The sequence below is a fragment of the Colias eurytheme genome, chromosome 22, assembly GCF_061535395.1.
Source record: "Colias eurytheme isolate Ceu_HAF_F1 chromosome 22, ilColEury1 Martin Lab GWU primary, whole genome shotgun sequence".
NCBI lineage: Eukaryota > Metazoa > Arthropoda > Insecta > Lepidoptera > Pieridae > Colias > Colias eurytheme.
Window position 1 is genome coordinate 8,074,774 of NC_143001.1, and position 60,631 is coordinate 8,135,404.

Consider the following 60,631-nt stretch of genomic DNA (forward strand, 5'->3'; position numbering starts at 1 on the left):
ATAACTGGCAATATCACTTATGACAGCGAAATCAGTTTGACTTTGTTTTTCCTTTGCCTGTCTATTTTGGTTTATGGATGACATTGCTAAGAAAAATAAGTTTTCAAGCTAATACATAATTATTTGAAAATGTAAGCAATTTATTGTTTAACATGAAGAATAATAGTCTTTAGTAATAATATAAATTACACTATGTTATACCTTACAATTTACAACTAAGAATAAATTATACAACATAAATCTTAAAACTAGATGGCGTCACTTGTACTAATTATAACTAGATGTTGTTTTTTTTCAAAGTTCATTTTTGAGAAACAAATAACCATTTTGAATTTTGATATACCTTTACTGCACCGCAGGTTAAATTAGCAATTGGAAAATCAAGACTTCCTTTAACATTAGCAAAAATACTTTCCTTGATATAGTCTACTGGAAAACTGGAGTAATCAAGATCTATTTCTATTGCTTATTATTTTTTTAAGTTGGCCTATAAGTGTGGTGCAAGGTATTTTAGAATATCTTGCGGATGTAGTAAACAAATTAATTTATTTTTACAATAGCTTTACTAAAACTATCACTACCATCTTTTTTACATTTGGAGTGATATAGAACAGTAGTAATTCTCATGCGGTTTCCATGTTCTTTTTAACCATAGTGTTTTTTAAACTTTCTCTTCCTTAACTAAAAGCCAAACTATTCGCTATTTACGTGTAGCGTGTGGTCTTTTTCGAAATGATGTAGTCGCCATATTAACGCTATTTCCAATCTTATTTTATCCTTCGCTCTTTTAGAATACTTCCTTCCTAAAATGGAAGCCAAACTGATCACATTTAGCCCTCAAAACCCTCGCTAATAATGGCGGCCCACAATAGAACACGGACACTTTGCCGCAGTGTTGAGACGCGAGACGTTGGAATACTTTGTCCCAGTTTGGTCGACCCGCGTTTGTGCGGGTTTTTAGACCAGTTATTAGATCTCGTTTGCCCTGAAATAAGGGAAAAACAGTATAATTAATAATAATTCTTTGTAAAATAAGAATTATACAATTAAATGATTAGACTCATAATCACATCCGAAGATATTTATTGAAAAACAATTATTACTAGACTAGACTAGAAAACTCTGCCTTTGCGTTTAGGCAGAGTTTTCTAATGGAATGTTTTGTTATTGGTGGTTTTAGTGACAATGTTAGTATTAGCATTGGTAATGTAGGGTGTGTGTTATTTATGCCAGTACTTAGTAGAATTTTGATTGGAAATATTTGTTTTAGTTGTTTTAATAACATTTTTAATGATAGTATTAGTATTGATTATGTATGTGTTAGTGTCGATCGTATCAATTATTTTGTTGGTTTTGAAGTTTCACTTCTGTAGGCGCGTTGGTAGTAAAATTTTAAGGTTTCGTCATGGCAATACCATCACGTCATGGAGTATGCCGACGATTTTTTTTTAAATCTTGTAAAAGAAGTTTTGACATGTGTACTTGGCACACATAGCACGCTATTTTTTATATTTTTTTGTTGTATAGTGATGTACATGTGTCAGTGTCAGTGTGGGCAGTGGGCACCTTCTCGTGCAGCAGGTCGAGCGCGAGCTGCAGGCCGAGCGAGTGATGTACATGTGTCAGTGTCAGTGTGGGCAGTGGGCACCTTCTCGTGCAGCAGGTCGAGCGCGAGCTGCAGGCCGAGCGAGTGATGTACATGTGTCAGTGTCAGTGTGGGCAGTGGGCACCTTCTCGTGCAGCAGGTCGAGCGCGAGCTGCAGGCCGAGCGAGTGATGTACATGTGTCAGTGTCAGTGTGGGCAGTGGGCACCTTCTCGTGCAGCAGGTCGAGCGCGAGCTGCAGGCCGAGCGAGTGATGTACATGTGTCAGTGTCAGTGTGGGCAGTGGGCACCTTCTCGTGCAGCAGGTCGAGCGCGAGCTGCAGGCCGAGCGAGTGATGTACATGTGTCAGTGTCAGTGTGGGCAGTGGGCACCTTCTCGTGCAGCAGGTCGAGCGCGAGCTGCAGGCCGAGCGAGTGATGTACATGTGTCAGTGTCAGTGTGGGCAGTGGGCACCTTCTCGAGCTGCAGGCCGAGCGAGTGATGTACATGTGTCAGTGTCAGTGTGGGCAGTGGGCACCTTCTCGTGCAGCAGGTCGAGCGCGAGCTGCAGGCCGAGCGAGTGATGTACATGTGTCAGTGTCAGTGTGGGCAGTGGGCACCTTCTCGTGCAGCAGGTCGAGCGCGAGCTGCAGGCCGAGCGAGTGATGTACATGTGTCAGTGTCAGTGTGGGCAGTGGGCACCTTCTCGTGCAGCAGGTCGAGCGCGAGCTGCAGGCCGAGCGAGTGATGTACATGTGTCAGTGTCAGTGTGGGCAGTGGGCACCTTCTCGTGCAGCAGGTCGAGCGCGAGCTGCAGGCCGAGCGCGCGCATGTCGGCCCGCTGCAGCGCGCTCGTGATGTACATGTGCATCTCCAGGAACCGCTCGCCGCCCGCTGACGCCTGGTCGATCTCCAGCTGCGAGAGGAGCGACACGAACCACTCGAACGAACGCTGCTCGCGGTTTATCCAGAAGAAGTCCACCTGGAAACGAAATTTTTAAACAGTTATATAACACATATTATCTTATGAAGTGTCTATATGTGTTCTACTGTACTGTAATATGTGCAAATATAAGACTTGTTTTTGCATGCTTGTAAAGGCACTTTTCGCCATATTTTTCTGTTTTGTGTCGTGTCGTGTCGTGATCTGATATAATATGATGTGTTATAATGTGATGCAATATGATGTGATGTATTGTGTAGTGTTGCGATAAAATCCGTCTTGTTGCGTAGTCCTAATCGTGTATTATGTGTTGTGAAGTATTGCGCAATGTAGTTGTATACAAACCTTCTTCAAACTCATGCCATGTCTAGCGGGATCAGGCCAAGTATGTCCACACCTTGGACAAGCGGCTTTAGCTCTAGCGTGTCTAAGCAGCACGCTCTGCAGCAGCGAGGCGAAGGGAGTGACTCCGATACCGGCGGCGATGAGCACCGCGTGTTGTGCGCGCATTATGTTCGAGGATGCCGCGCCGTACGGACCGTCCAGATAGATCTGGATAATTTATTTCAGAATAATGTATAGGAAAATCGGTTGTGTAGGTTTAAATGGTTTCACATACAAAAAAATTGACACAAAACAATTTGATCTTAAAAAAAAGACGGGTTGCACTCCGGGAGTGCCGGTAGAAGTGAAAACTTGATTATTAACGTTGAGCATGTTTGATATCCATCCGTCTTACGCTTTTTCGATCAGGTCACGTGTCCTGACGCGAGTTTAAGATTTTATACCCAACGCCGCTAAAGAAGTTTTCACTTCAATTAGCTTTTATTATATTTTTCGATCTCACCAAAGCATTTGATACAGTCTCTCAAATCATTCGTATGAAAAAGTTTCAAAATGTAAAATATATCAGGGAAACTTTCGCCAAACTTTTTTCAAAAAAATGCAAAATAACTGGTTTTGTAAATATTCAGATATACAGAGATTCAGATTGGGGTTCCACAAGGTTATGTATTGGGACCTACACTATTAATATTTTGTCATTTTACTTGTATAAAGTACTATATTTTATTGTCTACACTATTTATATCAATAGGCTTAAATAATTTTTGATTAGATATAGATGCCACAACCATTTTACAGGTTTTCATTACAATATATGCTCATAGCAAAGTCGATTCCATTTGAACTTAAAAATAAGGAACCTACATCAAAACGGAAATCCACTATACAAATATGCTATCTTCTACACATATAATAAAATCGTAGGAAAGTCATTGAATATTAATTATTTTAAAAGAATACTTGAGGCGAGATTTACAATTGGTACCGAAGCCAAAAATATAGTTTTCTGTTTGTTTGTATGTATGTCCGGGCTAATCTCAAAAAGTACTGCATTGATTTGCTTCAAATTTGGTATACGGATAGTTTGAGACCTGAGGAAAGACAAAGGATAGGTTTTATTCCGGAAATCCCACGGGAACGGTTACTATGCGGGGTTTTCTTTGACTACTCGGGCGAAGCTGCTGGCGGGAATCTAGTAAAGAATAATTGATCCAAATAATAAAAACTACATTATATGGAAAATACATTCTACAGACTCACCTCAAGTGGTTTTCCCACTGGATATTCGCTACTGCCAGCTTCAGAAGGACTTTCTTGAGTGTGGACGCGCATTTCATTTTCCACGTCTCGCTCTGGTGAACGACTTTTGGAGAAGCGACGACGCGCTAAATTTGGTTTTGAATAGTTTTTAATGATACATTTGTTGGGTTGAATATACTGTTGGGTTTATTATCAATAATAGTTACCTATAAACAGGTTTTAATATTATTTTCTTTTCTTGCATGTATTTGTGTTAGTCTACTTATCAACCTGCGTGTATGTATATTTTTTATGTCATATAACTGTGTCCGAGAAGATCAATTGTGATCAGTTTCAGTGCAATGGAACTGAAGAAGTGCAGTGTTTAAGCCTCTGTGTTTCTGTTTTGTATCTCTATCTGTTTACGTTCTTTTATCTGTCCATTTCTATGTCTTTCTCATATATCTATTTATGTGTATGTGAGTGTTTATTTGTACATTTCTATGTAGTTTTTTTTTCATACAACAACCGGCAAAGGATCGGGCGGTGCACTTGATGTAAGATGATCACCACCGCCCATAATCCATTTACAACGTCATGTAACCTTGCGATTTGCCGGCCTTTGAGAGAAGCATAGGCTTTTTTTTGAAGGCATCCACATCGTAATCATAGTTGTTTAGATGGATGGTTTTTTAATGATATAATTATTTATTGGATTGAATAATTCGCTTTCATTTTTTCAATGAGATATAATCATGTTTTCATAATTTTGTATGTGTTTGTTTTCGTGCATGTAACTGTTTACTTGTATTTATATGTATCGTGTATGTCGACCTTGTGCGTATGTATATTTTTTGTGTCATTATCATCAATGTATGAGAAAATATCTATTGTAATCGCCGCTTTTTACAAATCGCCCTTTAAACTCATTGCACTGAAGATCTGTGTAGCATCAAAATTTTTGTGTTTCTGTATACATGTGCCATGCACAAAGCGATTTGAGCATTGATGTATGCCGTGACTGAATATGTCTGTGTGTATCTGTACATATGATCTATGTATCTGTATATGTGTGTATCTCACCCAGCGCCAACAAGCTATCCCCCGAGCCGCGTCGTGTTGGCGGCGCACACTCAATGACCGCGGGTTTGAGTCTCATGTGCCGCACGCTGTGCCCCGCACCGCCCGACATGCACTGTGCGGACTCCGAGCGATGGTATACGGGGGGACTGGGGGGTGGTAATAGAAATAAAAACAGAAATATAAGAACAGAAATCTTATATACAGGGTGTCCCAAAAAGTAGTGATGAACGGAAGCTGGGAGGTAGAGGACCTAGAGGGCTATCCGAATCACCCCCATGTATGTCATGCGATTTTTCGTATTTTCAGAGCTATGACGTTTTTTTCAATTTTTCACCTATCGCCGAGTACGATGATATTTTCACTCATGGTGACGTCAATTATTGCGCTAGATGCTTGATTTTTTTTGTTTGCTAAGCTGAAAGATAGGCCAATTCAGTATGGTAACATTTACTATCGTTAGATCTTCGAATGGAATAAAAAAAGAATTAAATGCCAAGAAAGATAAAATTACCCAGTATGTTCACCACTTCAAGGGCCCGTAAAAAAATAAAATCACTTAAAAAAGGTTTTCCGTTTGGCTTTTAAAAACTTGCTCTATCTATCAGGTAGCTACCCTGAAAATTTCATTTTATTATTCAGAAGGCTTCAATCGAAAAATTTAAATCTAAATGTGGTAAGTGCAAAAATTGAATTAACATGATGATCAATAAAAACAAATTAAAACCAATAACAAGGTGTTTAATTATTACCAGAAATTTTTAAAATGACCCCGCTGTTGCTCAGTGCAAGTGCGACATCACCGTAAAAAGTTGTCTTTTAAATGTCTGAATGCCCTTTTATCATTTTTAATGGTTTCTTCTGCTACTATGAATTTTCGGGTTATTTCGTTCCTACCTTATAGATAGAGCAAGTTTTTAAAAGCCAAACGGAAAACTTTTTTTTGTGATTTTATTTTTTTACGGGCCCTTGAAGTGGTGATGTTGACCACTGGGTAAGTTTATCTTTCTTGGCATTTAATTCTTTTTTTTATTCCATTCGAAGATCTAACGATAGTAAATATTACCATACTGAATTGGCCTATCTTTCAGCTTAGCAAACCTGCATGAAAATCTCCGTGTGAAAATCTCCGTGTGAAAATCTCTGTGTGAAAATCTCAATGTGAAAATCTCCGTGTGAAAATCTCCGTGTGACAATCTTCGTGTGAAAATCTCTGTGTGAAAATCTGTGTGTAAATCTCTGTGTGAAAATCTCCGTGTAAAAATCTCTGTGTGAAAATCTCTGTGTGAAAACCTCTGTGTGAAAATCTCTGTGTGAAAATCTATTAGTGAAAATCTCTGTTTAAATCTCGGTGTGAAAATCTCTGTGTGAAAATCTCTGTGTGAAAATCTCTGTGTGAAAATCTCTGTGTGAAAATCTCTTGTGTGAAAATATCTATGTGAAAATCTGTGTAAATCTCTGTGTGAAAATCTCCGTGTAAAAATCTCCGTGTGAAAATCTCTGTGTGAAAACCTCTGTGTGAAAATCTCTGTGTGAAAATCTATAAGTGAAAATATCTATGTGAAAATCTGTGTACATCTCTGTGTGAAAATCTCTGTGTGAAAATCTGTGCCTGTCACTCACGACTGCGCTCGCGACAGGCACAGATTTTCAATAAGTGACATTTGTGCGTAGCAGAGAGTACGTGATGGTCATATTTTACTTAACTATATGCTTATTTATAATGTCCAAACTCTAAGGTACATGAATTCATTCAGAAGTATCGTGAAAGGCTGCTTATGGCCTTTCACGATGGCCAGATGTAACGCTATGAAATATCATGTAGCTGTAGGAACGCTTGCAATGATTTTTTTAAAGTATAGATGATACGTCACCCGGGCACGTTTTACGGGCCCTTGAAGTGGTGAACATACTGGATAATTTTATCTTTCTTTGCATTTAATTCTTTTTTTTATTCCATTCGAAGATCTAACGATAGTACATACTGAATTGGCCTATCTTTCAGCTTAGCAAACAAAAAAAATCAAGCATCTAGCGCAACAATTGACGTCACCATGAGTGAAAATATCATCGTACTCGGCGATAGGTGAAAAATTGAAAAAAACGTCATAACTCCGAAAATACGAAAAATCGCATAACATACATGGGGGTGATTGGGCCCTCTAGGTCCTCTACCTCCCAGCTTCCGTTCATCACTACTTTTTGGGACACCCTGTATATGAAACTCAAAGGTGACTGATATTTATCTTATCTCTTATATATATAAAATTCTCGTGTCACAATGTTAGTCTGCATACTCCTCCGAAACGGGTGGACCGATTCTCATGAAATTTTCTGTGCATATCGGGTAAGTCTGAGAATCGGCCAACATCTATTTTTCATAATTAATATAGATAAGGAAAACTTCTATAAGCTGGAAAATTTCTATAAGACAGGAAAATTTCCATAAGGCCGGAAAATTTTCTATACGCCTGGAAAATTTCTATAAACAAGGAAAATTTCTATACACCAGGAAAATTTCCATGAGAAAGGAAAATTTAAGACAGGAAAATTTCCAAAAGTCCGGAAAATTTCTATACGTCAGGAAAATTTCTATAAGCAGGAAAATGTCTATACGTCGGGAAAATTAATATAGATAAGGAAAATTTCTATAAGCTGGAAAATTTCTATAAGACAGGAAAATTTCCATAAGGCCGGAAAATTTTCTATACGCCTGGAAAATTTCTATAAACAAGGAAAATTTCTATACGCCAGAAAATTTTCCATGAGAAAGGAAAATTTAAGACAGGATAATTTCCAAAAGTTCTTTTTTTATTAAATTCCTTGAAGTACGAGGATGGTTCTTATGTAGAGAAAACGTAAATATGTACCACGGGCGAAGCCGGGGCGGACCGCTAGTATTATATAAAACTCAAAGGTGACTGATATAGTGATCTATCAACGCACAGCCCAAACCACTGGACGTATCGGGCTGAAATTTGGCATGCAGGTAGATGTTAGGATCCGCTAAAAAAGGATTTCCCGAAATTCTTGCGGGAACGGGGAAAAACGGGGATGCACGTACAAAGTCGTGGGCGGAAGCTAGTACATAAAAAGATGTTAAAAAAAATAGAGACAGGAATTGGAATAGAAACTCAAAAAGAAATACGGACAAGAATTATAGAATCAGGAATAGGAAATCAAAATTGAATTAATGGAAATCAAAATGTGAGTTTTAGTGAGATTGAATGAATTGAAATAAAAATGAGAATGACGTAAACATAAATGGAATTGGAATTATTAAAAAAAAATACACAAACAAAATCAAATAAAATAGGCATAGGAACAAAAACACAAATAACAATAGAAAAGGTCATATTTTGTAGAAACAGAAAGATAGAAATGGAAAAATTATTTGTTTGCCATTATGTCTTAATACACCGGTGGTGGTACAACTGACACCCTGTATAAGTATCATACAACATACTTTAGGATCCCATTTAAGAAACACATTCACATGTTTTTAAAAAGCTTTCTTTCACCCACTCATTCACTCAACCAACCACTCACTTAACCTACCGACTCACTCAACCCACCCACTCCCTCTACCCACCCACTCACGCTACCCATCCACTCACTCTACCCACCCACTCACACTACCCACTGACTCACACTACATACCCACTATCTCTACCCACTCACTCCCTCCCCCTACACACTCCCTCCCCCTACACACTCACTTACACTACCTACTCACTCCTCTACCCACTCACTCCTCTACCCACTCAGTCCTCTACCCACTCACTCCTCTACCCACTCAGTCCTCTACCCACTCACTCCTCTATCCACTCACTCACACTACCCACCGCCAACACTACCCACTCACTCCCTCTACCCACTCACTCACAATACCCACCCACTCACAATACCCACCCACTCCCTCTACCCACTCACTCACACTACCTACCCACTCCCTCTACCCACTCACTCAAAATACCCACTCACTCTACCCACCCGTTCACGCTAGCCACCCGCTCACACTACCCACTCACTCACAATACCCAGAGTGGGTGGGTATTGTGAGTGAGTGGGTAGTGTGAGTGAGTGGGTAGTGTGAGTGAATTACCCACCCGTTCAGGCTAGCCACCCGCTCACACTACCCACCCGCTCACACTACCCACTCACTCCCTCTACCCACTCACTCCTCTACCCACTCACACCGTACACGTACACCCTATACATAGTAGCATTCTTTAAAATATCTACTTACGTATTAGTTTTCTGTTTATTCTGAACATTATTGAAGACATCGGGCATCGAGTTAGATTTCTCTATCACCTTCAAAGGCGACAAGAAGCTTGGACGTGGGTTTTGCATCGGCGATAATGCTGTGAAGTTTTTAAGATTTTTTTTTATACGTTTGTACAATTTACCTCTCAAAATTTTTTTTAACTGGAAATTTGTATAAGCTACAATTTAAGGGTTATTGTAAAAACCATAAAAATAAAACTCCTATTTACATTCAATTAACAAATCAAGATGATAAAAATAAAACAATCCCACCTTAATGATAACACAAAACATTGATTACCAATATTTTTCACCTATCACATAATTTTCAAAATTCAAATTTACATTCCCGATATATACACGAACAAACATACAAACCTTTGAATTTATTACCATCGTCACAACAGAACGCATCATTGTCAAACGCGAGTGGTGAAACATCGCGAACATCGTTCGAACCTTTGCGATTGCTTTTGCCGCTTTGAGTGGAATTTGTACGGCATTTTCTGGAATGTTTTTGAAATTATTATTTAAAAGTAATGTTTGAAAGATTTTCAAAAGCATTGCTGAATAATTATTGTCAATTACACGAGTACAAAAGTACAATTTTTTTTGTCTTTTTTGTCCTTTGAATTATCAAATCACCAGATGCGGAATTATTTATTTAACACGTGTTTAACACTTTTATTATAGTTACATACTTCATTAATAACATTAAGTAAATGAAATTAATTAAATTAAAATACTATGCACATAAAATCAAATACAACAATAAATTAAGTCCAATCCTTTTATTTTGTAATTTGAGAGTCCAATACAAAACATAAGCCAACAACAAATTCTAACATCATTAATAATTATTGTTTGTCTTATATCACTCACTTAAAAAACACTTAAACACACGCTAACAAACTCACTCACACGTTCACTCACGTACTAACTCACACTCACTCACGAACTATATCACTCACAACACTCACACTCACTCACACTCCAACTCACGTGTGTCCCTGTAAGCGCATCTGTTCCTGCTCGAAGTATGAGTAGAGGCGGTTGGTCCACTCGCCAACACCGCGGATGTGTAGCCAGATGTAATCTGTATGGAATAGTATTTTATTATTATTTATTGTAGGGTGAATTTTTGTACTTAATTATTTTAAACGTTTTAAGAAGTATGTACCTAAAAAATAAAATTTCTAATACTTAGTTAGTCAGGTGCGATATTTCTGAGTATCACATCACTTTTAAGTTTAAAATGAACAGAAAATATTATATCAGTAAAAGTCTGTAAAAGTAAAATACGTAATAACGCGTGGCAAACGGCCACGTGTTATTATGTATTATTGCGTGTTGTAACATTTGAGTGCATCCGCATAGATAATTTGTACACATTGTGCTTGAATGTGTGATGTGTTGTGTGTTTGTCTGTGTGAGCTCGTCTGTGTTCATGCATATGTTTGTGTTTGAACGTGAATAGCTCGTGTATGTGTGTATGTCTGACCGTCCTGCTCGGGCGCGCTGCTGATAGTGAAGGGGTGCCACTCGTAGCGCGCGACGGCCGGCACGCACACGAACACGTAGTCGCCCGAACGGAAGTGGAACAGCGGCGGGCGGCGCACCACCAGCTGCGTCACGCGGGACGGGAGTAACACGCCTGACGCTATGTACGTCTTGCCGCGCTCCGACCTGGGGAGTGGTTGCCGTGGTAACGGAGTTTGTTTACCAATGTATGTGCAAGGCCGATTTTTCAAAGCTTGGATTAAAGTTATCCGTCCAATAAAGTATTACACGATAATATTAAAATGTCACGTAAACTGTCAAACACGGGTAATTAGAATACGTTTTTAAAATAGTAGTTTTATACATTATTCGACAAATAAGTTTTATCCAAGCATTGAAAAATCGGCCCTTAGATTACAAAATAAAAGTCCCTTGTTACGCCACGCTACGACTTACATGTTACACGAGTTGGTTAGGCTTAGATGTAATTACTAACATTAATATTTAGTTTTTGAAGTGAAAACTTCTTTAGCGGCGTTGGGTATAAAATCTTAAACTCGCGTCAGGAGTCAGGACACGTGGCCTGATCGAAAAAGCGTAAGACGGAATTTTTTTTTTTTAGCCCTTATATCCCATGCGTAAGACGGATACCATTCCAAAATATCAAAAATGCTGAACGTTAATAATCAAGTTTTCACTTCTGCCGGCACTCCCCCAGTGCAACCCGTCTTTTTTTTTACTAACAAATGGATCTGCGATATCCGAGTCCTATGCTAAATAATCATAAAATAAAATAAGTAATGGCAACTAGCAGTGTATATCAGTTAGGATGAAAGATGTACCTTGCGCTTACGTGCGCGTGATGACAACCAGTAGTATATACTGGAGGGAAGGAAGATTATCTTAATACTATTATAAAGGCGAAAGTTTGTAAGGATGTATGGATGTATGGATGTTTGTTACTCTTTCACGTAAAAACTACTGAACCGATTACAATGAAATTTAGCACACATATAGAGGGTAACTTGGATTAACACATAGGATAGGTTTTATTCCGGAAATCCCACGGGAACGGGAACTATGCGGGTTTTCCTTTGAAAACGCGGGCGAAGCCGCGGGCGGAAATCTAGTAAGTAATAAATAGCTCCAATCTGCTCCAACTTTTCAAATGTTGCGAATTTGTTGCTATTTCTTTCAACTTTTTCCGTACTTCCTACTATCCATTCGATAATTCACAAACAATCAAATATTTCACACTTACATCGTCCAGCTAAGCCTTAGAATCCTCTCAATCACATAAATAGTACCAGGTGCGATGAACCATTTCCAATAGTTTGGCGCGTGTATAATGAGTAAGGCCCAGAACGGAATGTACAGCAAGTGGGTGAAGTAGAATATCTGGAATTTATTAAATAGTCATTTTTAGTTCTAAAAGAATAACATTTAAATATTTGTACAAAGTTTTGTACACATACAGTGACCTTGGTATGATGGAAGCATCGTGATCGAATTTATTTATATTCTAAACTGTTTTCGAAATATTTGAGGGCAGTTTGTATAAAGCTTTGTAATTACTGATACGAAATTAAATGTTTAAGCTGGATAGATAAAAAATGTGTGCGTGTACTAGTGTACACACGTAAGAAGTGAAACTTCTTTATGACCTTATTTTTCTGAAAATAATTTACAATATGCAACTTTACAGAAATACGTCAATCACGCGTGGTAGGGATAAGAAAAAAATGGCGCGTAACGGAAAAATGTCACGCGTAACGAAAAAATGTTACACTAAATTTTTTTCCAACCCCGATAAATAAGTTTCACTTCAACAATATATTTTTTTCCTTACAAAAGCCACAAAATCAATAAACAAAAAATACACCATAACACATTTCAAATAACTCATAATTTCAAACTATTTCCACAATCTTACCTCAAAACACCCGCCTCGTCTCACAGCAGCCCTACTACACGTGGCTAACACGAGCAATATAACACACAGCGCCAACCCCGTCGGGTTTGCTGCACCCGGCACTAGACCGAATAGACCCGGCTTTGTGGAACTGAGCCACTCCCATGTTGTGTAGTTATGGGCGTTTAGGTGCGGGTCGTTTACTACTATTAGGGCTGAAAGAAGTCAACAAAATTGTTTTAAGTGTACATAATTAATGTGGAATTGGACAAAACGTAAAGAGAACATGTGCTGGATTAATTATTGTACTGGAATTTAAGATATAATAATTTTTTAACTAAATTCACAAAAATGCTATCAAAATAATGACGCACAATAGAATTCTGTAATAAATTATAATTTTATTGCGGGTCATTTGCAGCACGCTGGCTTTTACACCAAAATACTGAAATAAAACATATACCTACTATGTATTTACAAATAAATATACCATATAAAAACTCACCAAAATCACATACACAAAACAAATACAAACTCACCAACTTACAAATACACTGCACCAGCGCGATTTTACCTACAAATACTCACCAAACCAACAAAAATACCCAACAAAATTACATTATAAACTCATTTAAATTAAAACTCACGCAAATACAAACCCACACTTACAACCCATACACTCTCAACTCTAAAACTCACAACACATACACTCACAACTCACACACTCACAACCCATAAACTCACAACTCACAAACTTACAACTCATACACTCACAACTCACAAACTCACAACCCATAAACTCACAACTCACAACCCATACACTCACAACTCACACACTCACAACCCATAAACTCACAACTCAAAATCTCACACCCCATAAACTCACAACTCAAAATATCACAACTCACGCACTCACAACCCATAATAAACTCACAACCCACAAACCCACAACCCACAAACTCACAACCCACAAACTCACAACCCACAAACTCACAACCCACAAACTCACAACTCACAACCCACAAACTCACAACATTAACTCACAACTCACAACCCACAAACTCACAACATTAACTCACAACTCATACACTCACAAACTCACAAGCTCACAGCCCACACACTCACAACCCAAACACTCACAACTCACGCACCCACAAACTTACAACACATACACTCACAACTCAAAAAAACCCACAAACTCACAACCCATACACTGACAACCCACAAACTCACAGCCCATACACTCACAACTCACACACTCACAACCCACAAACTCACAACTCACAAACTCACAACTCACCAAAGTTACACAAGTGCATGGCAGTGTGCAGCACACTGTACCCCACGACCACGACACCTGTGAGTTTGTGTAAGTACACGTGGTGGTCTATCGGTAGAAACGCCGCGAAACCGCGGGAACGCAGTGCGGTGAGGGAACGCCGGAGCATTAGGACTAGGAGCCAGCTGCATGTGAAGTTTAGGCATTGTCCTGGGGGAAATATTTTTTTTTTAGATAAAGCAATAAATTATTAATATTGGAAATTTAAAAAAAATTGATATCGTGAGACAGGTTTTGAACCAGCAGTTTTTACCTTACTGTGGCCCTATGATCGATTCGATCGATTTTGTAACGATGTAAATATAATTTCGTTAACAGATAATGCGAAAAAATTATTCAGAAAAATGTAATATGGTATAATCTAACTAGGTAAAGTGTAAGAGAACCGATTTTTTTTTTAGTATTTCAACCTCCTGTATAAAACTAAGTAGCGGATGTAATTTTCAACATAATAAGAACTTTATACGAATAGATACTAGTACAACAATAACAATACTTAATATTATTAATCATATACAAAAAAAACTCACCACAAGCCCTCGCGAAAATAACGAACACATTACTATCCCAATACTCCACGATCCGAGCAACAAACAGTGCGAAGTTGACACAGAAGAACGCAAGCAAATAGCCGACCAGTGCGAAGTTGTTGCGGATGTACGCGAGTGTGAGTTGGTGCGGCCAAAGTGTGAGTAACCGGGTTGAGAGTGGAGCGGTGGGGGGCGGGCTGGGGGGGACTAGCCAGCGGTCGATACTGGGGAATATTGGATAATATGAGTTAATATATTATACTGTCTTACCACAAAAAACTTTAGACAGGGTTTATCTTTAAGCGCGGGTTCTCTTTAATTTTGTCGTATTTCACTCAGAACTATTAAGGTGACAGATCCCTGGTTTAAAGTTAGACTGTGTTTAAATTGTTTTGTGGTAAGACCAATAGTGTCTCTTGTAGTTTTTATGTAATGTTATTCGTATCACAGTTGTTTATATAATAAATAAAATATTTTAAATTAATAATGAGGTATTACATGTTTGAGTTTGAAAAAAAAACACGACACAATGTAGACTTGGTAGCCAATCATTACACGTGATGACTGCATAAGTAAATTATGAGCAAACTGAACAGACAGTTTCCGCAAATGTATCTACTCAATATAATATCAAGTGAACCGTTTCTTTATTGTCAATTGCATTTTCTTTTATGGGAATTTTTTTGTTTTGTAAAGTTAAATGTTTCTTTTTCCCCTAAATGTGGACCTAAAACCTAATGGACAAGTTTACCAATCTCTCGATGCATCAGCTATCGCAAGAATGACGAGCAAATTGAATAGCTGCAGTTCCCAAAATTTTCTGAGTGTATGGGGTGTATGCGACCCACCTGGTGCAAGTGTACACATAACCATGTTTGTGTGTGGTCTATTTGTGTTTTAAAATAAACTGTCTTAATGTAATCTCCAAAAAAGATTTTTTTCTGTTTAAATCATAAAAAAGACGTTTTATAATATTATATACTATGTATAAGGCATTAAGAAAGACAAATTGCATTGTTATTTTGTAAGATTTTTATTGTATGTGTACAAAAAAGTTTAATATAGTTATTATTTAATAAAGTTAAGTTAAAGTTTGTGTGTTGTCAATTGTGTGTGTTTTTCCTCACCTAATAGATAAGTTATCAATCAGCCCCGGGTGCCTCATCAGCTGATCCCTCAAATCCTCACAGGTAATAGCCCCCCTCTCACTCCCCCCCGCGTCATCAAACAACGCGGCGGTAAGTTCGAGTAATTGTTGGGAACTAAAGCGCATCCCGTTCTCGTGCATACACGCGCGCATTACGTGAAGGAGTTCACGGTGTTGGATTAGACCATCCCCTGTTAAAGGGCTTAATGTTAAGGGTTGGTGCAACGTTTTAAAAATTTGACATTATTCTTAACTATAAGTAAAATGTGGTGAAACCAAGAAGCTTATATCTAATACACTGAAGATTTCAGTATGAACATTAACTTGTAACAAGAAAATAGGACCTTGAATGACGCCTGTATGTTTTTTTATCCCTTTCACACCCACTTGCTAGTGAGGTGTATTATAAGCTTCTTGGGTGTAACCAAGCATTCAAATACTTTATAACTATAAATTTATTTTTTTGGGAAGCATTTGAATGTTAGAAAACTAAATATCAAATTCAAAAATGGCCGCGTTACATCGTTAACCTATTATAAATTTAAAAAAAAATCGTTGTTAATTATATCAATTAAATCTAGATGTCGTGCGATGTGTCACAGACACATAAAACTGTAAAAGTAGAATAAATTCAATTGCTCTGGTGGGATTACAGGTTGTCGAGTGGTCAGGCGTCGCTCCGGAATGGCAAAAGACGCGGGTTCGAATCCTGCTGAGTGATCGAATTTTTTTCTATTCTAGAAATCGGTTCAGTAGTTTTTATTTTATTTTATTTTATTTTATTTTATTTTGGTCCAGTAACAGATTGCAGAACAATTCCTTATATCTAGCTCTTATCTAATAATACATATAAATTCTACAACCCAATTAATACCGTACACAGCTTTGAACCGAAAAACAAAAACCGTTTACATTATGACCATGTTTTTGTTCCTAATCCATATCTATACCAAGCTAATTTTGCGTTAAGAAGTAACAAACATACAAATAAACTTTCGCATTTATATTAGTAGAATAAACTAAATATTCTTACCATCCAAATCATAAACTTTGAACAGGAATCGAATCTTCTCCTCCGGCGCCTGTCTGCCGAACCGATGTACTGCCGCTATGAACTCATGTTGCGATATTGTTCCCGAATTATCTTCGTCGAATATTTGGAACACGCGTTCCGTGAAAAATGGCTGCAATGTGGTTTAAAATTATAATAAAAAAATAATATTTTTTTTACAAAAATTTATCCGGTTCCAAATTCGGAACGACACAAAAAAATAATGGGACCAAATGAAATAAATAAATATAAGGTAATCAACATCAAAGCGGAGGTAACAAACAAAATAAAATACGATTTGAGAAGATTTATTACAAATGCCTTCAGGTGACTACAATGTTGTTGGAAATCTGTACTAATATTATAAAGAGGAAAGGTTTGTAATTATGTACCTATGTATGTATGTATGGTTTTCACGCATAAACTACTGGACCGATTTTGATGAAATTTGGCACAGATAATCTTTAGACCCTGAGAAAGAACATGGGCTACCTTTTATTGCGAAATATGTACCACGGGCGAAGCCGGGGCGGACCGCTAGTAAGGAATAACTATAGATGGCTACACTGGTGTTGAATATTAGGAATGGCTACTTACAACATTGTTGAAAATTGCAAATGGTTTTAATGATGAAAAGAAAGAATGACTACATTGTTGAAAATTAGGAATAGCTGCAATTATTAAAATTACAATGTTTATTTTAACAAAAAACAACAGATACTTACGTTCTTAGAAACGACAATCTTCTGGAATTGTTCTCTTGTGATCTCTTTCCCATCTCCCACTGTGTCGCGGAATAATTTCTCTAATCTATCTACACTTGGCTTGTCTATACCTGCTCGAGGTCTGAAATTAAATAGGATTTATTTGAATTGGACTGGGTTTTATTTTTAGCAACAGTACAAATATTGTTTGTATTTTGAAGTGAAAACTTCTTTAGCGGCGTTGGGTATAAAATCTTAAACTCGCGTCAGGACACGTGACCTGATCGAAAAAGCGTAAGACGGATACCATTCCAAAATATCAAACATGCTGAACGTTAATAAGTAATCAAGTTTTCTTCTGCCGGCACTCCCCCAGTGCAACCCGTCTTTTTTTTATAGAAACAATTTTTTGTGAATTTATGCTTTCGTTAATTATGTAAGTACATATATTGTTTGTTTTAGCTTCTCTACTTCATAAAATATGAAAATAACTTTTGTCAAAAAAACAACAACAAAAATTATAAATCGGAATATTCGTAACTTTTAATCGGTTTTATAAATAGTTTTTTCTGTCAAAATACATACCGATTAGTAGTAACAGCAGATAGGAAGTCCATGATATCTTCAGCGGTCGCCCACCCGTCACCATCCGTGTCAACTACACGTAAGAACTTCTTTGTTACCTGCAATTTTAATAAGGGCCGATTTTTCAATGCTTGGATAAAACTTATTCGTCGAATCCATACTTAATATTATAAATGCGAAAGTAACTCTGTCTGTCTGTCTGTTACTCAATCACGCCTAAACTACTGAACCAATTTGCATGAAATTTGGTATGCAGATATTTTGATACCCGAGAAAGGACATAGGCTACTTTTTATTGCGAAATATGAACCACGGGCGAAGCCGGGGCGGACCGCTAGTAATGTATAAAACTACTATTTTAAAAACGTATTCTAATTGCCCGTATTTGACAGTTTACGTGACATTTTAATATTATCGTGTAATACTTTATTGGACGGATAAGTTTTATCAAAGCATTGAAAAATCGGCCCTTATTCTATTTAAGTTCCAAATATTTACTTTCACATTATAAGTGAAGATGATAAACTAAAAACTGCTAGAAAAGAGAAAATAATTATAAAAATAGTATTCTCGCGGAAAAATGAAGAAAAAATAATAGCTTAAAATCGTATTAATTTACAATTAAATCGGGTTCATTCTTAAAATTGGTCAAAATATTATTTTGGTATACGCAGCCATATAAAAAAATAATACTAAATTATATCAAGTAGCTTGAATCCGCTATCTAATAAATATCCGAGCGGTTTTTTCGAGATCATTTTATAAGACGCATTGACATAAATAAACGCGAAAGATGGACAAACAGTCACACACATATTAAAATTGAAGTATTCACACAAAAATAAGTTCAGAAAGTATACTTACAACTTTATTCTTCAAGATAAGCTTGAAAGCATCAGGTGTGATCACCTCATCACCACACAGCACATACGCCACGCTTTCCACTTGTTCTACGAAATCCAATTGTTTTTCATCCCTGAAATAAATAATTTTTACATTTATATAAGAAATTGTTAAAAAAACGTACTTTTTAGCTATCATAATTACTATTAAGCATTTTGTTTTTCTATCTGTACCTATATGCTAATACAATGCATTTAAAACTTTTATTATTATTATATTACCTAAGCTGAAATAAGTAAAATGCTGTTTTTTTTTCAACATAATAATATGATTAACGAATGATAAATAAATGCAATACATATATTTTTAAGTTAATAGTTAATACTAAAACCAAACATACGATTTTCAAAGTATAACTTGACCATGAAAAATGTTATCATGTACTTTTTTGTAGCTAATTAAAAATATTCTAGACAATACTAACAAAAACTTACGTTAATCTTGCCTTCAAGAATTCTATCCAATCCTCTTGCAACAAATGATCATTCCCATCCACGTCGAAAAGTCGAAATATTCTGTCCAAGAAGTCCTGGAACAAAAACAATAATAATTTTAATCATAAAAATATCCATTGCCTTAGCAACCTCAAAAGAAGTTGACTATTCATGAACACTTGCAATATTTTATATGAATAAAAAAGATTTGAAACTACGAGAAGTAGGTAACTAATATATTTCATAAAATATTCCAAAATTAATAATTATACGATGTCGATACGTAATAGTAGTAACACTACTTGCATAGTTATTTCTATAGATACTCATTGGTTAAAATTCATAACTATATCTACATATTCTTCTAAAATAAATATATTAATCTTAAAATTTAAATATTCAACGCTAATTACAATTATTACTAAACAAATATTACTTACTTACGGCTTACGGCAGATTGTGATAAAAATTCAAATGCAAATCGAACACATTTATGTTTTTTAAAAAACTTTGTCAGCCAGCATAAGTTTTTGACTTACCCGCGTTATGTTTTATAATTTTTTTTTATACGAAAGGTTACCAGACTATTGTTGAATTATTCTCTATAAATAGAAAGAAATAAATCTCTATAAATGTCACGAATGAATAAATATTATTAATAATTAAAAAATCCGTTCATATAAATTTAGCAATCAGGTTCTATAATAATTATACAACAAACCAATTAATTTTAGACATCGTACATGAAAACATTTTACATATTAATGAGCACATTCACATCGGATAAGAAAAACCGCGGAACGTTAATTACCCGCGCTGTCAGATGGATGACAGGTGACAGCTGTCAGTGCGCTGTCAAAATTGCAGTTGACAGGCGCACGGGCGGGATCCGTGAATGATTATATGTCGAAACGATTTAAGTGATAGCCTAATGTGACATATATATTTTTTGTTCTTATAACATTAACATTGTCGCTAATATTATAATCATTTTTATTACATTTTCCACTAGACTTGATATTTTGACCTTATTATATCAGTTTACAAACCTTAGCATCAAGATGGCTTACAACGATTCCAAATTCAAAATTTTAAAATAAGTTTATAAAATTCTCGAAGTTTGCTCATTGAGATACACAATTACTACGTAGGAATAAATAGCTCAATGAGTTTGCTAGTAAGTTTTATAAGTTTTTTGTTATTTGCAGTACATCGAGAAGTTCATCGAGGGTGTTGTTTCAGCATTCAAAAAGCAACATAGGATCTTTCCACGATGAAATGAGATCAATATCGGCATCTTCATCAATAAAGTTACACAGATTACTTACTAAATATATATTTTTTTAGATTGTATTTATTATTGTATTGTGTATATTGCCATTGTCCATTTAGTAGATTGTAAGTTTATAAGTTTAAGTTTTTAGAATTAGTATTTTGTTTTTTTTATGTATAAGAGTTATATTTTTAGTCAGTACCGCATTAGGTTAATCCTGTAAAGGTAATTGATATGTGTGTGAATAAATAAATAAATATATAATACCATACGTAAGTTATACCTTACTAGCTTTTCACCCGCGTAATGAATGAAATGAATGAAAAATACTTTAATGTACACCATATAGGACAATTTAAAACACAATATAATAACTTATATCAATGTACAGAGGGCGGCCTTATCGCTGACAGCGATCTCTGCCAGGCAACCCAAAGGCGTACATATGGAACATAATATGGAAACACGACGGAAGATTTATAATAGGCAGTGGGAATGTTATCATCATCATCATCAGCCCATATACGTTCCCACTGCTGGGACACGAGCCTCCTATGAGAGTACAGGCCATAATCCACCACGCTGGCCAAGTGCGGGTTAATAATAGGTATATAGTGAAGAAATATTTAATCCAACACTTGCTAAGGTAAATTTCAAAGTCATGTTATATGTAATTACAGTCATGTGTTCCTCGTGACGTGTCAAGGCGTCAGATGTCACGACACTCTTATCAGCCATCGTGGGATAGGTGTGAATGTGTGAAACTAGCCTGGTGTATGACTTTGTTCGTTTTTGACAACGGTTTTTCATGTGATTTTCAGTAATCATTATTATCTATATTCTATACTATTTATACTTATACTTATATTATAAAGCTGAAGAGTTTGTTTGTTTGAACGCGCTAATCTCAGGAAATACTGGACCGATTTTTTTTAGTGTTAGTAGAGTGTTAGATAGCCCATTTATCGAGGAAGGCTATAGGCTATATATCATCTCGCTAAGACCAACTGGAGCGAAGCAATGGGGGTAAAATCGCGGAACACAGCTAGTTAGTTTATGTATTACAAAATATAGCATGTAAGTAAAATTCTACAAAAAATAAACAGGTTTATCGAGATTCGACGATATTTAGTTATTCTGTAGCACAAGACAATCAACAGTAGATTAGTTGATTCTGGTATTGAATTCTTAATAAAAATTTATCATCAGTTGAAGAATTAGGCACTAATGAACACTTGCACACTTGTTTGAACAAATAATTCTTCCGTCTAACAGGTACCTACAATAATTACAAAAATGATAGCATAGGATTATCGGAACATTAGGTATTTAAATCTAAATTGCACCCTCAACGTCTCACTGTGTACATATTAAAGGAAAATAATAATGGTTCCGACAAATAAATAAATCTCCAGCTATCTCTGTCCGACTTTTATTCTAATTTACCAGCGTTATAATAATATACCGACAAAAAAATTCAAAGCATACCGAATAAAATACCTAAATTTTGCTGACACCTATGAACACAATCAAATTACATTTCTACTTAAAAATATATTAAACTTCGAATAACAAAACTAAACTTCTGAATAAAATACTGAACCTCCGACGAGATTACTGGGTTACTGACAACAGAGGTCATGTCAATATAATCATTCTTTTACGAATTTTATGAGTTATTTAATTTTCTAGTGTTGGTTACCAAATATATTTTTTAACTCTCAACATTGATGAAAATACCGAAACTGGTCGGACCGCGCGATCGGCTCCGTCGACGCGCAAAAAAAAAATCAAGTTTAGGTTAGGTTAGCCGTTAGGTTAGGTTAGGTTAGGTTTCTTAAAAAAAAAACTACACAGAAATAGGAGCCCCGCGAAGCGGGGCTCCGTCGACGCGCAGAAAAAAATCAAGTTTAGGTTAGGTTAGCCGTTAGGTTAGGTTAGGTTAGGTTTCTTAAAAAAAAAAACTACACAGAAATAGGAGCCCCGCGAAGCGGGGCTCCGTCGACGCGCAAAAAAAAATCAAGTTTAGGTTAGGTTAGCCGTTAGGTTAGGTTATGTTAGGTTTCTTAAATTTTCATGAATTAGAATTCATGATTATAGTAAGTACATTTTTGTATTTTTAATAACTTTCTGGACAAGCGCCAACAATAGAAATTTAAGTATAACATTGTAGTAAAAATAGCACAGAGTTTATGAAAAATTAAATGTAATTGATGAATTTCTAGTTGGCAAGTAAAGGTAATAATTACAAAGCATTGTTATCAGTAGAACATAATTTTATATGGTAAAAAAGTATTACAGCAATTAACAGTCATAAGATTTTTTCTAAGATTTAAGTATATCATTCGGTCGTTTCGTCATTTTTAGTCGGACAGAAGTAGTCGGAGATTTAGTATTTCGGGCAGTAAATATTATATTTTTAGTAAGGACATTTTTAAATTTATTATCGGAGCTTTTATTACTACCCCATATTAAATACATAAATAATCAAAACAAATCAGAAAATACAGCAAGCAGTTATCCTAACAACTGCTATTAATAAGATAAAATTAAATAAACAACTTCTTTAAATTATTCTTAAAACTAATGAACACTTGCTGACTTGCACACTTGTTTGAACAAATCTCACACTCGACAGTGTTCACGTAATTTTTTCAGCGCCGTAAAATCCAATTTAATACACTTCAAATAAAACTACAATTATTTATTAGTTTGATATCTTTATCAATATATTTTATTATAATAAATTGCCTCTAGTGGTAACAACCAGCAATTTACTACAAGTTTCAATTACTCTTGTAAATAAAATAAGACGCCCATTGCATGTATGTAGTCACTTTCAAAGACTATTTATATTTATGTAATTATTTTTCTTAACTAAACTTTATACCTGCCTGCACTTGGGGGAAAAATTATAAATAAATAAGCCATAATAAACAGCACATGAAAATTGTTTTTTTCATAGAAAACAAATATATTAAATCGCGATATATTATTTTGTTCTGCTTCAGAGGAAAACAAACATAATATCTATATTTAGATTAGAAAATGAGCGTTATTTTCCGCAATTTTCTTATCAAGTTACTGTCTGCAACTTTTGTATGAAATGTCATTTCGAAAGAAAAACAGACTTCTATAACCGAGTGGTTCAATTTAAAGCTACCTAGTGGGTACCTATTCTTCTCCCACAAACAAACTTACAAACTTTTCCTTTTTTATAATATGTATAGGTACCGACTACCGATAAATAAACACAGATACTAACGCCCATAGCACGTCGTTTGACGCGTCTGACGCGTCTGACAAGTTAATCTGTTATCATACAAACACACAACATAGCCTAAAGGTTTCTCAAATTAAGTATCGTAAGTAAATGTACCCTATACCTCGTAGGCTTATATTATTTAAAACTACATTACAAGTTAATAAAACGAGCTTTTAAGCTGTATTTCAGTTATTACAAACTTTTTTAACAATTTCATCAAAAACCCGGTTTACAGAAAGGACTTTAAAACTTATCTTATGTCGAATTCTAACTTCTAATTGATAATCCTTTTATGTTAACTGTTAAGTCGGTAAAAAGTTGCAACAAATATGTCACAACTCTGTTACAAGCAAATATTAACAAATTGTACACCTTAATCGTGAAGTTTATTTCTGTTAATTATAGCAATTACATTAATTGCTTGTTACATGCAAATATCGATAAATCAAATAGCCAGGTGTTAACATTGATCTACTTAACAAGGTTGAAGCAATATATCTGCCTTTAAAAGCTTATTTCCTATCGTCAAAAGTTTAGGATTTGATTACGTAGTTTTAACTAGGTCTTGCAAGCATTGATAAGACATTCTTGACAGAAATCATCATACCACACTTCAGTACTCGTTATTTTTGTTTTCGTGACGTAAAATCGTTCCAAGGGTTGCGTCATTTGGTTGGTTGAGCGATTTAGACAAAAAATTTAAACGTAAATAACATCATAGATCTTTGCCTTTGAGATCTTTGCCTCAAAAATTGTATGATATTCCATTTGTTCACGTAATTAAGTGAAAAACAAGTGAATATTTTAAACTTTATACCTAGCTAAGATCGAATTTTCAGGTTCTAAGAACCTTTTAATATATATATAAGTTACTAGCTTTCCACACGCGGCATCGCCCGCGCAGTCAAAGAAAAACCCGCATAGTTCCCGTTCCCGTGGGATTTCCGGGATAAAACCTATCCTATGTCCTTTCTCGGGTATCAAAATATCTCTATACCAAATTTCATGCAAATTGGTTCAGTAGTTAAGGCGTGATTGAGTAACAGACAGACAGACAGAGTTACTTTCGCATTTATAATATTAGTATGGATTAAATATATATTATACTTAGCTACAGAACCTCATAATGTTTTCGTAAATAACGTGATTTCTCAGTACCTATACATTCAAATTGTTTCTTTTTAACAGCAATTTGATGTGGTGTGTTCGTACTTTGTACTGTGTACCTACAATAAAGTTTTCATTAATTAATTCATTCATTCACTAAATTCTTTCTCCGTCCAAACAAATCAACCTTGACCCAATTACAATACATTAAATCTAATCAAAACATAATCCCCTTTTCTGTCGCCGCAGTCGAGCAAGATACTATCAGACCAGTATATCAATGTCATCTGTACATCGTAATCGAAGAATCGAGCCTAATGCTTATTTCGTGACGCTCAGATTGAGATCGCGCGTCTGTCACCGGGGTAGTACAGACGTGCGACTTTTAGTCGTGGTGCGATTAAAAGTGCGATTAAAAGTTCGAATGAGATAGATTTTGTTTAAGCTTACAAAATGTAATTGTCGCGTTCAACAGATTCCTGGAAAACATAAATATAAACGTAGAAAACTTGCCTGCGACCAGACAGTGTAAAATATTCGTACGCATTGAAAACTGAAGCTATAGAAAAAAGTATCATAATGGTAACTCATATGACACAATATTATTTTGTATCACAATGCGGATTCGTTATATGTACTTGTGGTTCGTCGTGAACAGGATGAGATAGAATTTCACTCACCATGTGTTCGATGAAATATCTAATTCTACCTACGTGCGACTAAAAGTCGCTCGTTTACTCCGCAACAATCGCGACCGGATCAAATACATTGCGACACAACATTGTCCCAACAGGTCTATCAAGGTATGTTATTTATTACATTGCCTACATATTAGTAACAAATACTTAATACCTAAGTTATTCATAACATTTTAACTATTATTTAAGTAACAATAAATTATACCGTCCTGTAATTTAAACCGTTTTCACTACATAGTATAAAACAAAGTCGCTTTCCCTGTCCCTATGTCCCTATGTCCCTATGTCCCTTTGTACGCTTAAATCTTTGAAACTACGCAACGGATTTTGATGCGGTTTTTTTAATAGATAGAGTGATTCAAGAGGAAGGTTTATATGTATAATAACATCCATTAAATAGTGGAGAAGTACTGTTATTTTTGAGGTTTCTAATGTGATGTCGTAAAAAATTACATTTTTTTGAAAACGCAGGCTGAACCCTACGAGTTTTATCAAAATAATGTACTAAGTATTATACACATTGAAAAGGTCTACAGAAAAGTCCGCGATGGTATATGTCTATCTCCTAAGGCTAACCCACAATAACTTTTTTTTGTCATTTACTTTTTACGACAAATAATGGCTAATTTTCGATGCGATTTTAACCAATACTGTCAATACAGCATTAATCCTTAACCAATTAAATACCTTGAATACATTGTTCATTTAATATAGATCTATATGGCCCTTTACACCGTATGATTTAAGTGAATAATGTCGAAGATATTACAGATTTAAAAATTGCGGGACGTAGCGTTTGCGGCGGTACCGGCCGGCCACCCGGCTATATCTATTTTATACCCGTGCGAAGCCGAAGCGGGCCGCTATGTTTTTATATACAACGTTCACAGTTTTTCTGTAGTGTATTTAGTATCAGCATTGCACCCGTGCGAAGCCGGGGCGGGTCGCTAGTCATATTATAAATCTAAATCCATCATGTTATAACGAATTTACTAAGGTATTAACGTAGTATATTATTATTAGTCTGTGGTATTAATATAATATGGAATCTGAATATTCTGTTGCCAGACCAAAAAATCCAAAAAATTCATCTTTAGGTATCAGGCAATACCTATAACATATTTCTAATATTTTAATATAATATGAAGCCGATTAGCATATATAAATCCATGCAACAATTTGCAAACACAAATAAAAAAGATAATAATTTCCATTTACGCATACAATATCCGCCACATTATTTTAATGCGTTAAATTTCCAAAAACGGTATTTTATACAATTTACACCGAAGGACATCACTACCACGATTGGTACGTGCTATCACTAATCGGTATAGAAATATCTATACTCTATACTCTATAGTATTTTAGTGTTGTCAAAGATAAATATCATTATACCCGTTTCTTTATAATTTAATAATTTTTGAGCTTGCTGCTTCATTGATGCGACTTTCATACGAATACGGAGATAGGGATAGATATAAATATATAATATTGACGTTTGCACACAGAATCCTGAATTAAGTAAAAATATTTGAGGAATTGAGATACCTAATCAATTCATAGAAAATCAGGATTTATGCATTGCCTGGCACGTGGTATTTATCTCTATAGATTATGTGTTACAAACTATAAGTGTTATGTGCAGGGACGGATTTATAACACCAAAAAAAACACTTTTAATAAAAAGATACTGTGGTACGATGCATTAGAACTTTAACAGCAATTATAAGTAAAATAATTAGTTTCCATGTAGGTGCATTTATAGATCAAACAGATGACCGAAAAACTTTATTTTCTGGTATCTTTCTTAACAGGCATCGCTTTCTATGATAATGCTACCATTTATCAATCATTAATTATTGATGATGTCCTGTTCTTTCTATATATGAATTAAGTTTATTTAAAAGGATTCTCATATATTAATTATAAACTATTCGGTTTGTAATTGGTATATAGGAGTATAATTAGCAACATTGTCAAGTTCCTGCAAGTTTCCCGGGGCCCTTAATTATTCCTTTAAGTCCGGTCCTGTATATTAATGCCGCCACATTCCCGATCATTTCTAAGCTAATAACCAATCCATATAAAGCTGTACAAGACGCTGTACCTTTCATATCGCCCCTTTAGGCCATAATGAGTGTTCATTAACTTATTTATCACGGCTTTGGTACCAAACTTGGTGTTCCTGAAGTTAATGGCTGTTCTGAAGGTACGGAATGACACACTAATTGGATCTGTGGGACGTGCCGAATGATAGAAGGGGGTAAACATCCTACTTCCTTATACTATTTAGTGATCTGTGCTAATATTATTTACCTACACGAAATATCTATTTTCAAAACCCGGCGGTAAATGTTTAATGTTCTGTATTTTGACGGTTCAAAAGCTCTTCTAAACAAAGTGTAATAGGCTAAATAAATGCTTGAGTTTGGGAGATTGGAAGTATGGAAGTATGAATGATTACGCTCTTTCGCAAACATAGATTGACTTGACCGTGTGAAATTTGGTACAAAGTTAGATTTTAGACTTAACACATAAACATTTTCGTAGTTGTACATAACGTTATCCCGATAGTCAAGAATAAAATTAAACCCTTAACACGTTCGCTGCGAAACAGGGCTTGAAACACCCTGTCCGTGTCTCGTCGTTATAGCGGTAGGAAAAAACTTAAGCTTCTCTGTCGTGCGGGTGGCATAACTTCCATCTGGTTCAGTGTAGGAAAGTGATATCTATATATCTGAGATGTGCTATTGATTCCTAGTTCAATGGTATACCGACCTTAATACCGGGTTTCTTAGACCTCGTGCCGCACTGAACAAATAAAAATTCTAACACAGTGCGGAACGAGGTTGCGAACACCTCGTACCACCGCGCACCTCGTACCGCACCCTAAGCTAGCTTCACGCGGTTAGTGTTGTGCAACGCATTCGAGACTATTTGTGGAACAACTTATTGAAGCTTTTACAAAGAAGGACTTGAATGTGGATACAGGTACCTAATTTTCAAACTACTCGTTATAATAAATATCGTTAATAGAAACGTGAATGTGACATGTTGAGTAACTTTCTTCAAATAGGTTGATAATCATGATTACTATTAGTGTGTTTGTTCATTGAATCAACTAGCGGCAAATCCAAAACACCCGGCAATCGGTGTATGGCTCATCAAAATTTAACTCTTGCCCAAGTCAACAAGCCAACAAACAAGGCACATCATCTCTTAAAGGGATCAAAGAAGAGGAGATGTGTAGGATGTTACGAAAAACTCCGCATCTTCTTAACAAGTCGTGAGGCCGACAAAAAAAGTAAAGGAAATTCTCACAGAATGCACTGGTTGCAAACAATATTCTGGTTTGGCCTGTTTTAATAAAAAACATCCATAAATTTGATAAATAAATACAATTAAATAAAATCGATATTTCTTTTCCCATCACTAAATTATATGAAAAACTGCTATTGTTCAGTGCGGTATGGGGTACATCAGACCCCACATTTTATTTTACCCATAGAATCTAAACTAACTAATCTAACCACGGGCGGCGGTAGATTTAGGTTAATGAACTCATTGTTAATAATAATCACGACAAAAGCCGCACACTTTGTCTTATTTGGCGCCAAAAAAAGGATTTTGGTCTCCTACGGGCGGTGGGGTTTAATATGCCTCGTGCCGCCACAATGTCTGGTATAGGACAAGGTTTAAAACGACCCGTAACGCAGTAATGGAAAGTACAGATATATCTGTGCCGCAGCGAACGTGTTAATGCAGTCGGAATACATAAATATTTTTGAAGTGAAACTTCTTTATCGGGGTTGGAAAAAAATTTAGTGTAACATTTTTTCGTAACGCGTGACATTTTTCCGTACGCGCCATCTTTTTCTTATCTCTATCACGCGTGATTCGACGTATTTCTGTAAAGTTGCATATTATAGTAAATTATTTTTTGAAAAATAAGGTCATAAAGAAGTTTCACTTCTTACGTGTGTACACTAGTACACGCACACATTTTCTTTATCAATACTGCAGAGTTCATTATCTATTATAATCACAGGAAATAAAGCAACCCTGATGTAAGCAATAGCCGTTATTATGTCTCAAATAATTAATAAATAATAACGATAAGCTTGTTGCGAACACAACAACGATATGTGATAAAAACATAAAAGTGAGAAATGCATATCGTGTAGGTACTTACAAACATGCAGAAATAAAATCACTTTCACACGTTGTTTTACAACTTGTTACCTAACAATTACTCCACAAAAGAGCAGATTAGTCATTAATAATAAATATAATGTTAAGAGCAGTTCAGTAATTTAACAATATATTATTCCAATAGCCCTGTAGGCTAGATATAGTTAACCAAAGCAATTATAAACCCAAGTGTAGCAAGCAATTGACAGGTAATTTTGAAGATTGATGTCCAGAACACGAATGATCATTAATAACAAGTGATATAGTTTGATTGATAGTTCATTTGATACTTTGCCTACTGTATTGATATACTCTGTGATTTACATTGTAAGGTGATAGGAGTTTGTTTGGGAGCCCTTTATTTATTGAAGTTTTTGAAAAAGTTAAAAGACGTATTGCAAAAAATATGGCAAATTAATTAATGATAATGAAATTAATTGTCTATAAGTGAATGTGTAAATAATGTCGATGTGTAAATAAATGGCGTTTTTTCCTTAAAATAGCTATAATTTTTGCTAAAATTTGTCAGAGATAATAATGTTCCAAAAATGTAACATAGAAGAAGAGACAATTCTTCCTATTGTAATCAAAGGCACTTGCTACTCATGCCACAAAAGAACTTCATAAATAAATTCAATAATAATTCAAAAAGCATATCAAATAGCTTTTACCCTAAAATTACAAGTACCTATAATTCATTACAATTCAGTTAAGCCTAACAGCCTATACGTTAACATTTTCAAATGCAAATAGATTCGTGAGTGCCAAGAATTTGGTACAATCAACTTGATTTAATGTATTATGGGACAAGGTAAAGGATTTGTGAATTCAAACGTACATAGTACGACCGCGCCTTATGAGCAAGACATAGACTATGTAATAAAAATAAATAATTTGGAAAATCCAAAAGTGCACGCCTCATAATTTTTTTTTAATAAATATTTATTAATTATTAATTTTGTTTATTTAATAACAATTAAACCACATCGAATCAGACCCTGAAAAATGAAAGGGTTCTATTCCTGAGCATACTCAAGCGTAAGAGAAAAAAAAAGACTCGATTAGTAAAGTATTTCGGTCGCTATCGTGTTAACAAGAAAAAAACCGGCCAAGTGCGAGTCGGGCTCGCGCACAAAGGGTTCCGTAGCAGCAAATATAATAAATTACAGTTAAATCAACCTATCTCAAAAACTATAAGAGATACTTTGATCAAACCAAAAATCGTTGAAAGAGTTAATTAGCATGCATCACCTCTATTTTTTTTAGAATTTTATACCCCGTAGTTATAAAAATAGAGGGGGGGGGACATACTTTTTACGACTTTGAGAGCTGATATCTCAAAAACCGTTCACTTTAAGAAAAATGTTTTTTAGAAAACTTTATATCATTTTAAAAGACCTTTCCATTGATACCCCACACGGGTATGTACATCGAAAAAAAAAATTTCATCCCTCAGTTACATGTATGGGGGGCCCCACCCCCAATTCTTTTTTTTACTATTTAGTGTCATATTTTTGTAGCGGTTCATACAACACATATTCCCATCAAATTTCATCACTGTAGTACTTATAGTTTCCGAGTAAATCGGCTGTGACAGACGGACAGACGGACAGACGGACAGACGGACATGACGAAACTATAAGGGTTCCGTTTTTGCCATTTTGGCTACGGAACCCTAAAAAGGATCCGCACATACAGACACACGGACGTCCAAGACAGAACTTTTTTCAACTGTTTCTTCTTCTTCTTCTTCTTCTTCTTCTTCTTTTTCAAATGGTAACTCCCGATCCCAGTGAGGACGGATTCTGCCAATGTCAAGTTTTGAACGGATGGTCAGTTTAAGTTAATGCTTATGTTAAGCGTGCTCTGTGCTGAGGAAAAATCACGGTTGAGATGATTTACTTTTTATTTACTGAAAGACTTCTTACATGGAGCTGTATAACCTGACAAAGAACAAATATTGGTTATAGACAACACAACACATCACAAAAGCATAACATAAAATAGGTATAGTCAGTGGGAGTTCAAAATTTTAGATTGTTAAAATTGATAAATTTTGATAGGATATTCACAAATGAGGTAGGGACAAGGCAAAGTAAACACTTAAAATTAGTAGGGAGGGGAACATCTGGGGGAAGGATATCCAGAAGTGAGATACGGAGCTTAGGGCAAACAAAGAATAAATGGTCATAACTTCCTTCGTCTATACCACACTCACAGAGAGAATGGTCACGAACATGAATTTTAAATAAATGATTAGGAGTGGTATTGTGACCCAAACGGAGGCGGCAAATGGTGGAAACAGTAGGCTTGTCTATATTAGGGAAACGGAAGAACCAGGGCTTACGTGGAATTGAGGGTTGGATATCTCTATAAAATTTCCCTTTGGTTGAATTTTTCCACTGACTGTTCCATGTATGATCCAAGCGGTCCTTAGAAAGAGAAGAGAGATCGTGGGCATAATTAGAGTAATGCTCCAGAGTACCATGTTGAATGGCAGATTTAGCCAGAACGTCAGCTTTCTCATTGCCTACAATACCAGAATGGCTTGGAATATGTACTAAATCTACCTGAAGCCCTTTTCTGAAGCAGTTGTAAAGAGCAGATTTTATTAGAAAGATGATAGGAAATTTAGACTTCGAGCGGAAAGGGTTAGAAGTAATAGTCTGAAGACAGCTGAGGGAGTCCGAAAAAATAACTGAATTTTGGAGATTATGAGAGTCGATAAAATTGAGAGCTTCCAAGATAGCTGTGGCTTCACCAGTAAAAACAGAAGAGAGAGGGGGACATTTAAATTGTAAAATAGTGTTAGAGTTATGGTGCCATACAGCAACCCCTACAGCAAGATGTTTTGACACTTTTGAGGCATCCGTAAAAAAAAGATTATAACCACGCCAGTAGGAAGAAACCAGACAGTTAAAAGCAACATTAGAATCTGGAGAATATTTTTGAATACCAGAACTCATATTAATGTTGGGGTTAAAAACTAGTGCATGAAACGGAGTTGAATATAAAGGATGGATACTAAATTGGGATGTTGGATCCGGAAGGCGGTTAAATTTGATGAGACTTTTAAGTAGGCAAGGAAAATCAGATGGACGACGGAGGTTATTTAGAGTAAGTATTTGAAGTAGATTTCGAATTTTAGGAAGAAGGGGATGAGAGGATAATTGTATAAGCCGAAAGAAATACTTGTCTGACAGATATTGACGGCGGAGATATAAAGGAGGGTCTACACATTCTACCTGAAGGGCATTGACTGGGGTAGACTTCATGGCACCTATAATGAGTCGCAGACACTTGTATTGTATTCTGTCCAATTTTATTAAAGCTGTTTTATTGCAAGGTTCTAAGATGAACGACGCATAATCCAAATGGCTACGGATTATAGCATTATAAACTAGTTTTTGACAATATGGATGTGATCCCCACCAAACACCAGCTAGGGAGCGTAAAACATTAATACCCTTTTCGCACTTCTGAGAAATGTAGTTAGTGTGAGCCATACCATTCAGCTTTTGGTCAAGCACCACCCCTAGAAATTTAATCTTGTTGACTACAGGGATTGAGGAGTTTTCTAGTAATATTACCGGCTGTGGGATCAAGCGTTTTTTCGTGAACACAACTACATTGCTTTTGCTGGGCGATAGTGACAAGCCATGATCGTTCATCCAATTTTCCAAATAAGATAAGGCGCTGTTAAGTCGAAAGGTAATCACATCCATATTCTCTGACGAAGTATACAATGCTATATCGTCCGCATACTGCAGAACGCTACAATACGATGGAATGGCTTTATCCAAATCCCAGGTGTATATAGAATATAATAATGGACTCAAAACGGAACCTTGAGGGAGGCCTTTAAATACATGTCTAGTAGGTGTGTCTTTAGAACAGCGTACTTGTATCGTCCTCAACATTAATAAGTTGAAGATGAAATGTATCATCCTCTCAGGCAAACTCAGCTGTAACATTTTCTGTCTGAGCACTGGAAGAAGAACATTATCGTACGCTGAAACTACATCCAAAAATACGCCAACCAAATACTGTTTATTGTGAAAAGAGGAACGAATGTCAGTTGTTAAAATACTAAGACTGTCTAATACACTCAAACCTTTCCTAAAGCCATATTGGGAACTAGCTAGGAGGCCTCTGTTCTCGACCAGCCATTCTAGACGATTTTTAATAAGGTGTTCGGTGATTTTGGCTAAGGTAGAAGACAGGGCGATTGGTCTATAGGAATTGGGGTTAAGGGGATCCTTGCCGGGTTTGGGGATAGGAATAATAAGCTGGGATTTCCAAGAGTCCGGAATAATGGCATGTAAAAAGAAAATGTTAATTAAATTTAGAAAAAAAGATTTTGTTTGATCGCCTGACTTGCAAAGAAAAGAATATGGTATACCATCAACCCCAGGGGATGAGTCTTTTAAGCCATCAAGAACCGTAACAAGTTCTTGCAAGGTGAATGGGCAATCCATACTGTCGTATGATACTAAATTATGGGGAGGACAAGGAAAATGATCAGAAGAGGGGACAAATGGAGGGGATAGTTTGTCAATGAAATCATCAAGCCAAACGTCTGAGTTGTTGGATACTCTATTTTTATCACATAGAGCTCCACGGAAACGGCGAATACTATTCCACATTAATGATGGCGGGGTTTTTGGAGATAAGCTCTCACAGAAACGGATCCAACCCTGTTTCTTTTTTTTTGATAGCACCCGTTTAGTTCGTGCTGCAATTTTCTTATAATTAATAAAGTTCTCATAAGACATACTGGAATCATATCTTAGCTCGGCTTCTTTACGGTCCTTAACTATGGCAGTACACTCATGGTCCCACCAGGGAGGGGATAGCTTCTTAAAAGACAGAGTTGAATTAGTTTTCAATGGGAAAGATTCGGTAGCAGTAGTCTCGAGACAGTTAACAAAAAGAGAATAAGATTCCAAACAATTCTCAGGTGAAGCATTTGGGAGATTACTTATTTTGGTATCAAGGGAGTTGGCAAATTTCTCCCAGTCGGCATTGCCTAACTTAAATTTGAGCAAAGGTGGGAAAGCTCTAGTGGGAACATGGACTGTGCGTGAGCAGGAGATGAGGATTGGAAAATGGTCGCTCCCATGAGTAGAGGAAAGCGTAGAACAAGAAAAGGAAGGAGCTAAGACAGAAGAGCAAATTGTTAAGTCCACTACAGTATTAGGATTTTGTAATGGGGAGACTCTACGGGTAGGAAGGCAATCGTTAATAATACACATATTCAGATCTTCAAAGAGGTCAACCAAAAGATATCCAAAGGAGTCGCAAATGTACGAGCCCCAAGAAGTATGGTGGCCATTAAAGTCACCCATAATAATAACAGGGGGAGGAAGAGAGGAGATGATTAAGGAAAGCTCTGGAATAAAACTAGGATGGGGATGAGGAACATAAACGGATAAGACTGATATATTAGCAGCTCTAGCTGCAACTGCATTAAAGTTACAGCCATGATGGGGAAGTGGAATTTGTGAAAAGGGAATACTGTTATTCAAGAGCAGAGCACAGCCAGCATAACCATCAGCTCTGTCGTCTCTAAGACAGGAATAGCCCGGAACCCTAAACCGAGAACCGGGCATTAACCATGTCTCTGAGATAGCAAGAACCAAAGGTTTATAATTGGTTATTAATTCAAAAATCTCGTGCTTCTTGGGACGGATACTCTGGGCGTTCCATTGCAGAAACACTAGATCCATAATTGAGGATTGATGAGAAACGGGATAATCTTTCGGCAACGTTGGACGGTAACTGGTGGGGATAAGAAAGTAAAGTCTCTATAAAAGATAAACACATATTAAGTAGATGTTCATCAAAAGGAAGTGAAGAGCCCGTATTAGGGAGAGCACAACCATTAGAAAGGGAGGAGGGAGGTTCACGAATGATAGAATGATGTGCATCCTTATCATAAGACTTACCCAGAGGAGCTCGGGAACGGGGGGTCTTAGTGACTGTTTTTCTGTATGAAACATTAGGTGTTGATTGGATAGGAGGATTAAATTGGGAAGACGGGAGGCTTTGGGAATGTATAGATAAAGGATTCTGTATCTGAATATTCTCAGCATAGGATCTACGAGTTGACGGGATGACTCTAGAAGCCTCCTCAAAAGATATCCCTTCAGATGCCATTAACTGCTTAATGGCCTTTTGCCTAGCTTGTTCGGGGCATTTCCTATCAGTGGCATAATGCTTACCAGTACAATGGAGGCATGTTGCATCAGACTCTAAAATTGGACAAGAGTCGCCCAAATGGGCCTGTGAGCATTTGAAACAACGTTCCTTAGAGCGACATTGGTCGCGTACATGTCCAAACCGACAGCATTTATAACATTGAATTGTGGGGTATTGGTACACTTCTACTGGCATGGAGTTGTAAAGGCAGTATATTCTTTCTGGACGAACTTGGCCTTGAAAGGTCAAAACAACGGTTTGAGATGGTGACCATGAAGTAACACCATCTATTCTAATTTTTTTATTAAGCCGTCTGGCTTTCAATATTTTGCCTCTTCCACCTGGGAAATCCACATGGCTGATAAATTCTTCCATAGACCACTCCGTAGGGACACCTTTGACAATGCCCATACGAGTGATGTGAAAAGTTGGAATGGAGGCTTGGTAATTTGAATCTTTAAGAGGGGGGAAATTTATAAAATTATTTGCGTCACAAGCGGTATTGAATTGTACAGAAATTTTATTGCGCCCAATAGCTTTAACTCCATCCTTGGCTATGTTAGCTACACGATTGTTGTAAAGGAAAGATCCAAATTTGATCGGTCTGATGGTTAAACCCGCCGCAGGATCGGCCTCTGTACGGGACACATAGACAATAAAGGGACCACTGTCATTGTCGGAATATGTAATGGGATTAGATATAATGGGATCCACATATGAACTTTGAGACGATGCGATCGCGTAGTTGTTAACTGTAACATGTCTTTTAGACGGGATCATATCTGTATCAGCAATGGATGGCTCTGACCGTTGTCTCTTATTACTTGTATGCTCCGCTTCCATCACCTCACCCTGGATGTCAGGAGGTTTACCAGGGTCGGGAGGATCAGGATTCATGATGGGTGAGGAAAGTTAGTAAATAAACGCTTACCCCAATATATATATAGAGACAATCACAAATTTGGTTATCACTACCAGTTTACACTAAAAAAGAGTGTTCTCAACAAATTAATTAACAAAAATCTCAATGGCACGTGTTTTCTCCGACACAACAAAGATCGAAAAACCAGGCCAACTGTTTTTTAACTAGTTTAAATAACAAAAATGACATCAAAAATATCATGAACGTTAAAAATAGTGTTTTTTCTTAATATTTGTGTGTATGTATTATCTTACAAGTGCAATGTATGATACATAAAGACATTTTAAGTTTGAAAAATCAGATGTTTTGCGCGAAGTGACAGTAGTACCCACCTCAACGCTTCGCTTATGAGGCGTGCAATCAACGCTTCGCTTATGAGGCGTGCAATATAGATTAAAAAATAAATTAGATAAACTCATGAAATTATAGTATTGTACAGATCACCGATATATGTAAGTAACACCAATAAGTGTACAATTAAGATTAAATTAAATCTATCCGTTTAGAGCGAGCGGGTCAAAATCGGGTCAAACATACATACAGTCATACAGGTAAAGCTAATAAGCGTGTTAAAAATGTTAATTTGTGACTTCGGTAAAATAATTATGGACGAAAAAAAAACATACAGATATTTTTTATTCAATTTAAACTTTGCGGTTTAGCCGTAAAAAATGGACACACTCCCTATCTATCTGGTCATTGATACCTATTTGAATATTTTTCAATTTTTTTAACTCATTCTATTTAATTAGTTTATTTTCTAATTTTAATAATAAAGTATCTATGCTGGCTCCTGACTCCTACCAAAAAAATGTGTGCGTGTACTAGTGTACACACGTAAGAAGTGAATCTTCTTTATGACCTTATTTTTTAAAAAATAATTTACTATATACCTATGCAATTTTACAGAAACACGTCAATCACGCGTGGTAGGGATAAAAACAAGATGGCGCGTAACGGAAAAATGTCACGCGTAACGAAAAAATGTTACACTAAATTTTTTTCCAACCCCGATAAAGAAGTTTCACTTCAATAATAACGAGTACTTTCTACTTAAACAATTTAGTAAACATTAAAATTACGCAAATGAAATATAACATAAAACAGATAATCGTGTTACAACGACTGCGACGTGTGTAATTGACTCTTAGATATAATTAATAGCTGGCTTTTATCAGCACCGGTGTATTAAAATCAAGTTATTCCAGTACTGGTTGGTATTTATAATCTTTTAATAACAATGGTTTATTGTTAGGGTTCCGTAAATCCTATCAAAGGACTGCTTTTTGTCTGTCTGTATGTAGAATCAATATAGGAAGATATACAACGTGTACATTATTGTAATTAACAATAAATTGTCCTAAAATTTTAAAACTATGGAAACCTAAATGATATGAACTTGAATCGATTTGTACAGGAGACGTGTTTTCTTTTAGTGTAATCCAGATGTTTTATGACGTTTTTCATATTTCCGTATCTTCTTTATTGTATATCAACGAAAATGACACCTAATTAAACTGGGCGAAGCAAGGGCGAAAAAGAATGCAATACAATACAATTGTATTGTACTTATAACCTTTTTTAAATATAATTTTGTGTAGATAAATTTAACAGTTAACTTATTATGGTTAGGGAGCCAGGTGCAAATTTGGTTAACTATTTCCTCTCAAGAGATAATTCGTCAGACGCATGAGAGTATAGTATTATAAAGCCTCGTGAACGTCAGCTGGCGCTCGGTTGGGGGGGGTGAGCCGTTGTAGCCTCCCACGCACATAGGAAAAAAAATACATTCATTCATTCATTTCCTCTCAGCTAAAAATTTGTCAAATTGTAGCTAACCCAATATCTCAACGAAAAAAAATAGTCAGCTGGTTACAACATGGTGTATTATACGTCAGCTGGTGTCTCGAACATGAAAGTTAAATTTAAAGAAAAATTTATTTTCCGTTATTTCCTCTCAAACAAAAATTTACCTGATGATAGCTTATATGTAACTGTGGATAAATATATATGTCAGCTGGCTGTATCTTGGTGGAAAAACCGTCAGCTGATACGGGAGGCTACAACTGCTCTTCCCCCCAACCGAGCTCCAGCTGACGTTCACGAGGCTTCATAATACTATACTTTGATGCATTTTACTAATTACCGCTTGAGAGGAACTTGGTCATAAAATCTGCTGCTGGCTCCCGGACCATTATGTATTTGTATACGTAGTATATTATTATTAGTCTGTGGTATTATCTTTATTAATCCTTCCTGTTCTGTACTATTTATATTATGCAGGTACATCATTTAATTACAATATTTATTACATGCAAGTTTATAAATTATTAGGTACCTACTTATGTATTTACATGAATACATAATTAATATTGGAAAATCACAAACATATTCTATTATTGGTTTTAAATATACAGTTCCATGACCATCGATGACCGGATGGTCGAATATAAAAAGCAAGTAAAGCCTGTATTATAAACGATATATACAAATATAAAAAAATATGTTACCTAGCTGTATTACAAAACATGTCTATTAAGATCTAAAAATAAAAACACAAGTAAAATTATAACAAGCGACTCCACTCATTTCTTACGCCTAAAAATAGTATCATAGCACATATTATAATCTAAATTGGCCTTGTCTTACAAATGGCTAGGTTACCTAGGTTAAATCTGACAGGCGGGGCACAATAAATAAATGTCAGTCATTGGTCAAAAGTGACCTCTCGTGTCAAAGTTAGTCCAATCAAAAGCATTGGAGTGACGCTAAGGTTAAGTATTTGTACCTAGAAACTTAAGTTGTAACTAAGTAACTTTTACATAGATATAATTGGTGTAAGAGGAAATGTTTTGTACATTTAAGTGCTCGAATGGTTTTGATGAAATTTCCATTTTGAAGTAGAAGAAAGAACACAACTTGGAAACGTTACAAAAATAAAAAGACTTCATTTAATATGTACGTACCTAATATAGAAACGGTGTTTTAGTCATTGAGATAATATTAATAGGAGACGACACCGCCTACATCACTTATGTTCCACTCAACATACGTCATGTGACGTATGTTGAGCGGTATTTTTTAATGGTTTTAAAGTGAAACGCATCAAACATGCCTTCGTGTGTGTTACGATATTGCACAAATAATACAAATAATACGGAAAAGTGCAAAGGAATAACTTTCATCGTTAAGTACCTAACTAAATAATAATTTTTAAAACTTAGTTAGAGCAAAAAAATGGCGCACAGATTTTGTTCGTGGTGTCTCCTCCATACGTAGTAATATTATCTCAATGGTTTTAGTAGTGGTTATTTGTACTGAAACGTATATTTTTTATTTCCATGTGTAGGTACATCGAAAAATATCACTTAGTAAATCCTGTAAATGTCGAATAGTTTATGGTATCTATATTTACACATTTTAGTCAAAATTTCTCAATACTTTTTGTAATCCTTTCCCTATCAAATAATTAATATCTAATACAGTAGGTAACTACAAGACCACATAAAAATAAATTTTAAAACAACACCATAACAGTCAAAGAAAACCGCAGGTGTGTCAATTATAATAACAAAACGTAATATAATCCATGTATAATATGATCTAAACTTGATCTAAATAACACTTGATCAAAAGCAATCATGTACACTTTACATCGTGGGTGATAGTTGTCAGACAAGTCGCGCAACAAGTTGCGTGGGTGCGCGACATCGCAACATATTGTAGATTATTAATCCTATTTAAATTGATCGTTTATTAAATGCCAATTTATGACATACTAGCATTCGTCGCAGCTTCGTCTGCGTAGTCAAAGGAAATTCCCATGGAAATGAGAAAGTAGTCTATGTGAGTCTTTAGACTCCGAACTATCTCTAGGCATAAACATCACAAGATTGATCAATTGCGACATGAAAAAAAGACAAACAATTACACTTTCCCAATTTTATAATAGCTGGGTAAGTATGGATTTGTAAATACTAGGTATCTTTCTTTACTTTGACTGACCGGTTGGCTAGGTTGGTAGTGGCCCTGCCTTCCAAGCCAGAGGTCGTGGGTTCGATTCCCACCCGGGGCAATTATTTGTGTGATGAACATAGATGTTTATTAACATAGATATTTAATATTATTATATGGTATCATGTACGTATATAAAAATTATAGTCATCTAAGTATATTATATTGTGTAAGTAATTTGTATGATTTATATAGATATTAATAATGAATAATATAATTGTATATATTCGAGTGCAGTATATTTATCCATATGTATCTTTATTTAATATATCTATCTGTTAATATATTTTAATTATTAATTTTATTTTATTTATTTATTATTTTTGTTTTTTTTTTATCCTTGCCATTCTTTCTACCACCTACCATTGTCATTTAATAAGCTTGTTACCTTTTGCACAGGTTGCCTGGAAGAGATCACTTCTAAGTGATAAGGCCGCCTAATAAACTATACTGTTTTTTTTTTGTTCTGTATATTAGCAATAAGTTTTCTATGTATAGTTTTATTGAAGAGTAAATAAATAAATAAATAGATGTTTGCTCTGTGCCTGAGTGATGATTATCTATGTAAGTATTTATTTAAAAATTATATAGGTAATTATGTATGTATAACAGCCATCTGGTTTCCATAACACAAGCGAAAGCTTAGTATGGGATCAGATTGGTGTGCTGTATGTGAAAATTGTCCTGAAATATTTATTTATTTCTTTCTTTCTTTCTTAAATACGTACGAAACTACCCACTGCACTTATAAAATACCTATTGTTTTATTAGATTACTAGTATCAAATATGTTCTTTCTTGCTCATATCCCACAAAAGTGACTGTACCTTTTACACTTTAAAGGGCATCTAACTTTAAATTAGTGAACATACACATTACACAATGTAAGCTACATCTATACCATAGTAGATATTATATGTATATAACTCCAATGTCTATACTGAGCTAACAAGCCGCAAGTTCCATAAAAAGTAAATAAAGCATCTATCACTGTTGGTTAGAGCTTTTTGTAAAGGTGTTTACACATTGGAGTGGAATGGACACAAAGTGATTTTTTACAATAAATGATAGGTATTTTTTAGTAGTTATCATTTGAAGTAGAAATTTAGAATGTGACGAATACTCTTTCTTATTATGTATTAGGCACTTCCGTTTTTTTTTAAAACACTAAGCCTAAAATAATTAATCGTCCACATTATAAGAAACACTAGGCACGTAACCTAAAAGTTTAATTTATTTACTTACTTTCCTTTTTAACAACGTTCACGTTTACCCTGTGTTTCTCTGTGTAACAGATACATATCTATACTAATATTATAAAGAGGAAAGGTTTGTAATTATGTATATGTATGTATGTATGGTTTTCACGCATAAACTACTGGACCGATTTCAAAAATTCTTTCACCATTAGAAAGTTGCATCTTCACTGAGCAACACAGGTTTTATCCCGGAAATCCCACGGGTACGGGAACTATGCGGGTTTTTCTTTGAAAACGCGGGCAAGGCCGCAGGCGGAAAGCTAGTTTCCTATACATAAAAAAAATCTATTTGAACCCGCGTCTTTATTAAAAATTTATATTAAATAAACATTTGAATGCTAAAACCACAGGCTAAAACTATTCCTTCATTCATCCAGTTATTCGCGAATGATATCTCGTACCCATGTGGCGCTACCATTCCAACGGCACCGACATATTTGCGGCCAGCTTGTTACCGGCGCTCATTAGTCGATAATTGCATTTTATTAAACCAAAGGAAACTAATAAATCTAGATATCCACTCATTATATTCTCCTATTATGTTATTACGAGTGTGACGGCCTTTTTTACAATTAAACAGATGTTAAAATAATGTATTGTATGTATTTTGACGAGCTATATGTCATTATTATTGTCGTAAAATATAATGACTTTCAATTGAGTAATAAGAATTTCATAGAAGAGTAATAAGTGAAGTTAATGGGTGGTTTTAATTTCTACTTGTACTTAAAGAAGATATTGCTCTTATCCTTTTTTTGTGACGAATTAAATTTTCATTAATATTTTTTTAATCTAATCAGTTTTAAATTGACAATGCATTATGTGCAATTGAATATTATTATTATTAAATACAATGAAGACCTTTAAATAGATTGTATTTGATAAAATCCTATTGTTCTTTGCTAAAGTGACATTTCACGTTGATATGAATATTTATATTTTGGTAATTGATATTAATAATGTTATAATGACTGATGATGTTGCTTTTATAACATTATTAGTCTCAATTTATAAATAATTTATAATGTCAAAAAAGGGCGTGTGTGCTGAGGACACATGTCTGAAGTGAAACTTCTTTGGCAAGATTCAAAGATACCATGATTATAATATTTGCCATGACACCTACTTGAAATTTTACTCTCAACGTGCATAAAGAAGTTTTACTTCAATAATTCTAATTTGTTTAGTGTATATTTTAAATTCAAAATAAAAATGCTGTGTTCCACTTCCAATCAATCTGTATACTTGTACAGTGTGACTAACACTTTATACATTATGAATATACTTATAGTTTTTTTTATAGATAATTAAATTATAGTGAGCGTGCTCAAAATATTTGTACACTCAAGTGCCGTCAGCTAGTGAAGGCCCGATCACGATTTGATGGGACTATACACACTTCATAACCTTATTTTTTCATACTTAATTCATTCAGTATGAATACTTTATGTTTATACATATAGAAATCATACTTTTCCCGTCTGAGACCTGAGTACGTGGATATTTTTTTACTATAGCTAAATACTTATCTACGAACACATGAGTTCAAAATTACATACGATGTAACACGACACATTATTTATTGAATAAAAAAGAAATATATAAAAAAAGAAATACTTAAGTATATTAATTTTTGACACGTTGTAGGTACACGTTGTACCTATTGACTATCTAAATTTTTACCTAACTACAAAGTTAATAAATTTAACCAGATAGTTTAAAATTAATTAATTACTACCTACATGAAAAATTCCATTATTTATAGTCGCACAATTTCATACATATACCAGTCATTACCTATACCAAAAAAATCCGCACCAATCCTCACGATTCCTTGCGTACAAGTGTACTTAATCCCAAATCAAAAGCACAAGTATCGTATTAAATATTCGAGAGATTATGCTAATGCAGTTTTCGGCGGAGGCTTTGAAGGCTATATCTGTGTTATCTTTATGTAATTATGTGGAACGAATGTACAAGGCGAAATTATCATTTGATTAATTCTCTGAAAATAATTTACGTCGGATTAAGAACAGGATTTATTAATATTCATTATAATCCTGTGTAAGTGTCTGTCTGTTTTCTAGACTGATGATAGAATTGCTTGTTGGATTGTTAATTTTATATGCAAAAAACTTAGACACTTTCAAAAGAATATTGAATAATAATTAGTAATCATGATTACTATAATATTAGACTTTGATTATATTAAAACTTAAGTAAGCTATAGCATGATACAGTTTCCAAGATAAATATCTATTTAAATGGTATTATAAAGTACCTATATGTACCTAGATATAATATATTTGCATAATACAAAATACTGCTAAAAATATTTTACTAATTTTCTGTATCATAGAGTTAGAGAGGTTTTCGAAGTTCATATGAAACAAAATGAGTTTGAATTTTACACAGATCTAGTACCAGGAATTTTAGTATGACAACAATGTAACCACACACTACAAAACCAGATTTGTTGATAGATAAGAAGTAAACGGCATTTCACAGCTACTGGTATATCGCTATACTGTGGCTATACCTACATTTATTCTATAGCTATATACCACACAGAGCAGTGAGATTGAAATCTTTGTTGATGATATGAATCGTAACATAAACTTGCAAATATTTATTGTTAAACATATTATTTATTTCTAAATAAGCAGCAGAATAATAGGTTTATTTTCAATATTTTTTATACAACATTAGCTTCCCGCCCGCGGCTACGCCCTCTTTGTTTAAAAGTTAAAACCGAATAAACGATATACCAAAACCTTCCTCTTGAATCACTCTATCTATTAAATAGCCTCATCAAAATCTGTTGTGTAATTTTAAAGATCTAAGCATACATACACAGACGACGGAAAGCGACTTTGTTTTATACCTTGCATATGTACCTAGTGATCTTAGAATACATATATCTATTATCTATATAACAAATGTATATTCTAACTTTGTCTAAGTGATGAGAAAAGAAACTTTAGTCTGTACAAGCTGCAAGAATGAAGAATTAACGGAAGGTGTTGGCATGTGATGGTGTGATAAGCTCGCATCCGTCATGCCTGGAAGTTCTCCGTTTTTGTGACGACGACGAATATCTCAGGTAAGTAAGTACCTTTAAGTATGTCACAGTCATCTGGTTGAATCTGCTATTTGCTTGAATGACTAGTTAATAGTCATTCAAGCAAATAGCAGGTTCAACCAGATGACGTCGACCTTACAACTTGCGAGCCAAAATAATATTTTGACTCGCTTGTTGCTGTCAAAAGTGATTGTCGAGAAAAGCCTGACTATGTGAAATAAACTTAAAATTAACATGAAAGTCATAAATCATAACTTTTTATCTCGTCAGTTGAATACAATTTGTCCCCATATCAATTTGTTTTTTTTTTACAATAATCATAGTTCTACAACAACTAATCTAAGCAGTGATCCGTCTTTTACTTCTTTTTACAACAAATAATATTTTAAACAGATGTAGGTGTTACAATAACAAAATAAGCTAAAGTCCGGATGCTAACTAGCTCATTCGTTCGTTTCGTTTTCGTTTCATTCATTGTATCCGGATTCATTCATTCGTTCGTGATTCATTGTATCCGGATAAAATTTGGCACATATATATTATCTATATCTATATAGTATCTACATATCTCAATATCGTAATAAAATTTGACTAACATAAACTCAAAAAAAAAGTTTAATTCCTCTATTTATATCTGACAAAAGCACAAGTAGGTATAGTCAACTCATCTAATTCTGTGACAAAACAGAATATGAAAAAAAAAACAGGTAAAACTTTATAAATTTTATTTTTATTTTTAATAGGAACATTAATCAATCTTCTATTTATCATATGAGCAAGTGTAATCTTAACACATATGAATTAACTCAGCGTAAAATGAGCGCGAATCAAACCGCGATGACTTGTCTAATTCTGTGACAATCACTATAATTCGGTGATAGTACTTCTCTAATTCTGTTATAACCGAATTAAGTGAGTATTTATTATTTTTTAACACAAAAGTAAAAAAAAATACAATTAATAAAAAATATTAACATATTAAAAGTAATAATTATGTATTTATTAATCAACGAGAAACTATTAAAAGAGGGGAACAATAAAAAACAATATTGGACTTTATAATTGTTTGTGTGTACAGACTCATTTTTGACTGCAGAATACATTGAATTGCGGATGTCAGGGTTGTTTCATTATATTTTCTATTTTTATTTTTGTCTTCCTCCATGCTGTCTAAAATAAAAAAAATAACTCACTTAATTATGTGATAAAAACATAACGAACTTTTTTAAAATGCTTCAAAGCGATCCTACTTTTTTATCTGAGTAAAAATAAATATTTTCTGACTTAAACTACTAACGTATACGTACTGAAGACAATTATTAATACACGAATTGAAAATAATAAAAGTTTGCTTGGTTAATTCGGTGACACTGTTTTGAGTTGCAATCTTGAGAATCGTTAACTTTTTGAACCCAGGAAATAAGGTTTTATGCAAAAACAAACGAAAAATTACTAAAACCTTTATCGGTATCAACAAGAATATGTTTTTAACAATTAATTGTCAAAGTATCATGGACCTAGACTCACTTTTTCTATTTAAAATTAATTAAATAATGACGGCATAGCCGCACGCTACCGGTGAAACGTCAAACATGGCGGGCGCAGTGACAAATCCCGTGATTGTTACTATTTCACTCGCACGATCTTAACAAAAATTTGTACACGAAAAGAAGCTTAATTACTATACCATAGCGTTAATTTTAATGTATTGGATTTTACTCCTATAACGCTGTAAAAGAGTCCAAACGTTGTATCTCCGAATTAAGTGAGTCACATAATTAGGTGAGTTTACCCTATAGTAAAATGTAATATTTTCATGCAATAAATTCAAGAAAATTAAATTTGAAATATTTTTGCAACGTATATTAACAGTATTACAATTTTTAGGGATTGTTATACATGGTAAATGGTAATACTGTGGTATTGTATCCCTCATAAGCGGAGCGTTGAGGCTCTACTCTCGCATTACAGAAATCAAATGACTTTCCTTTCTCATAGCCATAGTTAAATACTTATTTTCTTTAAAGGCTCTGGATATTTAAATACTAAAGCATATAAAGAACTGTCACATGTTCTCAACAACATGCCTGCATCAATCATACCTATTTTAGTTCAGCAAAAAGACGGTTAGCATATTATCTAAATTAGCATAGTATGTTAATCGCTTGTACGGTCAGACGCGTAGTTTTTATTATTCACTTCTATGGAAATCGTTGTAAATAGCTAGATGACACCGCCATCTGTTGGGGAATGTTGTTGTTTTTAAACTAGCTTTGGAAATTTAGATGTTTTTTGTATGATCGTCTTAGTCCCTATTAATTAGAAAACTTAGATTGTAAATTATGAGCTACTTACTATGGAAAATTATGAAAATCGATTGATCAGTTGTTAGATAGAGATAGAGATAGACAAATTTTCAAATCACTTTTTAATCCGTTCATTCAGTATGTAGATAGAAGGTATACTACCTATATTGTCTTAATCATACCTTATATGATCCAAAAACTAAACAACAAACTTCATAACTGTATATTCAATCTAAACTAAATTAACTTATTAATTCAACATTCAATTGGTGTTTTAATCACACATTACTAAAGATATTAAAAAGAACAGATAAAATAAAATAATAATTATTTTTGTCTCAAATACCTATCAGAGAGGGCCTATGAGAAACATAAGGCTGACATACCACAAGCTCTTTTTAAATGTCTATATTTACAATATTAAGAACACGAAGCAAATACACCTTTAACTCTTTAATTATAAAGCCGATAATCCTGATTGCATCTCATCCACATATTTCAGGTAATCAACAAACACTAAAACAAGGCAAAACATATAGCACAGGAATACCTTTTAAGAACAACTCGAATCTTCAGAAAAACAACGTTAATCACGTGACCATATAGAATTGTTTTTAACTGTGGCTAGTAAAATAGCGGTTAATAACTGCTAAGCGGAAGCGATATAAATTTTACCACGAATTGAATGAATAAATCCATTATTTTCGAAAATTTCATACAATACGTTAGCGCAGCATAAAAATCTATTACTTGCATAGAATAAATGAAGAAATGAATCGCCAAATGTGTTGATGTGTAAAATTCGAAAAAGTTAAGTTTTAATTAAGGCACAAGCACAAGTAAGGTTCTTATGGAGAGAAAACACGAAACTGGGCTTCAAACTTACATTCATGCGTAACATACCAATTAAAAATATAATTATCTTATTTCAAGTCTATCGCATAAAACTTATCAAAGAACGAACACACGTAAGCTTAAAATCGCGCTTTTAATGGCGTCTTTAATGTCATCTAAGAGAGCAGATTTGCGGTGAAATTTTTTATCAGTTTGATTGACGTTTCCTCCATACCTCATACCCCCTGTGGTCTAGTTCTCAACCAAAAACGGGATTAATTTTATGTCCAAAACCTCACAAACATTCATTTAATTTATAATGCAGATTTTGGTCTTACTTTTCTTTGGTCGTTGCATAATTTTGCAGTTAAGTTTTATGTTCAATGTTGCGTGTTTTTATTGTACACTGGTAGTTTATTTATATTTTATGCAGTTTGGAATTAATTATTCAAGTCGATTTCTGAAAAATCTGTTTCAATTTTCTTAATAAGCTATATGTGATTTAAAAACAATAAGTATTATGTGCTAAGAAAAATAGATTTACATTTTGCAGGAATAAATCATATTTATTCTCAACCGCAGACAACGTCAGGCATATCGCATAGTATGTTATAAAAACTTCCAATCATTATGTCGTACCCAAGGATAGTCCTAACAAATAAATGTTTAATGCACTTGAAATATAGCCTATCTCAAGATCTAGTTTTGTAGGCCGTTACTCAGCGCTTGATAGGCATCTGAATGGTGCGCACTGACAGACAGACGTTGTTAGCGCTAATAGAAGCACTAAGTCAAAGCTAACATATGCTTCGCTTGTGTTAGTTAGGGCTTGACCGTTATTACTTGCATTTTCATAGGACTTTGTTAAAACAATGGCGAAACTTAATTAGGGTCATGTATTAAAGATAGATTGAAGCCTTGTTGATGACTTGTACTTGCAGCCTTTTTGGCCAGAGGTCTTTGGGAAAAGGACCCTCCCTTTTGGACAATGCGTAGTGCAAAACTTAATTAATTCCATTGTTTATCGAACCGCTTTAAGTGGCGAGTTCTTCTTTTGAGAGAAAGTGGTGTAAGGTTGGGTCGCCTAAGATCGGATGTGACATAAGATCGGATGCATGGAATAACTCGCAAACTAGGCAATATTCTCTACTGCTACCAACACTACTAGATCCGCCATTTTGTTCTGCCCCTCTCTTCACTCTGCGGCCGGCCAGCGACCAGACGGGACGTGTACACAGGTGATTCAGCAGAAAAGGTGTATTTTGTGGCGAAAATCGTCGATCCGATCTTACCTACAAAATTTTGATGGCTCATTGTGGAGAGTACTTTCATTGAAATAATGTAATTAATTATTTTGGGGCAGAATTAGCGAATCCTCTTTCCATCTGTATACTTTGAATACGCCTAGGACGTTCACAACCCAAGATCCGATCTTCCCTCCCAATGCCGAAGATCGGACCGAAGTTTAGCTCTTGACTGCGCCTTATGCAATAATGCGCAATAATTATTAACTTTTAATATATTTAACTATCCAATGACGCTATGACTATCAGACCTTAGGTACATTTTCATTATTTAGTCCTAGAACACGGAGGATAAAAGTTTGAGAAACTTAATTAGGATGAGGAGGGAAGACCGGACTAAAAAAACGCAATAAAAAAAAAACTTCTTTGTCAAATTTTTTGAGGAATTTCCTGACTCAATCATTGATGCTCAATGTATGGACGTAAGTCCGGATGTTTTCCTAATGTTAACATTATTATTAAACGCATAGAAGTGAAGATACTACATAGTCCGATCTTCGGCCGAACTGTTATTTTCTTCACTATGGTAAGTCGAAAAAAGTCTGCTTTTTAGGCTCTAAATTTGCTTAGATAGATAGCATCTACGCAAACCAAAAAATTAGGGGTTAAACAATATTTCTTTGTCATCAATTTACAGTTGACCGCAACAGAAAAACGACATCGAATCATGAGAAATAAAATAAAAAATACAGTACGTATAAAATTTTCGGCATATGCGTCCGATCTTAGGCGACCCAACCTTAACTATCTGTTCTTTTCATCTTAGTCTTATCTTTCAGACTTATCAGCTAGAAAGCTTTTCTCTGATCGACAGACGTTCTTATTATTTTTTGTATTGCTGAGGACCAACTATAGCTACTTCAATCGAATTTTTATTGTTAGATAACTCTATTGGCAAAAAACAGATAAAGTTACTTTATAGTCCCAGTTAATTTACACGCTCATGAGAAAATCTTTAGTATGTCCTAATGTTAGTTTTCCGGTGAATTAATTATAATAATTATTGATTTCTTATAATTGCCGTGTACATGTACCAATAAGACTAATTAAATTTCCTCATTTAGCCACAAACATTGGGCGGGCATATTTTAAAATTAGTCGTTCAAATACACTTCGATAAACGCAATAATAAAACTAATTATATCAATACCATATCTGGTGCGCTACCGGTAGGTATAACTAAGTGGGTCAAGTGTAGATAATAGATCACTCCCATTGGCCAGTGATTGCAGTGGCCTAACCAATCATATCACGAGAATTAATTAGACACGACTGATAGTTTCAATGTTGTACAGTGAATGATTGACGAGAAAATGCAGTAACTGAAAGGTAAGATCAGTGGTTAAAGCCTCCGCTTGAAAGTCGAGGATTCTTAAAACTCAAACATAACATTTATTTATTCAATTAGACTTCTAGAAGCACGTTTGAATGGTCATAACAGTTTTCAAATTTATCGCCGATTCAGAAAGCAGTATCTGTTGAGAAGAACCGTTAAGAAACTCCATTTACCTCCAACTCCATAGTTTGACATTAGAAGTGCTTTTAAAGTTTTGTAGATACTATTTTTTCAGGATAATATATCACCACTGCTCCAATTTCTGAAGGCAAACTTCGTGAGTAGGCCGTCGTTAAAGGATCATTACAACACACACAGCTACAAACTTGGTAAGTTTGAGATTTCAGGGACAACATTCAGCTAATGTTGATGATGATCATCAAATACCTCACCAGTTGATCAGGCAAAATTCATAGTTGAATATAATAAATTTTTTGAATATAATAGTTAATTAGAATGTAACAGATAGTATTATATTATCTGTGGTAACAATCTTTTATCTGAGAATCCTAGATTCAAACAAATTGATTTTGCCTACTTGTCCCTAAAGAAAATGTATGAAACTAAGTATGAAACGGATATGGGATGCATTCCCCAGGTGTGTCTAAAAATAAATGTTTCTTTTACTTTCTGCCCTTCCTATTATATTTATTTGCCAAATAATAAAGACTGGTGACATAACGAGAATATTTTTAAATAAAATACATTTTATTTTTAAAAGGACAAGGTCAATGCGCAAATATCAAAACAAATTTTAAAGGTTCTTGCTTTTGTTTATTTTGCATCATCTCAAACTTTTATGATTATATTTTACAACCATGGACGTATAAAAAAAGACGGACGCCGTATTACGAACAAACAACGTGAAGCCACCATAGTAAGCTAGCGATCGTGTAAAGACAATAAACACGCACACACTCTCACCATAGTAAGCTCAGTCGGCCGCCATTACGTCGTGAACTACCGACTGATTAACTGCGTCACTGTTTCACAAAAAATATTTAAAATGCCGTCTTGCGTGGTTAAATGGTGTCGCAACAGTACAATTTTAAATAACAAAACACAAGGGATTACATTCCACAGGGAAGCAAGTTATTTCTTTTATGTTTTAATGACTAAATTATTACGGCAAAATTTATAGAAAAAAATACAGCCGCCATTGTCATCAACACAGCTGTTGCCATGGCAACATGGCACACACACATGGATGTTTCGCCGCCATTACTAGGCTTCACTCAATGTTTAGGCGATATACCGTCCGTCTTTTTTTATACGTCCATGTTTACAACATAAAATGAACCTTATATTTAAAAATATTACCATATTTGCAAATGAATGCTCTATCGGAAATCGAACCATAAAGTTATAAAGATTTGTCTTATATTCCACACTGTTTTTTTCTAAAAACCAGTTATAAATTGTATCAGTTTCCAATAGATAAACAATTGGGCCAATTAAAATAATCCAAATCTGTCGATCCATAAATAAACAAACATAAAAACGTTTCCATAGCAACCATTCAATACAAATTGTCTCCAACATCGGTGTCATTCCATATTCGTTTGATCTATAATAATGATTTATAGATCAATGACCGTGGTTATGATCTATGTATCCTGTATCTATCAATAATTCATGCGGTAGAGCTTATGGGCAAAAAGTAATTTATTTATTATATTACCTTAAATACGCATTAGTTAGATAAATAATTGTAACATATTGGAAAAGTCACATAAACTCAAAATATTTTCTATTCACGTAAGAATCGATGAATTAACTTCTCTCCTCGCCGTCTGTGTATATGTATGCTTAGATCTTTAAAATCAAGCTACAGATTTTGATGATTTATTTTTTAATAGATAAAGTGATTCAGGAGAAAGGTTTTAGTATTTAATTTATGCGAGAAACTAGTGTAATTTAAATCAAAATTCACTATTAGACAAAAAAACATCAACCACTGCGCTGTGGAACATGCTGTATAAGTACATATTATGTAAATTTAATTAAAGAAACACTATAAAAATTAAGTTAATAAAATAAACATTACCGTTAATTACCATTGTAGAATTAACTGCATGTACGAGGAAATGTCAGAACCATAATTTTACAATCAATTTGCATAAAAACCTCATCCTTCGAAAATTTGCAAGTTCTCTGCTATAAACCGGTTAAAATTTCATTTTAGAGGCTTTCGTCTTTTATTATTTATGCCAATATAATTTTAAACTAATAGTTTCAACTAAAGTAGCGTTTGCAACTCCAAAAAATGTTTAAAGGTTAGTATAGGAGGTATGCAATATTATATACGTTACCCTTTTACCCAAAAATTACTCATTTGATCTGGAGCCACAGTGACACGCTACTGCGTGAATTACACTATTCTATAATCAAATACAAGTATGTATTGGCATAATATAACATGCTAAGATAATATGCAATGTAACACAAGTTAAACCACGGGCTAAAGCTAATTTAATAAATTCGACGTAGTATATAAGAAGAGAAATACTAAACATTTATTACAGCGTAGGTTACCTTTAAAAAAATTTGAAGAGAGTCGAATTCATGACCTTGTAAACCTTATTACTTATTATTGCTTTTACAGAAATGTTTTTTTTTTATATTTCAAAACAACCTATCTAGATTTTGTAATATAATGTCATTGAAAATGGGGCTATGAAATAAGCGATTTTATAAATGTTTGAGTTGTTTAAATCCTGATTATTGACTTATGAATATTATTTCCTTTTATAACTATGAAAGCATAGTTAATATTCTCAAAATAACTATATTTAAAAAATGTTCTACCTACCTATTTTAATAAATGAAAAAATATTAAACACTCTATCTCTATCATCTCTCATCTCTATCATGTCAATTGAATTGACTTTGACTTATTAAAAATTAATGTTTTATAATGATAAGGTTACCGTGTATGTACTAACTACTAACTAAATATTATATAAATTAATTTGTCGCTTGTTTCGTGACCTCATGTAAGCTTTCAACACTCAAGGCTAATGAGCTTTAACACCGATATTTGTTACAATAAACTGCCATTTAATTTTACATTGAAGTTGCAAAAATAACTTGTAATTACATATTATGTAACGAGTTTCGAAGGCTTGAAGCTATTTTGTGTTTGTGAAGTTTTTTTTTTTAATCGGAACATTATTTTCGAACACAGACACATTCAGAATTTAGACAAATTAAAAAAAAAACTTTTAAATACTGTATTTATGGACATTTATCTGTGACATGATCTTTATTATATCTGTGACAATAAAATCAGTAATGATAGAGCTTTTTAATATCTATGTTTTTGTCACAAAAATGAAAAAAAGTTATCTTATTAAAAATAAATACCCACCTCATCCTGAAAAGTCCTATGCAGGCTATCCTTATTATATCTCTGGTCGCCCTGCTTCAAAATGGCGGAACATTGCTTCAATAATTCAGCTCTGGTTCTCTCCTTTGCGCTTTCCTCTTCCATAAACGACCTCCTGTGCCCATTCCTTGGCAACCCCAGCAGATCCTTCGACGCATTCTGTATCCTGTCAAAGTCCGCCATCTTGGATATGTCACTATCATTTTTCCCGCCCTCCGAACTGTCAACTTTGATCGTCACATCGTCGGTCGACATTTTGACAATCACTTTTTATATTCTAACATTAACATTGTTCAATTTCCACGCGATTAAATGTTATACTTGTATTTAAGATTTTATTATTAATTACTTTTTAATCTGAGTTATTAAGGCCTGTAATCAATCACAAATGACGTCAAAATAAAGACTTGATGAACTTAATTTGAATATTACGCGCTCAGATTGTATCAAACTTGTATGTTGTTTATTTTAATTATTACATTATAGGTTCTTTGCATATTTTGTTCACTAACGAGAAAATTGTTTCTATTAGGGTTATCGCAAAAGCTACTGATTGATTATAATAATTTAAAACTTGATTGAAATTTGAATAGTAGAAGGGCTTGGTAGATTGTATAAGTTTAGGTAAATATATTTTTAACTGTAATTTATGTACCTACCTAGTTACACAAAAGTTTGCTGTTATATTTTTTATTTTTGTTTTTATTGTTATTCAAAACAAAAGCCGTTGAAATTTTAATCACTACATAGTATAAAACAAAGTCGCATTCTCTGTCCCTATTTCCCTATGTCCCTATGTCCCTTTGTACGCTTAAATCTTTGAAACTACACTACGGATTTTGATGCGGTTTTTTTTAATAGATAGAGTGATTCAAGAGGAAGGTTTATATGTATAATAACATCCATTAAATAGTGGAGAAGTACTGTTATTTTTGAGGTTTCTAATGTGATGTCGTAAATAATTACATTTTTTCCGCTTACATTGCAAACGCAGGCTGAACCCTACGAGTTTTATCAAAATAATGTACTAAGTATTGTTCACATTGAAAAGGTCTACAGAAAAGTCCGCGATGGCATATGTCTATCTCTTATGGATTACCCACAATAACTTTTTTTTGTCATTTACTTTTTACGTCAAATAATGGCTAATTTTCGAAGCGATTTAAACCAATACAGCATTAATCCATAACCAATTAAATACCTTGAATACATTGTTCATTTAATATAGATCTATATGGCCCTTTACACCGTATGGTTTAAGTGAATATTTTCGAAGATATTACAGATTTAAAAATTGCGGGACGTACCGTTTGCAGCGGTACCGGCCGGCCGGGCCGCTATGTTTTTATAAAAAAGTTTTTCTGTAGTGTATTTAGTATAAACATTGCACCCGTGCGAAGCCGGGGCGGGTCGCTAGTATTATAATTAATCTCTAATAATAATATCTAATTATCTACGGAACCCTATTATAGTAAAATCGATTCACCTTTAGACATTGTATTAAAATGAAAGTAGCTTTAACATGACGTACCAAAACTTGATAACTTGTTTTCCAAATGTTACTTAAGTTACAATCAATATCGAATTAACGTCTACATAATGATTGAAGTATCAATTATTTATTTTATCCATAAATTAAATCAAAAATAAATTTCTTTGAATAAAGAGATTACTAAACTTTTTTTATTATATGACCAATCCATTCTAAGATTCTACTAATATTATAAATGCGAAAGTTTGTGAGGATGGATATGTATGTGTATGTATGTATGTATGTTTGTTACCCTTTCACGCAAATACTACTGAATCGATTACAATGAAATTTAGCACACATATAGAGGGTAACTTGGATTAACACATATAGGATAGGTTTTATACCAGAAATCCCACGAGAACGGGTACTATCAACTATGTGGGTTTTTCTTTGAAAACGCGGGCGAAGCCGCGGGCAAAAAACTATAAGCATAGAATATGCGAAATTTGTTTGGTCTGTTTGCGCTTGTATCTAAAAATAATATGTTGATTCACTTAAAAAAATTTATTAATGAAGAAAGGCTGTGTTCAATACTAAATATCCTTAATTTGTATTGAAGTTGCTATCACAATGATGTCGCGAACGAAGCCACGGGCGAAAAGCTAGTTATTATTTATACGTGCTAAAGATAGAGTTTTAACAATATTTTACCTTGACGAATTTTTATGGCCAATATTATATAGTGTCTCATTAATTTACAAAATATAAATTATTTAACTATATACAGATACTACAAATAAAATTTTGGACGATTCATTCATTTTACGTCATTATGTAAATTAATATTTATTAATAAACTGAATGAATAATTATTATCATATGTAAATGTAAGGTAATAACTATGGAATGTTCAATATATTTTTTTTTATATCTTCTTTATACATATATACATATATAAAAATGAATCGCAAAATGTGTTGGTAAGCGCATAACTCGAGAACGGCTGAACCGATTTCGATAATTCTTTTTTTATTATATTCCTTGAAGTACGAGGATGGTTTTTATGTAGAGAAAACGTAAATATGTTCCACGGGCGAAGCCGGGGCGGACCGCTAGTTAAATATATAGATAACTAACTTCGCAAATTTTTATGTATTAAATTTTTGCGCAATCATGCCTATAGGCTATAGGTAGATACTTCTAATTTCTATAGCCTATACAAATATTATAAAACTGAAGAGTTTGTTTGTTTGGTTGAAGCGCTATACGGAAGTAGCTACTGATTCGAGTTAAAAAAATATTTTTTTTCTGTGTTTGGTAGTAAATTTATCGGGAAAAGCTTAATCGCTTAAACAATTAATATAATCGGAGCGATACTGAAAAAAGTTGCAAAAATATTCCTTACTATAGCTTTCCGCCCGCGGCTTCGCCCGCGTTTTCAAAGGAAAACCCGTTCCCGTAGGATTTCCGGGATAAAACCTATCCTATGTCCTTTCTCGGGTATCAAAATATCTCTATACCAAATTTCATGCAAATTGGTTCAGTAGTTAAGGCGTGATTGAGTAACAGACAGACAGACAGAGTTACTTTCGCATTTATAATATTAGTATGGATTAGCTGTACCCTATGGACTATCTAACTGTGCAAATCAGACCTGGGGTTCCTGAGGTAAGCGCGTTCAAGCAAACAAACTCTTCAGCTTTATAATATTAGTACCTACCTATAGATAAAACGACCGAAGTCAGGGGCGTCAACTAATATTAGTTTATTAATCGCAATTGCCAAGGATTACCAAATATAATTTATATACAACAACAGCCCGCGGCATCACTTCAAAAATATCTATTGCAAATTTTATATCTCATTCGAACTTTAAACATTACCTTGAGTACAAAAAATCTTAATTAAATTGATATTATACATCCGGCACAAGCTTGACCTAATTTTATTTGAGTGTTTTTAAAAGTCATCAATGCGAATTTTAAAAACATTTTAAAATATTTGCTAATAATATTACGAATTTTAAAAACACTTAAAAATTACTCTTTTTGGAAACGTTGGTTAAAAATTAGTTGAATTTGATTTTATTGCCATTCAAATGCTTTGAAAAATGTATGGTTTTTGATTTTAATCAGAAATTATGTTTCTATAGAAATCTGGAGTATGTTAATCTGCAATAAAGTATTGAATAATATATTTTTTTATCGCTAGACGGGATTCGAACCCACGTCTTTTGCATAAGGTACCGTAGCGAATAGCGATGCCTTATAAGGCTAAAATATTCTGAATAATTATTTAAAAAGATTTAGGTCGATATTTTGAAATTTTTAGAAAATTACTAATAAAATAGACTTTCACAAGTTTGCGACACTGACTTCGTATTCAAGTACCTAATAGCATATATTTTTAAGCATAATATGCTTTTACTAGCGGTCCGCCCCGGCTTCGCCCGTGGGACGTATTTCGCAATAAAAGGTAGTCTATGTTCTTTCTCAGGGTCTAGATGGCCTGTGCCAAATTTCATCAAAATCGGTTGACAGGTTTAAGCGGGAATGTGTAACAGACAGACAGACAGACTTACTTTCGCATTTATAATAGTATTAGTAGGGATTGTAGAGTATATAGATACAAAAAATTTGTAAGCTTTTTCTGAAAGCGCGAAAGGATGCGGGTTCGAGTCCCGCCTCGTGATCGAATTTTTTCTATTCTTTATAAATTTATATAAGCTTTTTCTGAATTTATTTTTTAATGTAATAAATAATAATGTACTTTATTAATTGTATCACCATATTTTAATACAATGTTTGAAGCAAAATAAATATTTATTTAATAATGGGGTCCATTATTTTTATACCTACTTATAGCTATATTATTTTGTAAAGCACTAACGATTAATTTTAATTATAATTTTTTCTTAAATATTGATCCTGAAGGACTTGTTAGCTATTATTATTATATATTTTTTTCACCAGATTAATTTAATTAAGGGAATATATTTTTAATTCACTTATGAATATATTTTCCACTTGACACATTAAGGACACTAATTCCGCGCTTACATGAAACACTTTCACTGCGCTCGCGCACGGCCGTATCGTACGGATCAGCTGTTCACACTACATGTGTGTGCCCTTAGCTTATGTGAGCTTTAAGTTATAGTTGCACCCTAGACGATAAGTTGGATCATTTTGTAAGAGAATAGATAGAAATTAGCTTGATGATGATGATGATATTTTTTACTTATAGCAGCTAGCTCTTAATATTAGATTCACTTGTAGAGTGTAGTCCATAATATGGATGTATGTAACCGTCTCCTTTCGACTCTATTTTGAGTTTTGACCCACTTTAAACGTACAGATTAAATTTAAACTTCATACACTTATTATCGGCCGGGAGATACTGACACAAAATTTCGGGTCATTTGTAACAGGATGGCGGTTCTACAGGGGTCTTAGTACGCAATGACAAAAAGAAAAATGATGGTCAGAACGCTGGTACCGGGGGCCCAGTCGCGTGGGCGTTAGTCGAACTCGTCGGATAAATTACGGAAGATTTGTAACACAAAAATTTTAGGATATACCGATAGCCCATAAAAAAGAAGTAGACACTACCGTGTCATGCCATACTTTTCCGGTGTGACTTACAGCCCGCCATACCGACGTTAATAAAAAACAATTCAACCATTTTTATCAGGCTAATTTTTGCACAGGTATGTAATCATCGACCGGCAGCCATGTACGAAAATCGCCATGCCATACTTTTCAAACAGTTCCAAATGGTCGCCATACCGCCGAAAATCTTTTTTCGACAAACGATTTATACCACCTTAAATTTTATTTTCAACAGCTCCTGAATAATCAAAAACAGAAGTGTGTGTGCCATACCTGTGGTGGGAGGCGAATATGTACAATAATGTTTTTCATTGTAAGATTTTATTCGTATTTTGAACGATTTGTAGTTGTATGTCCCTTTGCGCTTATAGTATACCGATATTGGGACACCCTGTATATTATTGTAACCGTAGATTCTATCAGCCACACCTCACACACATCCTGTCAAGCAGACAGACGTTAATTAGACAAATATCATCTCAATCAATAATATATTAAATCGATAATTAACGAAGGTGTCTGTATGTCACTCATGTCAAAGCGTAAACCGAACTTCCTGTGCATTTGGGGTTTATTAACTTGATAAGTTAATAACAGTATATTTTAATCAATGTTTTATTTTATTTTCTAAATCTAAAACAGTCACGAAATCGAGAAGGTAAATACCTATGTATTTGTGATTTTACACGAATTATTATCATAGAATACGGTTTTACTGAGCGCATTTATATGATATTTTAGAGGTAACTTCAGGATTTTTTTTATCGAGCAAAATTTTTCCAATCGTGTTTTGGAAACA

At 34.5% G+C, this 60,631-nt stretch overlaps 2 protein-coding genes and 1 long non-coding RNA gene across 4 annotated transcripts; all 3 read right to left on the reverse strand.

Annotated features, from left to right (window-relative positions):
* Positions 1-618: 618 nt before the first annotated feature.
* Nox (NADPH oxidase) lies at positions 619-55,057 on the reverse strand. 2 transcript variants are annotated; one of them, XM_090114921.1, is made up of 20 exons: positions 54,730-55,057; positions 19,566-19,660; positions 19,093-19,204; positions 18,229-18,326; positions 17,665-17,785; positions 16,922-17,072; positions 15,869-16,079; positions 14,742-14,965; positions 14,173-14,361; positions 12,894-13,087; positions 12,222-12,358; positions 10,962-11,146; positions 10,463-10,556; positions 9,839-9,966; positions 9,441-9,558; positions 5,195-5,340; positions 4,133-4,257; positions 2,873-3,079; positions 2,369-2,566; positions 619-985 (listed from the first exon to the last, which is right to left on the reverse strand). In XM_090114921.1, the coding sequence occupies exons 1-20, from the start codon at positions 55,000-55,002 to the stop codon at positions 788-790; spliced, it is 3,204 nt and encodes a 1,067-aa protein (XP_089971047.1). In that variant the 5' UTR covers positions 55,003-55,057; the 3' UTR covers positions 619-787. The 2 variants fall into 2 exon arrangements, 1 of the variants encoding a protein (XP_089971047.1); XR_016458022.1 differs by having other exon boundaries at positions 846-985; positions 1,567-2,566.
* On the reverse strand, positions 31,868-32,521 carry LOC149898796 (uncharacterized). Its single transcript, XR_016458032.1, has 2 exons — positions 32,450-32,521; positions 31,868-32,045 (listed from the first exon to the last, which is right to left on the reverse strand). It is a non-coding gene; the product is annotated as an uncharacterized LOC149898796 (long non-coding RNA).
* LOC149898797 (uncharacterized) lies at positions 35,767-37,230 on the reverse strand. The gene has a single exon (XM_090114827.1). The coding sequence runs from the start codon at positions 37,198-37,200 to the stop codon at positions 35,767-35,769; it is 1,434 nt and encodes a 477-aa protein (XP_089970953.1). The 5' UTR covers positions 37,201-37,230.
* Positions 55,058-60,631: the final 5,574 nt, after the last annotated feature.

Excerpts from the sequence above, each read along its gene's own strand:
- Nox (XM_090114921.1), bottom strand. The coding sequence starts at position 55,002 with ATGTCGACCGACGATGTGACGATCAAAGTTGACAGTTCGGAGGGCGGG. Across the intron at positions 18,327-19,092 it reads TTATCTTGAAGAATAAAGTT|GTAACAAAGAAGTTCTTACG; the intron begins GTAAGTATACTT and ends TTAAAATTGCAG. Across the intron at positions 16,080-16,921 it reads CAAAGTTTATGATTTGGATG|GGGATGGTCTAATCCAACAC; the intron begins GTAAGAATATTT and ends GCCCTTTAACAG.
- LOC149898797 (XM_090114827.1), bottom strand. The coding sequence starts at position 37,200 with ATGAATCCTGATCCTCCCGACCCTGGTAAACCTCCTGACATCCAGGGT.